This window comes from Rattus rattus, chromosome 7 (assembly GCF_011064425.1).
Source record: "Rattus rattus isolate New Zealand chromosome 7, Rrattus_CSIRO_v1, whole genome shotgun sequence".
Taxonomy (NCBI): Eukaryota; Metazoa; Chordata; class Mammalia; order Rodentia; family Muridae; genus Rattus; species Rattus rattus.
The window spans coordinates 89,790,734-89,862,822 of NC_046160.1; the positions used below are offsets into that span (position 1 = coordinate 89,790,734).

A 72,089-nucleotide genomic window follows, 5' to 3' on the forward strand; every position below is an offset into this window, starting at 1 on the left:
CATAATCCTAGCACCAGAGAGGTAGACAGAGGTACATCTTTGGAGCTTGATGGTAAAGTAGGTTCAGTGAGAGACCCACTATGTGCCTTAAGCTCCGATGCACATATACACGCACAGAAATACACATATACACATATAAAAAACCTTTTTGGGCCTAGGATATAGCTCAGTCAATTCAGTGTTTATTTAGCAAGCTTGAAGCCCTGGGTTCAATTCCCAGTAACCCTCGAAACTGGGCATAATGGTGAGTGCCTGTGATCCCAACACCGGAAGCAGAGACTGGAGGGTCAAGAGTTCAAGATCCTCCTCTGCTAAATTATTGAGCTCTGGGCTCTCAGAGCCCCTGTTCCCTAAAATAAAAGTCAATTTGACCTCTCCACTTGGCAAACAGCATGACACTTGATTGCTGGGATAACTCGGGAAGAACCTAGTAACACTGCGGGGTAGATGTTTAGAAGCCTGCAGAGTAAGGAACTTCATTCCCTAAGTTTTAGTTCAGACGAACAGAAAGTGCAACTCCTAGAAAAGCTAACAGGAGGGGCTGGAGAGATGGTTCAGCACAGACTGTTCTTCCTGAGGACCCAGGTTCAATTCCCAGCCCCCACATGGTGGCTACAGACCACCTGTGGCTCCATTTCCAGGGAATCTGACTCCCTCTTCTAGCCTAGTCCTCAGGCACAGACCATGTACATGGTACATAGGCACACATGCAGGCAAAACACCCATATATAACATTTTTCAAAAAGAAGACAGAGAATCTGAGCTAACTTTTGCTGTCCATTTGGCAAATCTACAGAATTAATTCATCATTGTCATCAATGCTGTGTCCTGTGTTTTTAGTACCCAATTACTAGTTCACTGGCAAAGCCTGCTCTCACATCCTCAGACTACACTAATTTACAGATTCAATAAACTCCACACCTCCACACAAGATAAAAGAAAGTGGGAAAGAAATAAAATCGATGTGGTTAAACACACCTATAATCACCACAGTTGGGAGGGAGAGGCAAGTTTGAGGAGCCTCATTTACATAGTGAGTTCTAAGCCATACATACTGAGACCCTGTCTCGAAAGAAAGGAAGGGAGGGAGGGAGGGAGTTGTGAGTCAGTCCAACGAGATGGCTCAGTGGGCATAGGCAATTATCACCAATGATGACCAGAATTCAACCCTGGGACCTACATGGTGGAGGGAGAAGACTGACTCTCATTGGCTGTCTTCAGACCTTCACACACACACACACACACACACACACACACACACACACACACACACACACACACACACTACGTAATGCATAAACAAATAAATGAAACGTAAAATAATATAAACGCTGAAAAGGAAACCAGACAAGATCATCAGGTGCCCTGATAATCAGTAGCCCTGGCTGCCCTGGAACTCTCTCCGCAGACCAGGCTGGCCTTGAACTGCCTATTTCTACCTCCTGTCTACCTCCTTGAACTGTCATTCTACCTGGACAGGTGTGTGCCACCACCAGCTGGCATTCTCTTTTAATTTTTTTTAAATTGGTATTTCTAAGATAGGGTTTCCCTGTGTCATGTTGGCTGTCCTGGAGCTAGCTCTTTAGACCAGGTTAGCCTGGAGGTCCACGTGCCTTTGCCTCAGAGGTGGGTTCAAGATGAATGGCACCATACCCAGCTCAGACTTGCTATGTATTTATGGTGAAAATATTAAAGAATCTCTTTTTTTTTTTTTTTTTTTTTTTTTTTTTTTGTCAAGAGACAGATCTGGACTCTGTAGACCAGGCTGCCCTCAAACTCAAGATCCGCCTATGTGCCTCCCCAGTGCTGGGACTAAAGATGTGCTTCCCCATGCCTGGCTTTCTTCGTTGTGTGTGCATACACATAAGGCGCCTGAGTGGAGATCAGAGGGCAACTTAGGGAAGTTGGTTCTTCCATCCATCACGTAGGCCCTAGGACTAGCACTCAGGTTGTCAGACTCATTGGCAAATCCCTTTACTCACTGAGCCATTGTGGCAACTCTGTTTTTTTTTATATCTATTTTATGTGTATGGGTATTTTGCCTACACGTATGTCTGTGCACCACATGTTTGCCTGGAGCTCATGGAGGCCATAAGAGGGCTTCTGATGTCCTGAAACTAGAGTTGCAAACAACTGAGCTACCATGTGGGTACAAGGAATTGAACCCCAGTCCTCTGGAAGAGCAGCCAGTGTTCTTCAGCTCCAAGTCATTTCTCCAGCCCCTCTTCAACCCTTTGAACCACTGTCATGTGTGACAGCACACCAGAACTTCTTGTTCCCGTCTATCTTGAACTCTGTACCCACCAGTCAACACTACAACTTCACAGCCTCTGGAAAGCACCAATCTTTATTAAAAATGATTATCTTGGATCCTTTTTTTTTTTTTTTTTAACATTTATTTATTATGTATACATCATACAGCTCTCTGCCTGCATGTACACCTGAAGGCCAGAAGAGGGCACCAGGTCTGATTTCAGATGGTTGTGAGCCACCATGTGGTTGCTGGGAATTGAACTCAGGACCTCTGGAAGAGCAGACAGTGCTCTTAACCTCTGAGCCATCTCTCCAGCCCGGAAAGCACCAATCTTATCTCACGCTTCAGAGACGGATGTCTTGAGGTTCACGTGAGCCCATGCGATGCATTTCTGAACCTTGCTTCACTCAGCATACTGGCCTCCGGCTCTGACCATGCTGTTGCAAAGAATGGGGGTTTTCTTTCACCACAGAAAAAACAGCATTCCATCTGATTTTGCGCCATACTCTGTACCCATTCAGTATTCTATTCCTTGAGCATTTATATTTTTATATAAATAAGTGTGAAACTGAAAAACATGTTAAGAGGCAGGAAGGTGTCTCTGCATTCATTATAAGTACTTTGATATGTTTATGTCCATCATTGCTGTTGATTTTTCTAATGTTATCTTGGCATTCTTGAGATAAATATAATTGGTCGTGTTTTTTTAATTTTTAAAATTTATTTATTACATATAAGTACACTGTAGCTGTCTTCAGACACACCAGAAGAAGGCATTGGATCCCATTACAGATGGTTGTGAGCCACCATGTGGTTGCTGGGAATTGAACTCAGGACCTCTGGAAGAGCAGTCAGTGCTCTGAACCATTGAGCCACCTCTCCAGCCCAGTCATGTTTTTAATACAAAAAAATTCATTAGGTTGGGTTACCCAGTATTTTAATTATAGATACCTACATAAACAAGAGTAGATCCCTTTCCAATGTTTACCTTGTTTTGAAATTAATAGTCTTAAATTCCATCTTACCAGTTATCAGAATTTATGCTTTAATTCTGTCTTCTCTGTTGTAGTGGTTGAATGAGAATGGCCATGTCCTTGACTCACCCTCTGAAGCTGTAAGAAAGGTCCCAATTAAATGTTTTCTTCTGGGGCTGGAGAGATAGCTCAGAGGTTAAGAGCACTGGCTGCTCTTTCAGAGGTTCTGAGTTCAATTCCCAGCAACCACAGGGTGGCTCACAACCATCTATAATGGGATCTGATGCCCTCTTCTGGCCTTCAGACATACATGCAGGCAGAATGCTGTGCATATTAAATAGATAATAGATAAATAGTCTAAAAACAAACTTTTAAAATAAAATGTTTTCTTCTATATGTAGCCCTGGTCATGATGTTTCTTGCCAGCAATGGAACACCTGGTAATTTTTCCCCAACCACTGTGAGATATAATTTACATACCATATATTCACCCACTTAAAATGGACAGGAGAGCTGGCTGTAGCTGCTGCATAGGCAGTAGGCTGTACTTAAGACAGGAGTAAAAGCTGCTGTGTGCTACCGTACAGAAAGGGGCTCTGGGCAGTGACAGGCCCTACTGTGAACTGTAACAGGTCCTACTGTGTACTGTAAGGAATGACAACTGTTTGAGGCTGTCGGACCCAGAATCAGCTGAGACAGACCTCTGTGAGGGGAAGGATTAGCTGAGGAGAGAAGACCCTCCCGACAGTGAGTGGCACCTTGGGGTGGGAGGTGGCCCCAGCACACAGAGGGCCAAGGCAAAGCAAATGCTGCCGACCTGCTGTGATTCTTGCTGGTGAGCGTGCCCATCTCAGCTACTGTCACACTCTGCTCCTCTGGCCTCTGCACACGTTCACACATATGCCATGCGCACACAAACTTTAAAAACATAATAAAATAAAATTTAAAAAAGAATTATATAAGGTTCAAAAATAAAACACCTTCCTCATGACTATTTTTCTGGTATCTATAAAAAGATATTCTTACCTTTAAGCAAAGACAAGATACCCAAACATTAAAAGTATTATCTTCTTTTATTAAGGCACTTTACAAAGATTTTTTTTTTTTAAAGAAAAATGACAAACTTAACAGTAAATGCTACCCTGCCCTATGGTAGCCAGGTAGGTAGAGGCTACTGTGAAGTCTAAGGACTATGATCCCTGGGGCCCACAGGGGAGAAAAAGGAACACACACACACACACACACACACACACACACACACACACACACACACACACACACCCCACAAGCAGTAAACAAGGCTTCAAGTTTAAAATAAGAAAAAAATTTAATTAAATAAAAAAATTTAATTATATTTTTAAAAGGCTATTTTGAAACAAAATAGCCCTGCCGTTCTGTTGTATTTTCATTTGCCTGTCTTACTTTACCTCTCCAAATGAATCTAGAAAGGTGATTTCTTTTTTTTGTCAGCAAAGCACCTGGGTGCTGGCTAAGCAAGTGTAAATATAGTATATTAAAGAACAGATGCTCCTGATTGATTAAAAAAAGTACAGATACAAGTCATTACCAAATATATTTTTCTCATTTTAGGAAAATATTAAACTTCATTCCTAAAAATATAAACGTCTGCTCAGGCTCACTAGAATGTTTCAATTTCAATGACCCAATGATGCAGTAAGTATAGGGGAGGCAAACGCTGTTGAAATGACTACACAGGCCGGTGTTGGATAGACAAGTAAGCCATTTCAAATGTAAGGAGCTGGGTTTAAAGCCCATAACTCAAACCACCTCCTTGCCTCCCCAGCTTTCTACTGAAGATTCCTCTTCAGAGCTATTTCTTCAAACCTAACATTTACTAACTCAACAGATGGGTTTCAAAATGCGGTTTGTAATTTCCCTGTCAAGTCACTGAATTTTATACTCAACTGGAGGCTTTAAAAATATTGTAGAATATGTCTCAACCTGAACTAAACCATTCTCGATATTTGTCGGGCGTGGGGTTGCTAACTGCCTGCTAACAGATAAGCTTTAAGATGTGCTATAGGTAGCAAAAAATGATTTCAAACCAGAAGAGCTTTTCAAACTCCCAGCATGACGTCACTGCTGCTTCCTTTTCTTGTAAGAATCGCTGCTGTGGACTCGAACGCGCTGCTGCACAGAGGATGCAATTTTCAAGCTGTCTTTCTTTGTGAAAGTCTTCTCCACAGCCCCAGGCTTCCAAAGCAATAGCTGTGCATCTTCTCCTCCGGTCAGCAAAGAGTCCTCAGACACGGTCCAACAGAAAGAACGGACCGTGGCTGCGTGCCCGCCCTGAAGGCTGGTCACGTGGCTCAGTCCTGTCTTGGTGCAGCTCAGCAAGTGAATCTTTCCGAGGTTGGTCCCTCCAATAACAAACAGTCTGTCCATCTTCTCATGATACAGGCCACCAATCAGATAGTCCAAATGGCCTTCTTTCACGTCGGTTACGTCTCTCACATCCTGGATGTTCAAACATGTAATCGGTTCATCTGTATCCAGATGATTAAGATCCCACCAACAAAACCCTTCGTCGTGCGTCATGCAGTAAATTTGTTTATAATCTCTTCCACACCAACCTATACAGCTCACTGATGAAACGGAGTTACAGGTGGCAACCAGCGCATCCTCTTCATTATCAACACTGAGATCAAACACATTCACCAGACCATCAGTTGAGCCCGAGACAACCATGTTGGGATTGCTGGGATGGAAACGCACCTGAGTGATATCGTCACTGTGTGTCTCTGAATAGGCTCCGAGTGGGTCTCGAGTAGACAAATCCTGAGATGTGAACCTTGCGTCCCAAAATACCAGCAACGCATCGTCCTCGACCTTTTCTGCACCAGCACAAATGATATGATCTTTGCAGTTGACATCAAAACTGATAAAAATATTGGAAGGGTAACCCTTGAACAACTGCGCGGGCTTTTCACTAGCTAACCGAGCGTCCCAACACTTTACAGTGCCATCTGTGCTTGCAGAATAGACATTGTCACAGGAATTTGCAAATCTGACTCCGTTAAGAAGCCCAGGGGAGCCGCTGAATTCTCGTAGCAGATTTAGTGTCTCTTTATCATATATTCTTATCGACCCGTTTGAACACAGAACAGCAACCAAGCCTCCTTTTTCTGCTGGTACAGTCTTTGATGTGTCTATGCCCAGCAGGTAAGTGGGCTCTTTCAGTTCCGAGGACCGTCTAAGAATATGCAGATTAGCAAACTGGTCCTCAATCTTCTCCATGTCAGTAGAAGCATCCACGGATATAAAACTCTGTAATAAAGACATGAAAACTAAAAGTTAAACTCAGAGTTTCTCTGAAAGTGTATCTGAGTCAAAACCCTTCGGGGTAGATGTGCTGACCTTCTATTCCGCAGTACCTAGGGCCTGCGCTATTCTTTTTCTTTCAGACGTTGCATAATCCCTGGCTTCGTTTTTAACTCTTTCTCCAGGGCTCTTAACACTGCAGCCTAACACTTCTGCCATTTCCCAAGCTCCACTGAAAAGCTATGACTTTCTCTTCCCCATCTCCGCCTCCTAGGAAGCTGCTGCTGACTGGTTAGTTTGCCTGTCCTTCATAGGTTGTCTCCACCACCCAAATGAGCCACGTCAAACCAAATCAGATGATATCAAAGGCAGGTTTATTGGGAAGCTGCTCTGGCCCCAAGTTCACTGGCCCCAAGGACTGAGGCCAGGGGAGTCACCATGGGGAGGGAGGGAGGGAGAAGAGAAAGAACACTTACAGGCAGTGTGAGAAGAGAAGGAGAGGAGAGAGACACCAAAATGTCTGGATTATTTACGGGGAGCCGTTGCGGGAAGGGCAGCCCAGCCCCTGGATTGGAAAGTTCAGGGTTGGGGCAGGGTATTGGCTGAGGGATACTGGGAGAACCTGGAGGCCGGGTCTGCTTTGGTATGTAAAATATGCACCTCAGATCCTTGTCCCAGGGTCTGAAACACTAATTTAACTGTCCTATAATATTTTGGAATCAAACAACTGAAATAAATCTTCTCTAATATTTTAATCAGTTCCCTTCCAGGATGTAACTAAAACTCAGTTGCCTTTCAACAAATCACTCTTCTTTAATTTTGGTTTTTCAAGACAGGGTTTCACTGTGTAGTGCAGGATGTCCTAGAACTCACACTGTAAACCAGGCTGGCCTCAAACTCAGAGATCCTCATACTCCACCCTCCTGCCTCTGGACTGCTGGGATTAAAAGTGTGTGTGTGTGTGTGTGTGTGTGTGTGTGTGTGTGTGTGTGTGTGTGTGTAATCACTCTTAATACAGAACTTACTGTATTTTATGCTGAGAGTTAGAAAGCAATGGTTCCTCTGCGTTCAAACACAATTACTGATCCCACTCATGTCAGCCACACTTGGAATCCTCGCCTGTGTTAACTGTTTCATGTACTTTAAATAGAGATGTCTAGGCAAAACATAACACACACACCCCAAAATATTCATGACTTAATCCTGGGTCGAGACCAGGTTAGGTTACATGACAAAGGGGGACCTGAGGTTGCAGATGGAATGAAGGCTGCTAATCAACCTAATTTAAAACTGACCTTAAAATAGGAAGATTATCCTAGATTATCTGAGTAGACCTAGCATAATCACGAGTGTTTTTAAAAGTAGCCGTGGGGAGGGCAGAAGAAGCACTTAGGGAGTGGGGAGATATAATGTTGCTGGCTTTTAATGAAGGGATCATACCAGGACTGGTTGCCGCTGGTTCTGGCTAGTTTGTTTTTAATTTGTTACAAGTTAGTTATCTGGGAACAAAATTTTAATTGAGAAACTGTCTCCAACCGATGGGCACTATCCCTGGGCTAATGGTCCTGTGTGCTACAATCATGACCCACAGGATCCCACACCTTCTGGCCTCTGCACACACATAAGTAACTGTGCACACACATGGAGATATATATATATATATATATATATATATATATATAAACATTTAAAGGGGCGGACACACATGCCAAGGAATGTAGGTGAGCTCAAGAAACTGAAAAGGGAAAGGAAGTATTTTGTTCCAGAGCTTTCCAGTGGGTATCCACCTCAGACTTCTGATATTTGGAATGATAAATGTTCTTTCTTGAGCTACCCAGTGTACAGTCGCTTGTTGCAGCACTGTGGGAAACTAGTGAAACATGTTTGCAGTGGAGAGCTGGAGAAGCGCTTTCAGACAGTGGTAGCTCCTAAATGATAGAACTGGGATTCGAACCTAGATGATCTGGCTTCAGAAAACATGCTCTGAAACACTGCACTGGCGTGCCTCTCTAAACGAGAACAAGTCCAAGGCCTGAAAATATGCATACTTTTTGCTTCATTTTCTTTTCTATTTTTTTTCAAGACAGAGTTCTCATGTAGCCCAAGATGACTTCAAACTCACAATATAGTAGAAGCTGGCCTCGAACTTTTGATCTTGCCTCTACCTTCCAAATGTCATAGGCGTAGTCCATCACATCTAATTCTGTCTGAATTTTTTCCATAGTACTTTTCACCAATGACTATTGTAACTTGTCTTACAAACCAACATTTTCTTTTTTGTTTTGGAGATATGATCTTACTACATAATCCTGGCTGGCCTGAAACTTTTGGTGACCCTCTTGCCCCTGAGTACCACCAAGTCCTAGAATTACAGCCAGCCAGTAGAATTCTGTCAGTGTAGCCAGTTCCCACATTTTCGTGCTTAAGATGAATTTTTTTTCTGTTACTTTAATGAATGCCACACTTGCCCCTGGTCAGAACCTTTTCAGCCTAGCTTATCTATCACATTTTCCGCATGAGTCACTCCTTCCTATTCAGGTCACAGTGTACATAAGTCATCCCCATTGACACCCTGCCCATCATCCATCTTAAAGAGGCCCCTCTGGTTCTGTAACACCTTGCCCGTACTATCCAATTTTACTTTTTATTTATTTATTTTTCTTGATATAGTCTTATTTTATAACAAATTATGTACAGACCTTGTCACTATTGCTAAAACAATTGAACAATTAGTTAAATATATTTACATCCAAAGAAAGGATGTTGGTATCTGCAGGGAATCCTCAATTGCATTGCTTTTCTACTGAGAGACAACTATACTCATTGTATCCTCAATCTTGTTTATAAGATCCATTAATTAAAGTGATAATTTTATAATTTATTAATGACACAATCTAATTGTAATAGAATAGGGAGACAGTAGACAAATGCTTTTGGGCTTGATTAATGTTAGAAGAGCATGGACATCGCTGATCATTCTTAGCTTCATGATAAAAATCTATGTTTACAGCTGCAAGTCATTGATTTTTAGCTTCTATAATATTAATCTTATCAATATTTTAACACTTGTAATTTTATTTTTGTTTATTAATACCAAATTATTTCCCCTTTATTAAAGAGATTCTTTTCTCATACAATACATCCTGCTTTCGGATTCCCCTTCCTCTGCTCCACCCAGCTCCTCCCCATTTCCTCTCCCAGTAAGATCCCTCTTTCATTCTGACTCGCATTAGAAAAGAACAGGCTTCTAAGAATAACAAAGCATAACAAAATAAAATATAATAAGATAAAACGAAAACCATCACCCTGAAGTTGGAGAAGGCAACAGAAAGAAAAGAGCTACGAGGAAAAAGTCACAAGACCCAGAGACCCTCTTGTACACATGTACACACTCAGGAGTTCCATAAAAACACAAACCGAAGGCTATGATATATACACAGGAGGACCTGGTGCAGGCCTGTGTGGGCGCTCGCTATGCTTGCCACTTCAGCCTCTGTGAGTTCAAACAAGCTTTGCTCAGTTGATTAAGAAAGACTTGTTTTGGGGCTGGAGAAATGTCTCAGTGGTTAAGAGCCCTGACCGCTCTTCCAGAGGTCCTGAGTTCAATTCCCAGCAACCACATGGTGGCTCACAACCATCTGTAAAGAGATCTGATGCCCTCTTCTGGTGTATCTGAAGACAGCTACAGTGTGCTTATATATAATAATAATAATAAAAAAGACTTGTTTTCCTGGTGTCCTCATGCCCCTCGAGCTCCCACGCTCCTTCCTCCTCCACTTCCAGGGGACTCAGATTCAATTCCCAGCACCCATGTGTCTCACAGATATTTGTAACCTGTTCCAGAGGATACAGCATTCTCTGTCTAGACTCCACAAGTCTCATGATCCCCAAGGTAAAATGAAACTCCATACCATCAGGAACTTCGTCAAAACTTCCAGAGTCTGACCTCAGGGTTTACTCTTCTTACACATAAGTACAGGAAACTTTGGGGAAAGGTTGCCCTGTGGCAGTTATCGCAAAGCTTCCGGCCCAGCTGTAGAGAGCACCTGTGAGCTGTAAAATAATAACGAGTTCTGCTGACAGATTAACAGTGCTCAGGGCAAGAACGCAGAGGTTTGTAACAAGCGGAAGGAAGATTCTATTGGTGGAGGATGCTAAGTACTAGGGACTCTTTCGTAAGAATGGGTGCCAGTCACTGAGGGACAAAGCTTTAGGATCTAAACAATGCTCAGGGTGTTGGGGGAATTCAGGTGTAGGCGGGCGCCTAATAGGATAACAAACGATGACCAGGCTGTTTGACACTTTCACTGTGGCATTCCAGGTGACTAGACCTTCATTTTCTTCCTGTGAAGAAAAGGGGATCCTTGATTGACAATCTTGACAATCCTGGTTTCTCCAATGCTTACTCTAAGCTCGGCAACCTACAATTCTCTACAAAACCAAGATATAAATATGCATATATATGAGAAGTAGATAAGACAAGTGTTAGTGGTAAACTAAGTATATCCCATGATATTTCCAAGCTATAGAACTTACTTTCACACACAGATACAAACAATATGACAGTTTAAGCTATTATAGGAAAACACATACAAAAAAACCCTTAAGCCTTAACACATAAATATGCAAGTAAGACATATGTGAAATATAGCCTCTTATGGCTATATAGTTAATTCTCAATCATACATACTAAGGAATATTCCAGAATAAATATATTTACTTCAATTTATAGGTCCCACGGGTTCTTCCCCTATAATCCGTTTCCAAGTCCCCAAGAGATCTCTTCACTTCGCGCTCTTCCAAGGTGAGCTGAACTCACTTTTTTCGAGTGCTCCCTTTGGCAGAGCGCATCTCTATGTACACATCTACATTTCCACATGTCTGCGGAAATTCCTGCAGAAATGTATGCCCTGCTATGCCTCTAGGTTAAAGAGATCATTTGCTGTCCTAGCAACCCTCTCTCTTTTTTTCTTTTTATTGCGATGGGATCTCATGCATGCCATGATGGTGTTGAGTAAACTCAATATGTAGCCAAGGCTAGCCCTGAACAGCTGAAGCTCCTGTCCGCACCTCCCCAAGTCCTTAGATTACAATTATGGGCCACTATGCCTAGCTTCCAAACACAATTTTTTGAAAGTTCTATTCTCTCCATTTTGGTCAGTGATATGTAGTTTAATTAAAGTAGTAGCCACTGTAAGGGTTACCACTCATTCAAAACCCAAACTAGACCACAGGCTCTTTAAAGTAAGAGATTAAGTCAACACATTACACATATTTTAAATATGTTTTTATTATTATTCTGAAGTGTGTGTGTGTGTGTGTGTGTGTGTGTGTGTATGAACATGTGCACAAGAGTGCAAGTGGCCACAGAGGCCAGAGGGAGCACTGCATCTCCTGGAGCTAGAGTTACAGGAAAGTTGGGAGCTGGCAATCAACTTGCATCTTCTGTACTAGCAGGCAGGTATGTGTTCTTTAACTACTGAGCTATCTCTCCAGCCCCAGATTCCATCTACTTTAAAATGATCAAAATGGTCCTGAAATTTCTACACTGTCCTGCCGACCCCTTTCTACCCAGCTCTTGGTTGTCAGTTCTTTATTAGATCAATCGGCGAGTGAGGAAGGTGGATCTTTATAAAATACTGAGGCAGGTAATGAGCCACAAGAATAACAGTATCAAAATCCAGCCAGTGCTCACCTCTGCTGACACAGATTAACAATCGAGTAACACAGACAACCTTCATACAGTGCACCCCAACTGCTCAGCTTGACAAAAACATAACAGCTTAAATATGGGCTGGTGAGACAGCTCAGCTAGGAAAGTGCTGGGTATGGAACTCAAGGCTTCGAGCAACCAGGCAAACACTTTCCTTCCAAATAAGTAATACTGAGTTCCAGGCCAACCAGAGCTCATAATGAAACTCAGAACAATGAACCCTAGCAACTACAAACACCTCTGTAAGAAATGATTTAGCAGCACCTCCAGAACATGGGGGCACGAACCTGTGACCCTGACACTGGGAGATGGATCAGGAAGAAGAGGAGACCGAGGACATCCTTGGATACAGCAAATGTGAAGTCCATGAGACCCCATCCTGATGAAACTCACTGCGTGTGAAATTCCTGTCTGCCATCGGCTAAAACAGATGGCAATTCACGTTAGGCTTTGAGTCTTTTAAGACTTTTACTTTTTAAAAATATGTCTAAGTGTTTTGCCTGCATGTATAGAAGCACACCACACGTGTGCAGTAACCTCAGAGGCCAGAAGGGAGCACTGGATTCCTTCGAATTGGAGTCATATACAGATATTAGCCACCATGTGGGTGCTGGAAACCGAATCCAGGTCCTCTGGAAAAACAGCGAGTATATTAACAGTTGAGTCATTTTTCCAGCCTCACATCAGACTTTTTAAAGAAACCCTGAGTTAATTCTACACTCTGACAGAGGAGAAAAGAAGTGTTACAGAAAACCTATGTTTAAAGGCAAAAATGGTCACTAAAGTATCTTCCCTTTAATTATTTTTCTTGTGTTCTACTTTTTATTATTATTATTATTATTATTATTATTATTATTATTTTGAGACATTGTCTTGGGTATCTCAGGCTGGTCACAGACTCCATATGAACAACTTACGTTTCTGATCCTCCTGCCTCTATGGCCCCAGAGCTGAGATCATGGGCATGCACCACCACGCTGGATCAAAGCCAGGCAAGCACTCTACCAACTGAGCTGCACTCCCTGTCTCATTTTTTCTCTTTCAAAAAATTTTTGAAAAGTAAACTAGGTATGGTCACGCCTGCAGCTCCGTGCTTAGGAGGGAGAGACAGGAGAATCAGAAAGGAGTGCTAAGTAACCCATAGCTGCCTAGAAAGCTTGAGGGCAGCCTGGTCTACATAGGATGCAGCCCCCACGTCCCTCCGCACCTTTCATCCAGCACCATCGTCAGTTGCACATATTTTACTGAGGATGGACAGAATGATGGAAGTCCTCAGATCCCCCCCCGCCCCCATGCAGCATAAGGTTCTGGACTTGCCGCCAGCTCCAGGTTCAAACCCTGACTACCCAAATCCAATATGGGCAATCCCCCTCCTCCCAGCAGTAACTGGCTCAGAGGTTTAGCCTGTGCGAGCATCCTTGCCTGACAACAAGCGGTCATCTACAGAGTGCCACCTCCCGCATGAAGCAAAGCCAGGTGATGAAGGCAAATTTATAAAAATAAATAAATAAATAAATAAATAAGGATGTGTTTATTTAGAGGCAACATGGTAATCGACTTTAAAATGCTAACAGCAACAGAGTTGTATGGAGTTTAAAGGCATGAGCTCAGGCTGGAGAGATGGCTCAGCGGTTAAGAGCACTGACTGCTCTTCCAGAGGTCATGAGTTCAAATCCCAGCAACCACATGGTGGCTCACAACCATCTGTAATGAGATCCGATGCCCTCTTCTGGTGTGTCTGAAGACAGCGACAGTGTACTCGTCATATATAAAATGAATAAATAAAATCTTTAAAAAAAAAAAAAAAAGCATGAGCTCAGCAACACAAAGGTTCGAACTGGAAAAACAGCTCTGCCATATACTGGCTTTGCGTTTCTCTTGGGTAGAAGAGACCTAATCCTACTTGGGGTTGTTATATTTAAGCCAGACATGGTAGTGTACCCCTGAAGCTCTTTAATTCAGTGGTAACAGGAGGATCAAAAAAAAATTTTTTAAGTTTTATTTGTTTATTTTATGTATGTGAGTGCACTGCTGCTGTCTTCAGTCACACCAGAAGAGGGCATCGGATCCCATGACAGGAGGTTGTGAGCCACCATGTGGTTACTGGGAACTGACCTAGGTCCTCTGGAAGAGCAGTCAGTGCTCTTAACTGCTGAGCCATCTCTCCAGCCAAGGAGGATGAAAATGTAACATTATTCTTGACCACATAGTGAGCTTGAGGCAAACCTGGGTTACGTGAGACCTGGTCTCAAAAAATAACCAAACAAAAAGAATTCAGGGATGGCCTGATGACTCAGTGAATAGAGCACTTTTAACACAAATGTAAGGCTCATTAAGAGTTCAGATCTCGGGGTTGGGGATTTAGCTCAGTGGTAGAGCGCTTGCCTAGCAAACACAAGGCCCTGGGTTCGGTCCCCAGCTCCGAAAAAAAGAAAAAGAAAAAAAAAGAAAGAGTTCAGATCTCCAGACCTCACGTAAAAGCCAGCTGGGCATGGCATGGTTCCTGTGATTCTCCTTCTCATAAGGTAGCTTCTTAGACTAGCTGTAACGGTAACACACACACACACACACACACACACACACACACACACACACACACACACAGGCTGAATGAGTAGGACTAGAAATAACCTCACTGTGGGGCTGCTGATGTAATTCTGCTGGTAGCGGCACATGATCGGCTTGTAGCAGCCCACACCTGTATTTCTCAGCTGCTAGAGACATCCCAGGAGGATCAGAAGTTCAAGGCCATCCTTGCTACTTTGCAAGTTTGAGATCAGCCTAAAATAAACACTTTTTCCCCTAAAGGTGGGGATAGTATGTTATACACTTTTGCTAAGAAATACTATATTTAAAAAGAAATGTATTTAGTTCAAATTGGATTCAGGGAATTAGAAGGAGGGAGGGAGGGAAAGAGGGAGGGAGGGAAGGAAGGAGGGAGGGAAGGAAGGAGGGAAGGAGGGAGGGAGGAAGGGAGGGTGAGAGAATGAGAACAGGAATGGACTTTACTTAGGCGTTTAGGCTTTGCCTCCACTTGTTTTTTAAGGCAGGGTCTCACTGTGTAACCGGAGCTGTGCCTTCACCACCAGCAGTTCAGCTATTTAGTACAATAGGTTTTACATTTTGTTTTCGTTTGTTTTGAGACAGGCTTTCTTGTTGCCTAGGCTGGCCTAGAACTCAATATATATCTAAGGATCACCTTAAGTTCCGGATCCTCCAACCTTTGGCTCCTGAGTGCTGGGGAATCACTGCCTGTGAGCCAGACCATCGAGTATACATGGCGCTAGGATTTGTATATGGGTGTGCGGGTATGTTTATGAGGGTGTGTGTGTGTGTGTGTGTGTGTGTGTGTGTGTGTGTGTGTGAGTGTGAGTGTGAGTGTTTGCACACCTGGAGGCTAGAGAAGATAGCCCCGGGTGTCATCATGAGAAACACCAACCACCTGCATTGAGACAGCTCCCTCACTGGCCCAGAGCCCGCCAGTTGGGTTGTACTGGCTGGCCCTTGAGGCCCGGGGATCTTCCTATTTTGCTTCCCCAACATGGAGATGACACGCCTGTCATCCTCTGCCCAGCATTTCTTCAGCCCTGGGTCCGAACTGTTTTAAATGATGGGCACTATTAAAAGTTAGATAGATCATAGCTTGGGGTGGGCTTTTGTCGGTTGTCTTTACCACACCGGACATAATATATGTGCAAAGTTGATGGACTAACAACAGTTCAGTTAGCTTCGTGCTTTCTGTGGGCTCTGCCATTCATCTTTAAGTCCTCTTGACCAACCAGCAGGTAGGCACAGAGAAGGTGGAGAAGTCTTACCCCATAATCATCTGACACAGATGTGGCAAGTCTCAGTGGGGTCTAAGAACAATTGGGACCCAGTGTCTCTGCTGAGATCCTAGTGAATGTCCCTGTACCGTGTCCCACTCTGCTAAGTCCCAAGTCACTGCTTTCTGTGGGCTGCTCCTTTGTAGACTGCACAGTTTGCCATGAGGAAACAGTAGTAGCCTTTTGCAGTGCCTCCCTTTGCTCTGCCCTGGGAGGGGATGTGAATGTTTATGCCTGAGTTTTCTGGGGCTCCCTTCCTACCTCTCAGCTGACATCTTCAAGGAGAATTCTTGAGATTTTATTTTGGCTTTGCCTCACTAATGCTTGCAAGTGTTTAGGGAAAGGAGATTCTTCTGTGCTGTTTGCTTCTTGTACCCGAGCAGAGCTGGAAATGGAAAGGGTTGCTTTGTTGTTTTTTATTGTGACACTGGCAGGTTGTTATTGAGCTAAAAATATTTCCCTGTAATATTTACATTAAATTCCAAGTTGACAGCTTATGAAAATACTCATAAGAAACTAGTGATATTCACTGTTTCCTGGGGAAAGGAAAGAGGCTTGAAGATATAAATATTCCAAAACAATGGATTTGGAGTCTTGAATTTTGAACCATGTTGATTGTATCATATATTTAAAATTACATATATACTGTTGGAATATTCAGAAGCTTATCAGATGGAATTCTATGTAAAGTTTTAAAAATATATCATTTTAGTGGCTTGTTTTGTTTTTCTCTTTAGCACCAGGGGGCCATTATTATAAAGAGTCTTCTAAGATTCTTCCTTCTCTCCCTCTCCCCCCACCCTTTATTTTAGACAGTTAAGGAGGAGTAGGAATTGGGTAAATAAAAGGTCAGAGTTCCTCCATCCAATAGTGATTAAGTTTGACTTCTAAAAATTCTGCCCCTGATTCTCTCTTTCAAGAAAGCTGTTTTACATCAGCAACATACCTAAGATTTGGATTATCTGTAAACATTATTAATACTAGGGCAGCTGTGGGAGCAGAAGTGGAGAGTGGGGCCAGCCTGGGCTATATCACAAGTTCTAGCCAATCTAGGCTATGAAATCAGAATCTCTCTCTGCGCCCCTGAATCATCATCAACATCATAAGAAATGTTAAAGTTGCTTCTTTCTGTGCTGAAAATTCTGAAGCAGCTGGACTAATCAGTCAGAAAAGGTTGAATGTTTATAAAGCAATTGGAGACAGCAGCTTCTAGTGCCTAATGTCACCTGCTTGCACCAAGGTCAGTGGAATCTCATTAAAAAAAAAAAATCAGTGGAAAAAAAAAATCACATGGTAGCCCTATAGCAGATATCAAAGAAATTTAATAACCAGTACACAGACCCCTTGGCAACTTATCTGAAAACACAGGTACAGCTTAGAAACCTGGGTAAGGGCATTTTAGAATTACTAGGAAGGCTGAATGGAACTACAACTCACACACATTAACAGTGTGTCTTAAAGAATACCTCAGTATAATAAACATACATTAGCTTAACTTTAGAACACTTCCCAGAAAATAGGCCAACAATGTAGAGAAATCTATATGTATGCTTTAAATGAACAAAGAACTGGCTTTAAACAATTACCAAGAAACCGTTTGGTTTAAACTGTGAAGAACTACTGAATATTTAGTGGAAAGTATGCTAAATTGACATCTGCTACAATTCCGATACAGTTTTAAATTTCACATCCATTAATGACTGAGACTTAATTATTTTGTAAACTAATCTAGCTTAGTAAAACCGAATATGCTATACTTATTCACATAAATGTTCAAGATACTAAGGGCGGAGAAATGGCTCAGAGCTTGAACTCTCAGTTCCCAGCACCCACGCTGAGTGGCTCCCAACTGACTGTAACTCCAGGGGATAGATGTCTCTGGGGTCCATGAGCAATAGTATTTGAGAGTGTTCTCTCTCTCTCTCTCTCTCTCTCTCTCTCACACACACACACACACACACACACACACACACACACACACCTTTGGCACACATTTAAAAAATAGAAATAAAATATTATTTTATTGTTAAAAAGAAAGGAAAAGGGCTGGAGAGATGGCTCAGTGGTTAAGAGCACTGACTACTCTTCCAGAGGTCCTGAGTTCAATTCCCAGCAACCACATGGTGGCTCACAACCACCTGTAAAGAGATCCGATGCCCTCTTCTGGTGTGTCTGAAGACAGCTACAGTGTACTTATATAATAAATGAATAAATCTTAAAAAAAAAGAAAAAGAAAGGAAAAATGTTCAAAAATACTGGTTACAACATATCTGTGTATTAAATATGCTATAGGAAAAACACATTTTTCTTCTAGAGGAAGACAGGGTCTTTTTATGTAGCTGTGCTTGTCCTGGAACTCTCTATGTAGACCACCTCAAACTCAGAAGTCAGCCTCCCTCTGAGTCCCCAGTGCTGGGACTTAAGTGTATGTTACCACGCCCTGAAGAAGCACAGTTTTTAAGGTGCAGAGATTTGAGGTATAAAGGAGAAGGAACTCAGACAAGGACACTTTCTCATGTTATTTGGAATCGTCTGTTGAGGGACAGATGCAACATTTAAAACAACTCTAAAAGAAGCACGAGCAGACATGGTGGCACCCACCTTTAACCCCAGTACTTTAGAGGCAGAGACAGGCAGATCCCTGAGCTCCAGGTCAGCGTGATCTACACAGTGAGCTCCAGGACAGCCAGGGTTACCCAAGAGACACCCTGCTTCAAAAAAACAAAAAGAAAAAAGAAACAGACCCTTTGGGGCAGAAGAGATGGCTCAGAGGTTAAGACCACTTGTTGTTCTTGAAGAGGACCTAAGTTTGGTTCCCCAGAACCACAGCCCAATCCTTTCTCACCTCTAAACTCCAAGCATTCATGTGATATATATAACTGCAAGCAGGCCAAACACTCATAACTAAAGTACAATCCATTTTTTTACATTTCCCAATAATATTTTCCAAGGTGCCCAGGTTCTCAAGAAATTCTTCCATACAAGTCACCCTTTAAACTAAGTCTACAAATGCCAGCTTCCTTAGTGAATACAATTAACTGCCTTTCCTTTCCAGAACAACCAGCTGCCTTATTTTGGAAGTTAGTTAGAAGTACTACGCATTTACTATTTCCTCTAAGTCTAAAAAGATGCTTTTAAAAATTAGGCAAATGCTACCTTTAATAACTGCAAAGGACTGGAGGGTAGGAATGAGGGAAAAACAAAACAAAACAGAGAAAACTAAGAACTATTCCCTCTCACAAAGTCTGGATACACAAATTTTGTGGCCAGTCTCACTGTATGTTAATGTTTTAAAAGCCAGCTACACAATACATGTTAACAAATGACATGTTATAGTTAGCAACTGAGAAGCTCCAATAACACCTTATCTAATCAACATCTAAAGAATTAACTCTATTGGGCTGGAGAGATGGCTTAGGGGTTAAAAGCACTGACTACTCTCCCAGATGTCTTGAGTTCAATTCCCAGCAACCACATGGTATGGTGTACTCATATACATAAAATAAATAATTAAAAAAATTAGAAGCAGGAAATCAATCTAGATTAACTCGTGAGTTGGAAGTCTTTCCTTTGAGGAGGAGGGCACTACGTGCAGCAAGGGTGTCCTGAGCAAGCTGGGTCTGGAGGCACGGACCTGGGACTTCAGGCTCTGCTGCTTGCCTGGTCTACTGAGTGTGTTCAAGGCCATCTTGGACCTGGTTAAACATAAAAAAGCCAAGCAGAGCTAGGGACGAACTTCAGTGCTACAGCACTTTCTGGACGCCAGATTCAATCAGCAGTGGGGAGGTACAGGGGTAAGGGAACTGAGTCTTAGGCAGAGATGGGGGGGAGGGGGGGACTGTACAGGGGAACTGGGACAGAGCTGGGTATGCTGCTCTACACTGTAACCCAGCACCTCGAGCTGGAGTCCAGTCTGCATACACAAGTTTGTGGCCAGTCTCAGCTACATGCATAATAAGATCTAGTCTTCATAAAAAATTAAAAACAATGTGGGGAAGGAAGGTGAGGCAGATTAAAATATAAAAAAGCACAGTGTAAGGAGAGGTTCTGGGTGAGAACTTTGTAGGCCAGAGCAGGAGCTTCACAACCAGACAGAGTACCAACGAGGATGGCAGAGATACAAAGGCACACACATTTTAAGACTAAATCTCAAGAAGGTGAGGATGAAGGGAAGGTGCTAGGGGTCCACTCAGGCTCGTCGTGCATCAGGTTTCCCCATAGCAACCCAAGCATTCAAATGGTGCATTCAAAATTCTGAATCAAGATGATTTCTAACCTAGACATTTTTTTAAAAGTTTACAAAAATCCAAGATTTTTAAAAAAAATGTGTTATATGTAAGATGGGTGTGGTGGCACCTTTAATCCTAGCACTGGAGTCACAGGCAGGCAAATCTCTGTAAGTTCAAGGCCACCCTGGACTACATAGAGTTCCAGGACTGCCAGGGCTACATAGTGAGACCCTGTGTTAAAAAAAAAAAAGTTTTACGTATGTGTCCATGTGTGGGTCTATGCCCTTGAGTGCATATGACCAAGTAGGACCCCTGAAATTAGAGTTACAGGCAGTTGTGATCCACCTGATGCGGGTGCTAGGAAATGGAGTCCCAGGAAGAACAGCATAACTCTAAACTACTGAGCCATCTCTGTGTGTGTGTGTGTGTGTGTGTGTGTATGTATGTATGTATGTATAAAATCATACGCCCTCTCCCCCCCAAAAAAAGAAATCATGGAGAACGGTTCCCTGCTCCATGAGTAAAGAGAAGGTCTGTAGTATCACAGGAGGGAGAGAGAGCACACAGAGAATCCTGCTTGCCTCAGGCCTGATGGAACTCAGAGTGGCACATGCCCAATGAGAAAACTCTCCACCATCTCAGGCCTGACATTATGTGCAAGACAGAAATAGCCTACGGCTCAAAGAATCTGGTCTATAGTAGACTAAGGTAACTATAGCAACAGCAAAGCCCAAACCTGATTAGACTTCACAGTCTGACAGAGTACTTAAGAGTGTTCATTCCCTGGGGTAAATACTCTCTTATTTTACACAGTGACCAGCATTCACTTTTAAAGAGAAACTGAGTCTTATGGGACGGCTCAGGCCTTCATCCTAGAACTTCGGAGCAGAAGCAGGAGGATCAGGAGTTCAAGGCCAGATGTCTTAGTTGCTTTTTTATTACTGTACTAAGACACCATGACGAGCATGACTCAAAGAAGGAGTTTATTATGGGGCTTGGAGGTGGAGTGTGAGCCCACTATCATGTTAGGAGCAGGAAGGAATGCATAGCACGAGGGCAGAGCTAACTGGCAATGGCATGGACTTTTGAAACCTTCTGAAGTTCCACTAGTGGCACACCTATACCAACAAGGCCACACCCCTGATACTCCCAAAACAGTTCCACCAACTGTGGACCAAGCATCAAAATATCTGAGCCAATGGGGGCCGTTCTCATTTAAACCACAACTGAGCAGGCTTGGTTATATATTAAGTCAGAGGCCAGCCAGAGTTATATGAGATCCTGTATTTAAAAAAAAAAAAAATAAAGACAAAGAAAGGAAGAGAGTTGGAGACGTGGTTCCAGGGGTGGAGCACATACCCTGGTTTTGATCCACACTATAGCACAAAGCAGAGCTCTGTGAAGGATGCCTGCTGTACCCAGGACATGAAGGCAGGTAGGTGGGTCAGAAATTCAATCCAGCCAGCTAAGCAGACAGAATGTGGTGCTTTGAATACGCGTGGTCCAGGGAGTGGCACTATTAGGAAGTGTGTCCTTGTTGCAATTGGTGTGGCCTTGTTGGAGGAGGTGTGTGACTGTGGGGGTGGGCTTTGAGACCCTCCTCCTGGCTGCCTGGAAGCCAGTCTTTTCCTGTATGCCTCTGGATCAAGATATAGAACTTTTGGCTCCTCCATCCCCATGTCTGCCTGCACACTGCCACGCTCCCACCTTGGTGATAATGGACTGAACCTCTGAACTTGTAAGCCAACCCCAAATAAATGTCGGCCTTTATAAGAGTTGCCTTGGTCATGGTGTCTGTTCACAGCAATGGAAACCCTAAGACACAGGCTAACAGCAGATCTTCACCTCTCCATTCTCATCGCCCGCCCCCAACTTGTGTAGGGCCCACCTGCTGAGGACTTTCCTTACTGCCCCCATTCCAGGGGACTAGGTAGAACCCAGGGGAACACTCTGCTCTCCTCCCTCAATACTCCCTCCTAGCCCATCTACATCCCCAAGTGTAAGCTGCCAATACCTAGGGGTTTGAACAGACAATATAGTCACACCAACTCTTATAATCATTGGGGCTGCCTTACAGGTTGAGGTTCAGTCCATTCTTGTCATGGTGGGAAACATGGCAGCATGCAAGCAGACAGTGTTGGAGAAGTAGCTGAGAGCTCTACATCTAGATCAGTAGGCAGCAGGAAAAGAAAGTGACACTGTGGGGTTGGGGATTTAGCTCAGTGGTAGAGCGCTTGCCTAGCAAGCGCAAGGCCCTAGGTTCGGTTCCCAGCTCAAAAAAAAAAAAAAAAAAAAAAAAAAAAAAAAAAAGAAAGAAAGTGACACTGTGCCTGGCTTGAGCTTCTGGAACCTCAAAGCCCAGTCCCTGTGACATGCTTCCTCCAACAAGGACACACCACCAATAATGCACTCCCTGTGAGTCTAGAGGGGGCATTTTAATTCAAACCACCACACTCAGAAACACATTTTCCCTGGAACCTCCAGAGGCCACACATCAGGCAGTATCTCAGAAGAATTCCCTACCAGGCAACACACAGCCAACACACTCTCCTAAGATCAAGAGAAGGCAATTGAAACCAAGGAACAAAACACCCAACAAAGACAAGACCAGGTATCAGCACCTAGAATTACAATCTTCCTAAACCCAGATATCTAGATCCCAGTATGAAAAAACAATCAAAAACAGACAGGACAATATGCCTCCACTAGAGTCCAGCAACCATACAACCCTTTTCTTTTTTTTTTTTTCTTTTTTTTTTAAAGATTTATTTATTCTATATAAGTACACTGTGGCTGTCTTCAGACACACCAGAAGAGGGCATCAGATCTCATTACAGATGGTTGTGAGCCACCATGTAGTTGCTGGGAATTGAACTCAGGACCTCTGGAAGAGCAAGCAGTCAGTGCTCTTTAACCGCTGAGCCATCTCTCCAGCCCAATCCTTTTCTTTCTTCCACCCTCTCCACTCCTTTTCTTCTACCCCTTCAACCCCCCTAACACCAGATGAGAGAGAGAGAGAAAAAAAAAAAGATAGAGAGGAAAGGAAAGAGCTTCCAGAATAAAGCCAGGTTGGAAAGAGGGTGACATTATTGTTAGACTAAGTCCTCAACACACAGTAATCAAAGCACTAAATGTATACAGAACACCACCAACAAAAAGAATATTAAAAGCTACAAGGGGAAAAGACCCAGTATCATATAAAGGCAGACCTATTAGAATAATATTTGATTTCTCAAAAAAAAAAAGAAGAAGAAGAAGAATATCTGACTTTTCAATGGAGACTTTGAAAATCAGAAGGGACTGGAAAGATGTTCTACAAACTCTAAGGGACCACAGGTGCCAGCCCAGACTACTATACTCAACAAAATGTCCATCACAATAGACAGAGCAAATAAGACTCATCCACTGCTGGTAGGAGTGAAAACCTGTAGAGCCACCATAAAAATAGGTATAGCAACTCCCCAGGAAGACGAAAACTGGTCTACCTCAAGATCCAGCTGCATGGCTCTTGAGCATACATCCAAAGCATGCTTCGTCCTAGCAGGCACTTGCTCAACCATGTTCACTGGTGCTCTACACATAATGGCTAGAAACTGGAACCTAGATGTCCCTCAACAGAAGAACAAATAAAGAAATTGTTGCACATTTACACATCAGAGTATCACTCGGTCTTTAAAAAGGCTTCATAGTCATGAAACCCAATGGACAGAACTAGAGAAATCATCCTGAGTGAGGTATTCCAGACCCAGAGAGACAAATAGGCTGTGTATCTTCTTATATGTGAATATAAGCTGTCAAATCAATGATAACCAAGTTACAATCCAGAGAACCACAGAAGTTAGGTATAAAGTAAGGGACTGGGGGCTGGGGGGAGACACACCAATATATCCAATTAGGAAAGGTAAATAGAATGGTTAGTTGTGGGTGAATGGGAGGCTGGAAAAAGAGGATCAAGTTGCAGGGGGAAGGGAATACAAGAAGAGACAGCTAAAATTACAGGCCATTTGAAGGGTATTATGGAACTCTCTCAGTCAGAAACTTCCTAAAATCTATACATATATGACTGTGATTTAAATGAAATCATGGGGGAGACAGATCCCCAAATGGATATCTTTTATCATCAAATAAAACTTCTAGTCCTGGGATTGGATTACATCTAATTGACTTGTTGGCCAAAACAGTCCCATAGGAATTCCCAAAAAGCCCTGGCCGTGGCCAAGACTGTAGACTGTTCTGCACAAACTGTCTGCAAGGATCCACTGTTTAAGACAACACCTACACAACTTACTGAACATGGAGAAGTCGAGCTGATGCCTACATAGTGAACACTCTTATGTTCTAGCATCTGTGGTACAGAAAGGTACTCTGCATGCTACTCAAAGAGAAATGAGTAACAAGCCAGCCACAAAACCATGGATTGACAATGATGTCCTGCCTGCAGGATGTGCTAGTAGTGTTATGGTAGCACACAGCTTTTGGGAATAACCACCCAATACCTGGGGTATTAGTCAGGGCTCTCTAGAGTCACAGAACTTATGAAATATACAAATATATTCCATTTAACTTACAGGCAGCTGTCCAGCTAATCCAACACTGGTCAGCTGTGAATGGAAAGCCCATGAATCTAGTCGTTGCTCAATCCCATCGGCAAGAGTGTCATAGCTGGCCTTCTGTATATGCTAGAATCCTCAATAAGCAGGCTCCACTGCCAGTGAAGGAAGGGATGTGCTAGCAAGGCCAGGGAAGCAGGCAAAGAGCAAGAGCTTCCCTCTTTCTTGCCCTTATATAGGCTTACAGCAGAAGGTGTGGCCCAGATTAAAGGTGCATCTTCCCATCGTGAGATCAGGGTCAAAGATGTGAGTCTTCCTATCTGAGAGGTCTGAACTGGAAGTAGACTTGTCCACTTTAAACCAAGCATAAAATCTCTCACAGGTGTGCCCTCCACTTCTGGATTATAGTTCATTCCAGATATAACAGATATGTTAACAATTGAGAGTAGCCATCACACTTGATTTGACTTAAGGTCCACTCCACAAGATGGAACTCATCTTGGATGATCAAAAACCAGAGATTAGACAGTCTAGAGACCTAAGCCAAATACTACTGGTCTAAAAAATGTGGCGGGGGAGGGGATAGCAATAAAATTATTCCTAATACATTTTGCTACACTCATAGATCAGTGCCTTGCTCGGCCATCATCAGAGGCTTCCTCCTGCAGCAGATGGGAACAAGCACAGAGACCCACGGCCAGACACTATGCAGAGAGTCAAAGACCTAAAAGGGATATCTCCGTCAAAACCCTCTCCACAGGGCTCAGAGAAACCCACAGAAGAGTGTAAACCAGAAGGAATAGATGACACCAAGAAAACAAGACCTTCTAAGTCAACCTGAGCAATGCGCCTAGGGACCCAGAGACTGAGGCAGCGCGCACGGAGCCTCTACCAGTCTGTAGTAGATCCTCTGCACACATAGTACAGATTCCAGTTTAGTGTTCTTACGGGATCCCCGAGGGTATGAATGAGTGAGTCTCTGTTTCTTGTGCCCTCTCTTATTTCCTTCTGTTTTGTCCAATTCCAATGTATTGGTTTTGTTTTATCTTATCGTATTTTATTGTCATCATCCCTTAGAAGCCTGTTTGTTTTCTAATGAGAGACAGGAAGGGAGTAGACCTGGATAAGAGAATCAGGACATATTGTGTGAGAAAAACAAAATCTATTTTCAATGAGAGGAAGAAAACAAGTTTAAGGTCGTTGTCAGCTACATAGTAAGTTCAAGGGCTGCCCAGGCTAGCTGAGATCGGGTAGGGGACGAGGGCAGTAAGACAGCTCAGGGGAGAAACGCTGGAGTCACATTAACTTAGCAACCTAAGTTGCACTGCAGGAACCCACACAAATTTTAAATTCCTACATTTATATACTGGAAAATGTATTTAAGAAAAGGGATTCAGGCTAAAGGTTGGGAAACACAATACCAAGATAAAGTTTAGGAGCTGGAGAAAGATGGTTTCTTCTTCTTTTTTTTTTTTTAAAGATTTATTCATTCATTATATAAGTACAGTGTAGCTGTCCTCAGACACACCAGAACAGGGCATCGGATCTCTTTACAGATGGTTGTGAGCCACCATGTGGTTGCTAGGATTTGAACTCAGGACCTCTGGAAGAGCAGTCAGTGCTCTTAACCACTGAGCCAGAAAGATGGCTTCTTACAGAAGACCTCGGTTCATTTCCCAGCACCTACATAGTGGCTCCTAACTGTCAGTAATTTCAGTGCCAGGGAGTCCAAGACCCTCTCTGGCTTCTGCAGTCACTATATACAAATAACACACTTTAATATGTGTAAGTATACATGCATACACATGAAATAATAAGATATTATTATTAGATATTAGAACATATTATATTAGAGAGATGGCCCAGCAGTTAAAAGCACTGGCTACTCTTCCAGAGAACCCAGGAAGGGTATTCCCCATACCCACATGGCAGCTCAAAAATCAGTTATAACCCTAGTTCCAGGGGATTCAATGCCCTCTGACCCAGTGATCTGGGCCTTTCAGCAGCAATCATCAATAAACAAAATACACCACAGGCTCGCCACTGGCCAATCTGACGGAAGCATTGTCTCAATAGAGGTTCCCACTTCCTAGATGACTCCATTTTGTGTCAAGTTGACATAAAACTAGCCACCATAACATGTACACATAATTAGATACTCGCAAGATGAATTCACGGTCAAAGTTACTCTAAAATGTTACCCTAGGTAACCAAGTAGGTAGATGCTGCAATGCATTCATGTTGATGACTGCTTAAATGCCCACTGCTGACCAGTGACGAGGCTTCTGGAAACTAAGGAGATTATCTATATTCATGTGACCACCTCTCATGCGACGCAACAGACTGTTTGGGAACAGTAGTAGTAACCTTTAACAGTAACCTTTAAAAATAAATATTTAGTCTCTTCTGATATTTGTGCAATAAAGTATTAAGCATTTGTACTATATCATCAGATCAGAATCTCGTAAGTTCCAAACTCCTTCCATTCTCTTCTGAACATGGTAAAAAGATCTTAACAGAGAAACAAGAGGTGTAATTCTTGAACCATCCTGTAACCTCCAGGTATTTTAAGAAAAAAAATTTTACTTTATAGATTCGATGCGAGGGATAAAAATGACAGAAAACAACGCCTGCTAACTGCTCCTTCACTGACAGGAGCACAGGCCTCTCACTACTTCACACATGCCTGCCCTGCCTGTGCTGCTGGTCACTACTGCCACCTAGCAGCAGACCCAACAATAAGAGAATGTAGGGCTTACTCAGGATCTGTTCTGTTCTCCAGACAACAGATTCAGACTAAGGTGTCTGATGCGGCCTTTGACAACCAAACTTGAACTGAATTTTTCTCAGGAGTTTCTCTCTCCATGGTCAATATAAATTATGTCCACGTGAGCCTCTAGACCTTTTGCTTTACTTCGATTCTAATCTCTCTTTAAAATCCCAACCCCATTACCCTAGAGCAGTGGTTCTCAACCTGTGGGCTGTGACCCTTTTGCGGTCATATATAAGATATTCTGCATATCATACACTTAGATTACAGTAGCAAAATTACAGTTATGGGGTAACAATGAAAACAGTTTTATGGTCGGGGTCACTACGACCTGAGGAACTGTACTGAAGAGCTGTGGCTTTGGGACGGTTGGGAGCCACTGCATCAGTCTGCTTAAATCCCTACACACACTTGTATGTGCCACCAAACTTTCAAATATATCCAAATCGGGCTTTCCTATGTTTTCTATTAACTTCGAGTCCTACACAACGAGGCTCAAAAATCAGATCGCCTTTGATAAAGAAGACAAGTCCATGTCAATACTTACCCATTACCATCCAAGTTCCCTGCCGCTCCCATCTGCAGCAACCTTGTCCTAACACACAGAAAGGAAGAAAGGAAATACTTAGGGGCTCTCAACCCAGCTAACTAACGCTGCTGCGAGCCTCTGAGCTGGAGCGCACTCTGCAGACCAGGCCTGCCTCCTGGTGTTAAGATAAAAGGCATGTGTCATCACATCTGGTTAACAAAATTTTTAATGATAAATACCATGATACATTCTTTTGTTGTTTCTGTATGAACTACAGGCATTTAATACAAGTTTAAACTTACAAATGACTGTACTTAATACCCATCGACATTCTAGTAGGTAAAATGTGTTACTAAATAAAATATTTTTCCAGGAGGAATTACAAAAGAGGTCGCTACTCTTCCCCAAGAATCCCACCTCCTTTTAAGTCACCTGTCTCTTACCCATGCTTCAAGGTTCACTTCAAAATCTACTGGTTACAAAAAATTCCTATTAATCCAGCACAAAATGAATTTTAACTTTCTCTAACTACCAATATATTTTGTGATATTCATGAAGTAATAATTGTATGCCAAGTAAACCGAAGTGATAATTATCTGTATTTTACACATTTTAAATAGCTTCTGCCTACTAAAGAGCATAAAAATAAGAAGCATATTTCTCGGCCCTTTTTTTTGTTTGTTTACAAGAAAGGGTTTCACTATGCGCCCTGGCTGGTCTGCTGCTCGCTATGTGTCCCTTGGCAAATCCTGAACTCACAGCAATCCTCCTGTCTCTGCGTCCTAAGCACAGGGATTACAGGTGTGTGCCACCACATCTGGCTTCCAATCTTTTCATATCAATCACTCTGCCCATCTGCAGCTAAGCAACACTGCTTTCTCAGTAGAGGAAAACAAGAATTACTCACATATATGTAAAACAAAGGCAGACTTAACAGGAAGGCCATTATGTAAACAAACCACCCTAAAGCCATGATCATTACCCAGAAAGCAATCTAACTCCCCCCATGATAAAAGTCCTTTTTTTTTTTTTTAAGCAAAAGTAGGTTTCTGCAAAGGAATAAGTATAAAGTAACAATATTTATAAACCATCCATAATCACAGCTTTGAGGATGTAAGTGTTCCCAAAAATTCCACCAGAGCCTCCTTCTTCCAAATGCCTTAGTTAGGGTTACTACAAAAAAGAGAAACAGACCAAAGCAATTAGGGACACAGTTTATTTGGCTATCCAAATAATATTTCCTATCACTGCTCATCAGCAAAGGAAGTCAGGCAGGAACTCAAAAGGGCAAGAACCTGAGGCAGGAGCTTGCAGAGATCCAGAAGATGGTGCTCATGGATTGGCAGGATTAATATAGTAAAAAGCCATTCTACCAAAAAGCTTATCTACAGATTCAATGCAATCCCATCAAAATACCAATCAATTCTTCAAAGAGTTAGACAGAACAATTTGCAAATTCATCTGGAATAACAAAAACCCAGGATAGCTAAACTATCCTCAACAATAAAAGGACTTCAGGGGAATCACTATCCCAGATCTCAAGCAGTATTACAGAGCAATAGTGATAAAAACTGCATGGTATTGTTACAGAGACAGACAGATAGACCAATGGAACAGAATTGAAGACCCAGAAATGAACCCACACACCTAGCACAAAGGACCATTTTCCTCCCAGATCGATCCATGGGTAGCCCTAATAGAAGAAAACTAGGGAAGCATTTGCAATGGACTGGAAAAAACTGACACATCAATCATTAATCGACAAATGGGAAAAAATGCCCTGTAAACAAAGGACACTTGCCTACAGCCTACTTTCAATCCTACAACAGATGGAGACTTATATTTACAAAGAACTGAAGAAGTTGAGTTTAACCCTATTAAAAAATGGGGTTCCAGAGAATTCTCCCTGACTGGCTGAGAAACACCTTTTCAACAGGTCATGAAATGCAACCTGAGAAACCAGTGAGAATGGCTGAAGCACACTCCAGGAAGGCAGGATTGAGGAATCCCAAGGATTCTGGAAAATCAGTCTGGAGGTTTCAGAAAATTGGACATTGAACTGCCTGAGGATCCACACATTTCCTCTTCAAAAGCCCCAAACATATAAAAAGAGCATTTACTATGAAGCCAATAATGTGGAAAGAACCCAGATTCTCAACAGAGGAAGCTACATCTCAAGAAACTCAAGTATTCATCAGATGCATGGTATGTACTTGGCTATTAGCCCAAACCTTTATTTTACAAAAAGTATAGGTTAATCTTAAATTTCAAGAATGCAGTAATTACTTTCTGACATTATATTTTTATGTAAAAACACAAACCTACACATTAATCACTTAAGATAAAAATAGCCCAATGATTCATACATTGCATGACTTGAGAATGGCTGGGAGAACTATGCCAGTCTCAGATTCCTTTCTTAGTTCTCAATTAGGAATCAGAAATACTTTGTAATCTTAAAGAGAAAGTTTAGAGTAACTTCAAATAATAATTCAGTGCTACAGTAAGGCTAGAAGCATCACAGGTGGTAAAAAAAAAAAAAAAAAAGTGTAAAAAATAGTTTCAACCTTTATTTTCTTTCTTCCTTACTGGAAAACAGAGTCCTGTAATGCATGCTGACAACTTTAGGTCTGAAAAACACAGGACTAAGGTTCCAAGGAGAAAGAGGAGGACTCTAGAGAAACCATAGCCAACAAAGACCGACAGCAACCAGGAAGTATAAACATGGGCAAGGCAGAGTTTACTTCAGTGATGTAGTGGACATAACAGGTCCTCATGCTCCTGGAATAGACCTCATTAAAGTCTCAGACTTGAAACCAGACGTGGGTCTAGTTGTAAGGAGGAAGGAAGTCATCAGGAGTGGGACAAAAGGGGACAATGGGGAGGAAGTTAAATATGGCTCAGCTATGAATATAAAAATGTCATAATAAATCCATCAACTATACTTAATATATGCTCACAAAAATATATTAACACAGAAGGAAATGAAGACACTTACATCCAAGAACTTACATCCATGAGCTGAATCAGCAGTAACAAGATAACAGGAGCTGGTTTTAGGGAAAACGGCTGTACAGGACTTACTCTTGCTTTTGCTGGGGGTGGGATGGGCGGGGAGGATGGGACACCACCATGATGACAACAGGACAACTAACAGTAATCCCTGGACCCTGTTGTTGTTTTTTTTTAATTCCCACACACGGCTATTTATTGGTTCTTGTGTACACATGGGTGATGTAACAGGCACTGAGTTCTTGCCATATACCATGTGCTGTTCTAAATGTCTTTTATACATGGTACCTTGTTCATCCTTCTGTGAAGTCCTATAAAGTAAGTACATTTACAGTATGAGTTTTTATTTGTCTTTGATCATTTTTTTTTTTTTTTGTCTTCTGAGACAGGATCACCGCAGGCTGCCTCAAACTTGCAGTGATCCTCTTGCCGCAGCCACTCAAGTTCTTGGATGACAGGTATGCACTACCACATCTGGGCGTTACATATGCTGCTCCTGGTTTATAATTAAGTGAAGGTTGAAGAGTAAATGAGGCGGAGCACAATCACATACTTTATGGCATCACAGGTACTCAGGTCTAGGAGGATCGCCACAGTTAAAGGCCTGCCTAAGAGTGTTCAGTACCAACCTGGGCAACTTTGTGATACCCTATTTCATACTCTGTATGAAAAATTGAAAGGGGCTGAGAATATAGCTCAATAACAGAATACCAAAAATCACACACACACACACACACACACACACACAGTCCTTGTTCTAGTCCACAGTGGGTTGGGGTAGGGGCACTCAATCACAAACACAAAGATTAGAACAGAAATGTGATTCTAAGGACTAACCACCCCTTTGTTTCTCCCCTGCCCTCCCCTAATAGCTATTGGAGTCTGAGCTTAAAGCCTATACAACAGTCTCTCTACAGTCCTGGCTGTCCCGAAACTCACTGTATACACCAGGATGGCCTCAAACGCACAGACATCCACTGCTTCTGACTCTAGAGTACTGGGATTAAGGATGTGTACCACCATGCCCCACAATGCCTAAACTCTTAAAACACTTCCAAACAGTATCTTTCAAATAGCAAATTTTACTTTATTTTTATATGTCTCAGAAAAATTTAATATATGCATGAGAATTTTTATCAAATAGCAAAACTATACATAACACAAACATCAGGAAAACATATAAAGTAAAAGAAAGGAAATCATACATATGGTAAAAAAGTCATTTTTAAAATGGTAGCTAAACAGCTATGAAATACTATTTTATGACTGCCTAATCCAAACTAGCAGCTGGCACTGATAGGCTTGTGATCAAATTAGAATACCAGACCAGTGGCAGTGTGACTGGATACAACTGCCTTCATCAACAGTTTGCAACACTTCGGAAACAAAACACTTCACAGGTCTGCTCTCTGTCAACTATACTATCTGTAACTCAGCACTTACCACTTGGTGAAGACATGTACTTTACAAAGCATTTGAAAAGTCCATTCAAAAGCCAGATGTAGTGGTACACATTTTTAATCCCAGGACATGGGAGGCAGAAGCAGGCAGAGCTCTGAGTTCAAGGCTAACATGGTCTACATAGAGAGTTCCAGGACAGCCAGGGCTAGAGAGTGACAGTGTCTCAAAACACAAACAAACAAACAAAAAAGAAAAACAAATAAAGATATCAATTTTGAAATGTAGTTAAAATTAGAAGGACAGAGAAACAGCTCAGTGAGTAAAAGTGCTTGCCAACAACCTTTGTTCCATCCCTAGAACGCATTTGGTAGAAGGAGAAACAACTCCTTCAAGTTGTCCCCCAATATACAAAGTAAAATGTAAAAGAAAGAAAATTAAAAACCAGCCACCACGTGAAGTATTCTCTTCTAGCCACTTATGTCACATTAATAATTAATAATATCAAGTAAGTCAAGGGGGAGGAATTTTATTCAATTAACAGTGTTTGTCAAGTACAGGTTTAAGCCCTTCAAATATTCACCACAAATAAGAGGTGCTTACTGCTATTCAATTTCACAGCTGGGGAACTGAAGCACAAACAGAGCAGTTAAAAATAAACGGAAGACACAGTAATGGCTGGGAGTAACCCAAGCAGTTTCACGAAAACCCTGTGTTCTTAACCGATACTTCTGCTGCCATTCAGAAAATGGTAAGTTCTTTTTTTATTTTGTTTGAATTTTTGTTTATATTGAAACAGGGTCTCACTATGCAGCCCTGACTGGCCTGGATTCACTATGTACACCAGGCTAGCCCTGCACTCCGGAGGTTATCTCACCTCTGCCTCTGGAGTCCTAAGAGGAAAGATGCATGAGTACACCCAGCCATAAACGGGTTGGAGATGTAGCTCAGTGCAAAATCCCTTATACAAGCATGTGTGGGTAGGGCCTAGTATTCCATCATCGGCACATCTAAAAAGACAGTGAACAGCAGGACTGCGGATCCACTGCAGAGGTAGTGGGCTGATCTAGCACGCAGAAGATCTTGGGTACAATCTTGAGCAACAAGAGAGTAAGCAAGAGAGAGTGAGAGAATGCATGTGTGTGTGTGTGTGTGTGTGTGTGTGTGAGAGAGAGAGAGAGAGAGAGAGAGAGAGAGAGAGAGAGAAGAAAAAGGAGGAGGAGGAAGAGGAGGAAGAGGAGGAGCAGGAAGAGGGAGAGGGAGAGGAGGAAGAGGAGAGAAAAAGACAGACAGACAAAAGGTAGACAGGGATACACAATCCAACCAGCCTTGATGACACAGGCCTGCATGAGACACTATGTCAAAAATAAATAGTTTAATATCAACATTTTCTTCTGTTTATTATGTCATATTAACAATTAATAACATTGAATAAAGTTAATGAGAAGAACTGAAGAGACTGAACAAACCACTGCCTTGTCAGAACTAAAAGAAAACTGGGACAAATGGCTAACTGTGGTGCCTATTAACATACCAAAGGTCATGCTGGCCTCCAGGTTCCCTCAACAAGGCTGGCACAATGCTGCCTGTTCTGCTGGGATTAAAGGTAAAAGACTGTGCCCAGCACAATGGAGAATTTAGAGGATTAACAAGCTAAGGACTCTGAGGGCAAGTTATAAATAGCTGGCTAGAAGGGGCACATAGTAGCAGACCTCCAGCACAACAGATCAATAGCTAGGCACACAACCAGGTTATGCCGTAGACTTCTACCCAATAGAATGTGAAAGAAATAATGTAGGCTACTTCCAGGTCTGACCCACAGAAACACACACGCACACCACACATACACACAATAAATGTAATAAAATGCTTAAAGACAGGAAGCTTGGCAATGATTTGTATATATTCCAACTATACATTTGAGCTCTAGGACAGACTGGAGTACAATGAGTCTGTGGGGTTCTCTTTTTTTCTCCACTTGATTGGTTTTGGGTTTAGAGAGACCACTGAAAGTGTAGAAATGTAGGGTTTCTGTTTTGTTTTTCTTTCTTTTAGTATACGAGTGGGAAAGCAGAAAAAACAACAGCAAAAAAGCAGTCTTAAGGTAGATGTAGGACACTGGCCTTTATCCCCAGTATGCAGGAGGCAGAGGCAGGTAGACCTCTGAGTTCAAGGCTAGCCTGGTCAACAAAGTTCCAGGCTAGCCAAAGCTACGTAGGTTGAAGCCCTGTCTCAAAACAAAACAAAACAAAACAAAACCAAAAAACAAAACAACAATGACGACAAAAAAAAAAAGCAATGTCTTCAGTTCTCTTTATATTCAATATAGAAGGTACTGATTTGATTGATGTGAAAGCCTATATTTCCAGCACTTGAGAAACACCAAGTTCTCTAAGTTCAAGGCCAGCCCGTTTACAAAGAGTTCCAGAACTACCAGAGCTATAGAAACCCTGACTCCAAAACCCAAAAACAAACAAACCAAACCTGAATGTTGCAGAAAACATAGCCATGATTTTAAACAAAAGTGTAACTCCCAAACTACATTGATGGGAAGTGAAAGAAACCCCAACAGTCACGTAGGCTGACTTACTTTTGCTTTCTATTCTACAAAATCTAAGGTAAAAATACAAACCAGACACTTCTTGCTTCTATTCTCTAGATAATACTGTCCTGACCCGAGGATAGGCCCAGTAAGTGGTCCACACAGAAGTATCTCACACTTAACTGTTGTTAACTAGGCTGCATGTTTTTTGCAGTTCTTAGACAAGAAGCAGAAACAGGTATAGTTGATACCAATAACAAAGACTTCAAGTCCACATTTTCACTGAATTATCACAACACTAAGAAGCAATTTGGTCTTAATCGTGCAATTAAACAACCTGAGGTCCACACAGGCAAAGTTAGGAACCAGGCCTTTAGACTGATGCCTTCCTACCAATTCACCTTCCCTGGATAACAATAATCGATTAACTGGTTTCCAGGTATACTGTTAAGGATTTTAAAATAATTTCAAGTTATTGAAAAAAACATAGGAGAGCTTTACTAGTTAATGGAAGCTGAATTCCCTCAATTAAAGTTGTCAGAGTTAGCCTAGGCATTTCAAAAAATGAGATGCCGACAGCACTGCCTCTTGGGTAGTGTTTTGTTGTGGATTAGGTTTTTTGTTTGTTTTGTTTTGGGGTTTGTTTTGATTTGTTTTGTTTTTCTTAGGAAGCACTGGCTAGCCTGTGGGATCCCAGGTGTGCATCACCACACGGGGCCAGCACCTAGCTCTGTGGATAGCTGTGTGGACTAGATGACAGGACACACGTAAGTCACTTAGCATAGTAGCCTGCATCGCAGCACATACTGTACAACTTGTCCGCGTCCCAAGTGAAAAGTCTGCTTTGACTTGGAAAAAGGCCGGAGCCAGGAGGTGGGTGTGGACTGAGTGAGAGCGAACAGGGCCTACCTACCCTTCCTCAAAACTGAAGCAGAGGCATTCAGATGGCATGGACCACATATCCTGACATATCCTGACACTGGGTCCCTGTGCATGCACGTGCTCCCTCTCACATACCCCACTCCCCTCCGCGCTCCCCGCCCAGGGCTCTCCGCGCGCATGCCACCCAGTGGCCGCCAGTCAGAGAGCTACCCGCCCTGGATAATCGCCCAGCCCAGTACAGCCCAGGAGAAAGTACCTCAGCAGCAAACCCCACACTGGAGATGAAGAAAAAGCACGCTCTGCCCACGGCCGGCTGGAACTCCGCCCTCCGGCTCTGATTGGGTAAAATTATAGAGGAAGCTAGAGAGAATTGGTCCATAGTACAGAGGCGGGAGCTGCACGCCTCCGCTTGTTCCCTTCCGATTGGACAAGGGCAGAAGATCTACGCATGCGTGACTGGGCCTACGGAACACGCCATACATCACCGCCCTCTAGATCAGGTTAACGGAAGTCCCTGAGCCCCACCTTCCTGGATGTGTGGCCAGTAAAAAGCAAGAACATCGAAGGTTCCGCCTTTTCATGCGGATGTGGCTTTGCGGCGACTCCCAGCTCTTCTTTCGCTTCCTCATACTGGGGTGGAAAATTGTTACGCGGACTAGGGGAGTTGGGGTGAGGCAGGATTTCGTGGATCTGAAATAACCACACATGATCACAAAGCCTAGCGATACAGGCCGGTTTGAATGAGCAGTACCGGGCCCAGCATGGGTATGACTCAAGGTTGACTGGAGCTCAGAAAATCTGGAGGTAGTGTTGCCTTGGCCCTAGGGAACTCTGGGATTTGTAGTCCATAATAGTCGGGTTCCGTTTCACCTGTCCTGTTTTGTTTTACATTTTAGTTTGATACAGGGCTGATGTTCCAACTGCAGTGGAGTCGTGACCTCTGTCCCTACCAATAGGGGTATGAGCTCTGTCCTTGGGCGTGTGGAGGGCCAGTATCTAGTTTAGGTGGACTCTACTCTCTTTCATTATAGACGAACACCTGCGGTGTTCATTCATGAGACCGCAAAGACATGGGTTCTCCTCCAGTGTAAACAATTCAGAAAATATGTACTTGGTTAAGCGATAGTGCGAGCAACCCAGATAGTCTCTGGGGCCTGGAAATACATTCGGCTGGGGTTCCTGGAATTAAATTGCTGTGTATGACCACAGGAATCTGAATAAGGGGAACTAACTAGGGGATATCTTGATAAGGTTAAATAGGAATCCTTCCCCTGGAAGTCCCCCAGGGTAAGTTTAGATTGGTCCCATTTACAGCTATTGGAGTTGAAAGTTGAAACTATTGTTTGATTAGTTGCACCGGGCAGAGCCAGGAGTTCTGACCTACGGTGGTTGAGAATGGTTAAGGAACTGATAGAATCTTCTCACATCCTGAACACTCAGGAGCTGGGTTTCACTGCCTTCTGGACCTTTATCTTTGAAGTTACTAAAGGGAATTCCTGGGAAAATTGGAGTTTGGAGACTTGCCATCCTAGGGGGCTTGTAACCTGACTCCCCAGGTTTTAAGGGTTTTCCAATAATGATTTTTGCCATGCCCTAACCTTTATATCACAGGCAGGTAGTGATGGTTCTTTTTTATAAAACTATGAAGGGATCATTGTAACCCCAGGAAGACTGAGTTATGCTATCCAACCAAGAACGATGGCTTGGGGGAAAGGGACATCAACTGTGCAGCCTCACTGCTGGATAGATTGGAGCCCCTTCTCTTTACTGGTGGACCCATAGACCCAGGGAGGTGCTCCTCCCCTCCCAGGAGCAAGTGAACCACGCCCCAGTAGCCTCTGGTTGTAACAGTTTACAGAAATCTACCTGGAAGGTAGTTTGAGTCTCAGTGGACAGATTGGCTGAGAGCTCCCGAATTCTGGTCTTTTTACATTTTTTTTTTTTTTTTGGGTTCTTTTTTTCGGAGCTGGGGACCGAACCCAGGGCCTTGCGCTTCCTAGGCAAGCGCTCTACCACTGAGCTAAGTCCCCAACCCCTCTTTTTACATTTTTATACCCAGTGCCCTGGCTTATGTGGATGTTGGCCTTCCCAAAGGAAGAGAAAAAGACAGACTAGGACAACCATAAGTATAAGGCCCTTGTCAGTCTTTAGGGGTTCGGAGGACCTGGTGACAACCCATTAGTTAGTCATTATTTTCTGTAGCCTCCTTCAGCTGGATTTGGTGGATTCCTGGGGTGACCTTCATTGCTGTTCCTCTTTACCCATATAAGGTCACCAGGCTGAAACTTGTGGGCAGGCTCAGACAGGGCAAAGATGCAGCCTCTCCAACAATCTGACAAGTCTTGCAAGGCCTGTAAGGACTTGAGGAGGCAATGGTTAGTCATTTCTCAGTTATGAACTTCTTGATATGGGTGCATCTGGTCCTTAGGAGAGCAAAAGGTAGAAAGCTGGCCCAATTTGTGCCATATTTTAAAAGTTTGTTTTTATCCTTTTTACCTGTCCTGTGTAATTAATATATAAGGCTTTTCCCAGATTTGGGGATATTACAGCTATGAAGGCCAGACCTTGTCAGATCCCAGAATATGGGCAATCCAAACCTAGGGACCAACTCCTGGAGAAGCTTCTTGGTAATTGATGCAGTCTCTGTGCTGGTTGGGATAGGACTCAACCCAACTCCAAGAAGCTAGGATGTTCTTTTTCTTTCTTTTTTTCTTTTTTTTTTTGCCCCAGAGCTGGGGACCGAACCCAGGGCCTTGCACTTGCTAGGCAAGCGCTCTACCACTGAGCTAAATCCCCAACCCCCAGGATGTTCTTGTATACACAAAAGCAATAGATTGGATTCCAGTAAAGTCTCGTTCCCAGTCCTCTCTGAGGGTGTTCCTGGGCCTGGACCCAACCCAGGGCTTTTTTTCCTCTTTTGGGGTTTGGCTGTGCACATACGACACACCTGGAAGTAATGTCTTTGACATGACTCCAGGGTGGAGCATGTGGTATACAGGCCTGAGGAGCTTGTCAGTTTTTATGACCCTAAGATTCATAGCTTGGTAAAAGCTGTTGGAAGTACAGGCCTTTTTTTCCACCAAAGCTTAGTAAGCATATGATTTTGTTTGGCACTCTCTCAGTTGGCCCAGTCAGTCTCCTCTGATGTATAGTCAGAGCATTGAAGCAGATTCAGTCCACATCACCAAAATCTCTAGGTATTCTAGGCCTGCCTCCTGGGTGGCCAAGTCTACTACCCTGTGTTTTGGGAGGGACTTCCCCCTTGGTGACCATTGGCCACTGTCTTGGGTAGCCTGAGGGCTTCCAAACAATGTCAGGATCTGAATTTTTGATTCTCCCTTTATTTTTGATTCTCTTTTGGAGGTGGGGAGCCCTCTTTCTTAGTACAAGGCCTATATATGTTGGCTGTGGAAAAGCTTTACCAGGTACCTCAGTGTATATAGTGATGACCTTGTTTTCCCCCAATGAAGCACCTGAGTTAGTGCTAGGAACTTGGTTTGTTGAGCTGGAGTCCCTTGGTTAAGAGATTGCACCAGATAGTCTTATCCTGCAGCCCCAGCATACCTAATTTCACTCTGGGTAAATCGAGCTGGGGCAGTGGTGCACACCTTTAATCCCAGCACTCAGGAGGCAGAGGCAAAAAGATCTCTGAGTTCGAGGCCAGTTTGACCTATAGAGTGAGTTCCAGGACAGCCAGGCCTCACAGAAAAATCCTGTCTCAAAACAAACAAAACTGTTCCCATCGGTTTACCTTACCTCCTCTGCCTCCTGCAGTGGAACATTGGTCAGGTCAGGCCCATTCTGCAGGGTCATCATCTGGTAACAGGCCAGCCGAGTTGACAGCTGATGTTATGTAGAACCAGATATGGGGGCTGGTCTAGGAGCAGTGTTGGGTAATGGTTACTTGGGTGTCTGACATCCATCTTTCTGGAGTGCTTCATAGGAGGCCCTCAACTGAACATGGGGCAGTCAGGAACAGTTCCTCCCCCAGAGTCAGCTTATCAGCCTCCCTCACTAGAAGAGCAGTGTCAGCAGTGACTACGTGGATACAAGTGGCCAGTGGCTGCTTCCAAGGCCCTTTTCAATTCCCTGGGCCTCATCCACAGATAGGCCATTGATCAAAGGGAGTCCTGGGGCCCTAAAACATATCAGGTCAAGTCCTCTTAGGAATCGCTTGAACATTGCCTTCTTAAGATTCCCAGCCCCGGGCTGGAGAAATGGATCAGTGGTTAAGAGAACTGGCTGTTCTTCCAGAGGTCCTGAGTTCAACTCCCAGCAACCACATGGTGGCTCACAACCATCTGTAATGAGATCCGATGCTCTCTTCTGATGTGTCTAAAGACAGCTACAGTGTACTCACATACTTAAAATAAATAAATAAATTTAAAAAAAGATTCCCAACCCCAGGGGTTGGGGATTTAGCTCAGTGGTAGAGCGCTTACCTAGCAAGCACAAGGCCCTGGGTTCGGTCCTCAGCTCCGGAAATAAAAGAAAAGAAAAAAAAAAGATTCCCACCCCTAGTCCCAGGGGTCTGGCCTTTGAGGATCATTGTGGAACCTCCAAAAATGGTGGAGGGTATCCAACAGAGAAGACTACTTGGACATGGGTTTGAGCCAGTAGAAAGTTTTTATTACTTCCAGGGACTAAGCCCCTACCCAGAGACTATACATGGACTGACCCTGGGCTCCAACCTCATAGGTAGCAATGAATAGCCTAGTAAGAGCACCAGTGGAAGGGGAAGCCCTTGGTCCTGCCAAGACTGAGCCCCAGTGAACGTGATTGTTGGGGGAGGGTGGGAATAATGGGGGGAAGATGGGGGGAGGATGGGGAGGGGAACACCCATATAGAAGGGGAGGGGGAGAGGGAGGGGTTAGGGGGATATTGGCCCGGAAACCAGGAAAGGGAATAACAATCGAAATGTAAATAAGAAATACCCAAGTTAATAAAGATGGAGAAAAAGAAAAAAAAGAAAGTCTTTATTAGCTGGCTTGTGACTACACTGGGCGTTCTGAATCCTGAGCCTTTTTCAGGGTGAGCTTTTAAGCACAAAACTATATCTTAGGTTGTCACACCTCAGTAAGAACAGCCAGCAGCTTAACTATACAAGCCAAAAAGCAAGGTCAGTACATTTAAAGACGTTCCCAGAACTGTAAGCTTTGATGGATTAGGTCTGTGTTTTCCTTTTGGCAGGCAGTGCTGTCTACACACTGAGTTTTATGATCTGAATGGTTCTCCCATGGTGGTTATCAGCCTGGGGGCCTGTTACATGGCCATCTGCATCTGGAGGATTGTGGTATCACCATCCTACCTCCTACATCTGTAGACGTGACTGTTGCCACTTCCCTTAACCCCACTGGGGCTTATTTTGATTTTAAGGGTGTCTTCTTGTCCCATTCATTTATCATATCCAAAGATCCTTAAAATGGAAAGCGAGAGAGAGGAAGAGGGAGAGAGAATGCGTGTGTGTGTGTGTGTGTGTGTTCATAAAAGGTGTGTGGTGAGCCAGCCTGTACTATAGTCCCAGCCATTACTGGGAAGGTTGATTTGGCAGGATGGAAAGTTCAGGGTTGCTACAGAGCTCAGTCCCACATGTGAGGGTAACTTAGTGACTGACCCTGCCTCACTGTAAAACAGACAGAGGGAAGAGACTGTAGGTGAGTAATCATGTGATGTCACACATTGACTGCCATGCATGGGGCTTTGCTAGATAATTAGTAATAGTTCATAATTAATTACTATGCTAAAATTATAAATATTTTTCCTTTACAACAAAACTTTGGTTTTCATTTTGATTCTCATTTGAGAGCATTTGAACAATGCCCTGAATTAGCAATTATGTATGGTATGGTGGTGAATTGCCGCTTAAGTCAAATGTGGATAGAAACTGAAGCAGAATTGGTTGCTGTGTTGATAGAAAGAGTGCTGTAGTTAAAATGTCAGGTTTACACATGTGATCCTGGCACATGGAAGGGTAGCAAAGGAAAATTGTCAGTATTTCCTTGAGATCAATATTGGTTACCTAGTGAGTTTTAGGCTATTTGAGGCCACAGAGTAAGACCATGTCTCACAATAACAACAAAAGTAAAACTCCAAATAAAGCCAGAGAATTGACATAGAGTGTCAAGCTTTATCAGTGTCAGGAGGAGCACACGTACATAATTAATGATGGTATCATGCATACCACTGTTAACCTTTTAAAGACAGGAAGACAGTTTAGAGCATATTCCCTGCCTTTAAGGAACTATGGACATCTTCTGTTAACTCTTTTAGGAATGGTTTTGTGTCTGGTAGTTATAAAGACCAATTTATGAATACTAAAAACTCCTTCTGTAGGATTTTTCCCATTTATATTTTTTAATTTAATATGTGCCTTAGTTGGGTTTCTCCTGCTGTGATAATGACTGTGACCAGAAGAATGGAGAGGGAAGGGTTTATTTCATCGTACAATTTCAGGTAACAGTCAATGTGGGAACATGGAGTTCGGAACTGAAGCAGAAGTCATAGACGAATGCAGCTTACTGATTACTCCCCATGGCTTGCTCAGCCCACTTTCTTACCTCACCCAGGAGCACCTGCCCAGAGTGGCACTGCCAAGAATGGGCTTGGTCCTTTCTATCAATTAGCAATCAAGAAAGTTGATGAGGGGGGTTGGGGATTTAGCTCAGTGGTAGAGCACTTGCCTAGGAAGCGCAAGGCCCTGGGTTCGGTCCCCAGCTCCAAAAAAAAAGAACCAAAAAAAAAAAAAAAAAGAAAGTTGATGAGGGGTTGGGGATTTAGCTCAGTGGTAGAGCTCTTGCCTAGCAGGCGCAAGGCCCTGGGTTCGGTCCCCAGCTCCGAAAAAAAGAAAAAAAAGAAAGAAAGAAAGTGCCTATGGACTTGCCTACAGGCAATCTGATGAAGGCATTTTCTCCAGAGGTTTCTCTTACCATTTGACTCTAGCTTGTGTCAAGTTGACAAACAAAAGGAAAGCAACAGATCAACATGTAAGATTTCATTATAAAAGAAAAATGTAATTTGAGATCTATGATATCCCTGTGTTTCTAGATTTTAAGTATTTATAAGATTAAAGCTATTTTTGAGGGAGAAGAGAATTCAACAGAGGTGTCAAATACTAAACATTGGTGTGCAGTCTAGTGTATGTCAACTTGACATAGGGTAGGGTCATTGAAGAGGGGAGCCTTAGTTGGGAAAATGCCTCCATAAGATGGGCTGTAGGCAAGCCTGTAGGGCATTTCCTCTTCGTGATTGATCTGAGAGGGTCCAGCCCACTGTGGGCTACCCCCAGGAAAATGGTCCTAGGCTGTTTAACACTGAGCAAACCATGGGGAGCATGTCAGTGCACAGCATTCCTCCACAGCCTCTATCAGTTCCTGCCTCTAGGTTCCTGCCCTGCTTGAGTTCCCATCCTGAGATTTAACTGAATTTAAGAGAGTTTGTGGTGGTGGTGGAGACACTCGACCTCCACGGAATTGAGATGTGTGTGTTTGGCATGGTGGCAGCCTGCCTTGGGAACTAGATGGGTAGAGAGATTGTTGCCAGGCTCAGAGAGAAGCCATCGGCAGTGTGATATGGGATGGAGCAAAGTGACTGAGAGGCTGTGCTGACTGAGATGAAGACATCTACCAGAGATCTTGGGGCACTGCGGTGCCGGACCTAGTGTGGGGTAAGAGACAGCATTTATTTTTTTATAATTTTACAGCAACAACTTAGCTGATGAAAAATGATATGGAAGTGTAAGCCAAATAACCCTTCCTCCCTAAGTTTCTTGGGCCGTGGTTTTTCATCACAGGAATAGTGACCACGACTAAGACAGTTGGATCAATCTCTGTATCTCTGTGCAGAGAGAGGGGGGGAGGGGGGAGAGAGAGAGGGGGGGAGGAGGAGGAGAGAGAGAGAGAGAGAGAGAGAGAGAGAGAGAGAGAGAGAGAGAGAGAGAGAGAGAGAGATCCAGAAATCAATCTCAGGCATTCTTAGGTACCAACCACGTATTTTGTGTCTTGTTTGTGGCATGGTCTCAATAACTTAAACTTGTCGCATGGGCTAGATTGGCAGGCCAGGGAGCCTCCTGCCTCTACATCCCCAGTGCTAGGATTAAAATTGCATTCCATCATGCCAGCTTTTTTGTGTGGGTTCTGGGGATCAAACCCAGGTCCTGTTGCAGGTGGATCACATCACCAATAGCTATCCCCCCAGCCCCATTCTTCTTTTGGTTTGCAATCTTTCTGTCTTGGTGTCTTAAATTCTGGAATTAAAAGTATGTGCTATCACACCCCACTCAAGATGACTCCTGAGATGCATGAAAACATTTAAATCCATAGACTGAGCCTGGTGGGCAGGCCTTTAACCCAGCACCCAGACTGAGCCAGGCATGGTGGCATGTGCCTTTAAACCTAGCATTTGGGAGGCAGAGGAGGAGGATCTCTGAGTCCATGGCTAGCCTGGTCTCCAGAGTGAGTTCCAGGATAGTCAGGGCTACACAAAGAAACTTTCTGTTTCAAAAACAAGCAAACAGGGGTTGGGGATTTAGCTCAGTGGTAGAGCGCTTGCCTAGGTAAGCGCAAGGCCCTGGGTTCGGTCCCCAGCTCCGAAAAAAAAAAAAACAAAAAAAAAACAAGCAAACAAACAACAATAATAACAAAAGAGGTGGGGGATCTCTGAGTTCCAGGGTATCCAGAAGTACACATCAAGATACTGTCTCAAAAGTAAAAATAAATAGTGTAAAGTATATTAAAATCATATTTGTACTTATATACTTATTGTTGGCATCTTAACATTTTGTTTTTATTCCGTGTGTTAAATTTAAGCCTACAAGATGGCTTAGCAAGTAAAAGCACTTGCTACTGAAACTGAGGACTTGAATTCTGTCCCCAGGCCTCATGTGGTGGAAGGAGAGAGCAGATTCCCCTCCGATCCACACGTGTGCTGTGGCACATAAATGAATGGTTTTGATTTTGGTTTTTCATAAGCTTTCTTTTTTATTATTTGTATTTTCGTATGTATTATTTGTATTTTTGTAGGCCACAAGTGCAGATGTGTGTGGGCTCACAGAAGCCGGCAGAGGGAGTCAGGGCTCCAGAAGCTGAAGTTCTAAGTGGTTCTGAGCCACTCAGTGCGGGTGCCAAGAACCAAACTGGTTTTCTGGGAGAGCAGCAAAGGCATCCACTAAGCCATCCCTCCAGCCCCAAATAAATGTAATTCTGCTATCGATGGCATGATAGCAGAAACTTTTAATATGTATGCAATATAAGGTGCCTGTTCCAGAGGAAATGATAACATGTCCATTTGTTTGTTTTGAGACATGGCTGTTTTGGGACTCACTACATAGACCAGGATAGCCTGGAACTTGTAGTACTAATCCTCGCTTTGCTCCCCAAGTGCTGCAAGAAACACACCATTTAAACCTCCAAGCCTGGCTAATGTTAACTGTGAAGTACGTGATTTGAAAAAAAGCACTAGAGGGGGCTGGAGAGATGGTGAAGCGGTTAGGAGCACTTGTTCCTCCTGCAGAGGAAGGACAGGGTTGAATTCTCAGTCCTACATGGCAGCTTACAACCATCTATAACTACAGGTCCAGAGGCCCAACCAACATTCTCTCCTGACCTCAGAAAGTAACAGTCATGCATGCTATGCACAGACATGCAGCAGTGCAGGGAAAACACTCATATACATAAATTTTCAAAATAAAACAAAATACACTGGCAGTCAGTAGTTTGGGTCATGACAACGGCAGTTTAAAATAAAAATATCAGGTGGGTGTGTTGGTACCTATAATTTAAACTCTCTGGAGGGAGAGCCGAGAGGATCTTGAGTTTAAGGTCATCCTTGTCAACACAGTGATTGTGAGGCCAGCCTGGGCTACATGAGCACTTACAAAAAACAAACAAACTTGGGGTTGGGAAAAGTGGCCCTGCCTAGGAAGCGCAAGGCCCTGGGTTTCCCCAGCTCCGGAAAAAAAAAAAAAAAAAAAAAAAAAACCAAGAAACAAAACAAAAACCCTCTTTACCATAAAAGAAAAACCTTCCTATATAAGCATAAAATATTTGTATCTGGTGTTACTAAAATAACTATATGAAAACAAAAAAGAAATATATGAACATATCCTAAATTGATACTTCCAAGTTTTCATGATTAACCAGTGTCAGGACAAAACCAAAGAAATACATCAGGGCTGGAGAGATGACTCAGTGGTTAAGAGCACCGACTGCTCTTCCAGAGGTCCTGAGTTCAAATCTCAGCAACCACATGGTGGCTCACAACCATCTGTAATGGGAACTGATGCCCTCTTCTGGTGTGTCTGAAGACAGCTACAGTGTACTTACATATAATAAATAAATCTTTAAAAAAATAAAAAGAAATACATCAGTAGGAGACACACAATATTTTTAAAGGAATTTGCAATTTGTTGGAATCTGGCTAGGCTCATCTCAAACCAACAGAGCAACCATTAGGGACTGCCTGTGGGATTCTCGTGGGTACGGCTACACTGTACTGGTTAATTCTTGTCAGCTTGATACAAACTATAGTCACCGGAGAAGAGGGACTGTCACCTGAGACAGTGCCTCCATCAGACTGCCCTGTAGAGCATTTTCTTGATTACCGATTGATGATTGATGAGGGAGGGCACAGCTCACTGTTGGCAGTGCCCGGGGCAGGTGGTCCTAGGAAGAATAAAAAACTGAAGGTGAGCTTGAGGAGTAAATCAGTAAACAACAGCATTCTGCATAGCCTCTGCTTCGGGTCCTGCCTCCTGGTCCCTGTCTTAGCTTCTCTCAATGATGCTCTCCGATCCAAACCTGTAGGCCAAATAAACCCTTTCATCTCATGTTGCTGTTGGTCATGGTCTTTCTCACAGCAACAGGAAGCAAACTAGGATAATCTAAAAAGAAATTTCTTTAACCCTTAAAGTTTCTCAGCTGGCTGCTACAGGCTTACTCTGATACGTAAGATAATCTGCTCTGCTTTAAATTACGAATGATGGAGAGATGGCTTCTTCAGAGCACATACTGCTCACCCACACAAGCAGTTCTTAGTACCTAAGTCATGCTGCTCACATATAGCCCCAGCATGGGGATGTTGTGGTGCTTTTGAGGACCACTCATGGTTTAAATAAGGAACAAGACTTCTATATAGTTTAAAGCTATTGACCTTTTGCTTGGGAAGTCTAGGGAAGTCTGGGGGAACTCTCTTAGCCAGCTCATCTAAACTTATCCTACCTTTTCCACCATCCTGTCTTCCTACGTGGGTCTGCTTTCTCTGGCATCTGCTTCTGTCCAGTCTCTGCCGGGCCAGAAGTTCCGCCCATGTACTTTCTGCTCCAGCTATTGGCTGTAAGCTTTTTATTATAACCAATCTGCAGTAAGACAAAGCCTGGTCTTTTTAGTTGCCTAAGGCATGGAAGGCTGCCTGGCCTTCATCTTTTGGGCAGGTGTGGAAGGACAAGCATTTACAAATAGAAAACCCAGTGTTGGGCCTTAGAAATGAGAAACCAAAATCCTGCCAGCATTTAGCTCTCTGCTAGGTTCAGAATTAAAAATTGAAAATACAGAAATACCTTCATATAATGTGAAGAAAGATCACCCCAACACCAGGGGTTTGATGACCCCTTCAGGCCTCCATGAGTACCCAAATGTGTAAGTAAGATTTTCCTAAATCACAATTGTTTGAGATCTTATCACATTACAGCCATCTGGCCATGGACATGTGGATTCATGTCTAGTGACTGAGGATTGTGGGCAGACTGACGCTAGTTACCATAAGGAACAGCTAGTCTGGAACTGATTGCAGAGAACCATGTTTCACAACTGTCTTATGGTTGTCGGGTGGAGCTTCTGGGAATGTCAACAGGATTGGCCCTGAAGCCAGAGATTAGGTGGCGGGAACGTCTGTGACAGGTGCCTGCTTGCTTTGTGCTGGTTAGATTAGTCACTGTAACACAGTTCTTTTCAAGGTAAGAATCCAGGAGTTCACAGTTCCTGAGGGACCTTCAGGGGGAAGGGGTGGGTGCAGGCATATGATCAAGATACAAGTTTACCATGCATGAAATTTTTAAACAAGTAATAAGTTATATTAAGGTTGGGTGTTTTGTTTTTTTAAATAAGAGATAGTATCAACCCCTTCAATTGTAAGGCAAACTTTACCTCATCAGTTTGCACAGTTAGGAGAGAGGTAAGGCTAACGCTGCAAGGGACAACTGTGCCTATCAAAACTACCTCTCCCGGGCAAACCTCATACGGCTGTTCAAAAGGCTGAGAACTACTGTGTGGGAGGCAGAGGCCTGCCAGGGCGTCATAGTGAGACTCTGTCTTAAAAATGGAAAACTTAACAAATGAGCTGGATAATGTTTCACTTTCTTTTCCTTTACTGGAGAGTTGAAGAATGAACAAACAGCAAAACATATAATAGAGGAAAAGAGGAAGGGAGAGGAAGGAGGGAGGGAGGAAGGAAGGAAAAGACTTGGTATACTAGTGTTTGGTCTGCCCAGAATCAGGGATGGAAAGGTGGCTCAGTGGTTAAGATTGCTTCCTGCTCTTGCAGAAGATGGGACTCCCAGCACCCCATGGCAGGCGCCTCACAGCTGCCTCCAGTTACTGAGCCAGAGCCATGCAAACCTGAGGAGTAGAGTTCAACCTCCAGAATGACCATGGAAGGAGAGACATTACTGCCGAGGTTGTACACTGACCTCCACATGCATGCTGTGGTGCATGCATACCCCACTTCAATATAATAAGTTTTAAAAAATGAATCAGGGGGCTGGAGAGATGTCTCAGTGGTTAAGAGCACCCGACTGCTCTTCCAGAGGTCCTGAGTTCAATTCCCAGCAACCACATGGTGGCTCACAACCATCTGTAAAGAGATCTGATGCCCTCGTCTGGTGTATCTGAAGACAGTTACAGTGTACTTATATATAATAAATGAATAATTCTTTAAAAAAAAAAATGAATCAGAGCTCGGCATGACTGCAGCATTTGCGACGGAAAGGACCAGGAATTCAGCATCATCTTCCTTGCCCAGTGTAGCATTGCAGACCTCTAATGCCAGCACTGGGAAACCAGAGGTGTTCAAAGACAGTTCCAGGACAGAGATACATAGTGAGACCCTGTCTGAAAATAAGGTGGAGGGAGAGGTCATCTTGTACTACATAGGGAACTTGAAGCTTGCATGGGCTACCTGAGACCCTGTCTGAACAAAAAGGGATTAAAGCCAAATGTGATGGCTAACTCTTGTAAATCCAGCACCCAAGAGACAAAAGGATCACTGAGATAGTTCAGTGCCAGCCTGGGCTACATTAGTGACTTCCAAACTAGCCTGGGATACACAGTTTTTGACCAGTCAGAGATATATAATCTCAAAACATGTCCCAAAACTAAATTTTAAAAACCCATGAAGTTTTATTTTAAATCCTAACACAACTTTAACTCACAGCCTATCTTCTGTATTTATATCTCAACCTACAACCTCCCATTTCCTATTATTTATTCAAAAAAAACAAAAAACAAAAAACCTCAAATGTTTATCTCCCGAGAAAGGATCTTGCTTTGTAGCCCAGGCTGGCCTCACGCTCACGGCAGTCTTTCAGTCTTTGCCTCCTAAGTGCTGGGATTACAAGGTGTGAGTCACCATGTATGTCTTGCCGTACAGACCCTATATCTCTTAAATGGTAAGTGATGTGTTTGTAAAAAGATAAAGAGATGGGGAATATGTTTTGTGGGTGTGTGGTGAGGTATGGGGGAAGGGGCTGCCTCTGCAGGCCCATGTTGAGGCATCCCTTCGCCCTGAGGGACGGGCCACAGGAGGGGAGGAGAGAGAGGGGAGGAGAGAGAGAGAGAGAGAGAGAGAGAGAGAGAGAGAGAGAGAGAGAGAGAGAGAGAGAGAGAGCAAGAGGCAAGAGAGGGAGGAGGAAGAGGCAAGCAGACCCCTTTTATAGTGTCAGGCATACCTGGCTTTTGCCAGGTAACTGTGGGGTAGAGCTTAGACAAGATGCTAACAGTAGGGGTTGGGGATTTAGCTCAGCGGTAGAGCGCTTGCCTAGCAAGCGCAAGGCCTTGGGTTCGGTCCCCAGCTCCGGAAAAAAAAAAGATGCTAACAGTACGGATGTAACATAATAAGCACAAAGAGTTGAGTTTGTGGCTTGGCGGTAGAGCGCTTCTTAACTAATACACAAGGATTCAGTTTCTAATACTGGACAAAAAAGGAAACAAGCAAAACAGGGCCAGGGAGATGGCTCAGTGGGTGTCTTAGGACTTCCATTGCTGTGAAGAGACACCAAGGCAACTCTTATAAAGTACATTTATTTTATTTTTTTTTAAAGATTTATTTATTTATTTTATATTAAGTACACTGTTCCTGTCTTCAGACACACCAGAGAGGGCATCAGATCCCATTAGATGGTTGTGAGCCACCATGTGGTTGCTGGGAATTGAACTCAGGACCTCTGGAAGAGCAGTCAGTGCTCTTAACCACTGAGCCATTTCTCCAGCCCATAAAGTACATTTAATAAGGGCTGGCTATACTCTCAGTGGTTCAATCCGATATCCTCATGGCAGGAAGGAAGCACAGCAGCGTGCAGACAGACCTGGTGCTGGAGGAGCTGAGATTTCTACATCGTGATCCAGTTCCAGCCAGAGGAGTCTCTTCTGCAGGCAGCCACGAGGAGGGTCCGTTCCACACTGGGCAGAGCCTGAGCATAGGAGGAGACCTCCAAGTCCACCCCTACAGTGACCACTTCCTCCAACAAGGCCACACCCCCAAACAGTGCCACCCCTGTGGGCCAAGCTTATTCAAACCACCACACTGGGTAAAGGATACTGCTGCCAGATCTAATAGTGCCAGGCTCAGTGCCTGAAACTCCCATGGTGGAAGAAGGAGGCAAACTCCTGCAAGTTGTCCTCCGATATCTACATGGGTGCCATAGCATGTGTGCATACCACACTCACACGCTAACGAAATACATGCCATGTTTAAAGGAACTGTAAAAACTTACAATAGTCAGAGTTTAACAATAAACACTATTATTTAAAACATCATTATGTATGTTATTCTCTCTAAATCTCAGGTTAATAGTCCGGTAATGGTATCTCCTTCATGAATTTTATGAAGATTAAGTAGCAGCTACCTAGTACAGAGGAGGCCTTCACCATGAAGATTAATTAACAGTGTAACTAAGTTGCCTGGTACAGAGGAGGCCTTCAGGATTATGAGTGCACATTCCAACCTTTGCTCCTACCGTAAGGCTGACTCAGACTGCACCCAGGGTGTCAAAAACAAGCTCATGCTTTGTTTGCATATCTTGACCTCTGCAGTTATTCTCGAAGAACGCAAACCTGCCTTGGACACAAGGAAAGGAGTGGAGGAAGGGTGAGTGTGCTAGGCGTGGTGGTGCAGCTGTATTATTATATTATTATTATTATTATTATTATTATTACTATTACTATTACTATTACTATTAAAGATGGGGGTCTCTGTATATAACCCTGATGGATATGCCTGGTTCTTCCTCTTGAGTGCTGATTAAAGGTATATATCACAATTGACACAAAAAAAATTTTTTTATATTGTTTTTCAAGACAGGGTTCCTCTGTGTAACAGTTCTGGTTGTCCTGGAACTCATTTTGTAGACCAGGCTGGCCTTGAACTAACGGAGATCTGCCTGCCTCTGCTGGGATTAAAGGCGTGCATTACAATGCCTGGCTTTTTAATAGGATTTATTTTATATGTGTGTGTAAGTGCCTGCATATATGCATGTGCATCCCATGAGACCCGAAGACCAGAAACTATACATGGTTGTGAGCTGTCCTGTGGGTACTAAGAAACCGAACTGAGTCCTCTAGAAGAATAGCAAGTTCTCTCAACCTCTGTTCTCTCCCCAGCCATATATTTTCAGGACTTCTGATACTTTTGCCCACAGTGTCAAATACCAATAATCTGTCCCCTCTCTTCTCTCTTCTCCTCATAGTTTTTTTTTTTTTTTTTGGTTCTTTTTTTTTCGAGCTGGGGACCGAACCTCATCTTCTCTCTCTCTAGGCAAGCGCTCTTGAGCTAAATCACCAACCCCTTTTTTTTTTCAAGACAGGGTGTTTGTCTGTGTAGCCCTGGCTGTGTCACTTGCTCTGTAGAACCAGCTGGCCTTGTACTCAGAGATCCACCTGTGTCTGCCTCCTAGCGCTGGGACTGACGTCATAGGCTAGCACACCTGGCTTAAAGATTTGTTTATTTATGCATTTTATGTATATGGATGCTTTCGCTGCTTGTAGGACTGCATACCACAAGAAGGTATCAGACCCCATCATAGACAGTTGTGATCCACTATGGGAGTTCTGGGGATTGAACTCCAGACCTCTGGAAGTCCAGATAGTGCCCTTAAACTGCCATCTCTCCAGCTGTTTAGTTAGGGTTTTACTGCTGTGAACAGACACCATGACCAAGGTAACTCTTAAAAGGACAACATTTAATTGGGGCTGGCTTACAGGTTCAGAGGGTCAGTCCATTATCATGAAGGCAGGAGCATGGCAGAGTCCAGGCAGGCATAGTGCAGGCTGAGCCCTGAGAGTTCTGTATCTTCATCTGAAGGCTGCTAGTGGAAGACTGACTTCCAGGCAGCTAGGATGAGGGTCTTATAGCCCACACCCACAGTGACACACCTACTCCAACAGAGCCACACCTTCTAACAGTGCCACTCCCTGAGCCAAGCATAGACAAACGTTTCATCACACCAACCTCTCTTTATTTTTTTATCTTGTTATTTTAAATGATTTTGTTTGTTTGTTTATTTCTTTAACAGGGATGGGGGGTTAGGTTTGTTTGTTTTATTTGAGAAAGGATCCTGAGGTAGCCGAGGCTGCCCTCCAGTTTCTGACTCACGGACCTCTATTCCTAAATTCTAGGACTCTAGGTTGAGACTCCCAGGACTGCTGGCTGCTCCTTGCTTTCCTTCCTCACTCTTACTCCATGTTCTGGAGAAGTACTTAAAGTGATTATTGGTTGCAATTTTCTAAGCATTAGAGTAAATGGATTTGTTTGCCAGATAACAGAGCATCGTTAAGATGTGCCAGGCTCCCTAAACCTGGACCTCATCCTGATTACCAAGACCTTAATATAGAAACAACAATAATAATATCAACATTGCAGCCAAGCTGTGTTTGCTTTCGTTCTAAAAAGCAGACTGAAAAGTGTGTCTTCTGATGAGGGAGGAGATAGATGCAGTCACTGTGAGAGCCGACAACTTGAATAAATTTGTAATCAGAGGATCACAGTTGATTACAGGTGATTGCTGTCAGGCTCCTGAAGTGAAAGCTTCTCCTCGGTGTGAAAGCTGATAAAGGGACCACTGAATAGATGCCTGCCTCAGTCCTGAACGTTTATCTAATGAACGATCATTTTCAACCCTTACATTTAAGTATTAAAAATTAATAAATGCTAATTACTGATTTGTGCTACAAAACTTATTACCTTTGATAATCATCTCTCGTGTAAACTCACAGCACGTAATGATTTCCTTTCAAGAAATAATCTCCCATGCTCGAAAACTTACTTGACTTGTTCAGAACAAAAGCTGCAGAGAAAAGAGAACTGCTCCTTTCAAAAAGCAAATCGAGATGCTGGGTGTAGCTCAGTGGCATAGCAAGTGGCCGTGTGTCTTGTGTGCCCCGCATGCCGAGACCCCGGGTTCAACCCCAACTCCAGTAGGAAAAGAAAGCAAAATATAAGCACACAGCTGGTGTACATGGGCTACGTGAAACTCTTTGTTCCCATCCCATGGGAAAATGCCCTGAACAGAGATAAGCAAATCCGAGTTCTCATACTTGACAGTTGAGATAAGGAATGGGAAGGGTTTCAAAGCTTTGCTGAGTCTTGCATTTGCTGAAGATGGTCTTGGAGATAATCCTGGTTAGGAAGGGTTTTTTTCTTCGTCTTGTAGTCCCTCCCTAGATAGCCCTGTCTGGCATTGAACTCAAAATCATGCTTTTGCCTCCTGACTGCAGGGATTCTGAGCTTGTGCCACAATGGCTGGCCTTCACCTTTTGTTTGTTGTGTGCTGCTAGGAGTAGAACCCATTGCCTACGGCATTCTAGGAGCTATCCATGCATTCACATCCAGCTTCTGATCTTCATTTCTTACGTACAAGAAGTCCTCTGCTCAGAATTAGGAAACTGGAGGTTAAAAAAAAATCAGGAATAGAAACCAATCTGTAAAAAGAATGTAAACTGCTACTTCTTTTTAGAGAGGCCACAGGTTGGTCTTAAACTCACTGTGTAGCCCAGGCTGGCATGAAACCACAATCTTGGTTTTAAAGTACTACATCTTTTGTGTCCAGGAATTTGCTGAAAATGTTGTCTTAGTTGGGGTTTCCATTGCTGTCAAGAGACACCATGACCAAGGCAACTCTAATGAAGGAAAACATTTAATTGGGGTTGGCTTACAGTTCAGAGGTGTAGTCTATTATCATCATGATGGGATGCTCCAATCCAGGCAGACATGGGATTGGAGAAGGAGCTGAGAGCTCTAAATGTTGATCCCAAGGCAGCAGAAGGCAACTGTCTGCTACATTCGGGGTAGCTGGAGCATAGGAGACCTCAAAGCCTTCCCACCAGCAAAGCCACACCTACTCCAGCAAAGCCACACCTACTCCAGCAAAGCCACACCTACTCCAACAAAGCCACACCTACTCCAACAAAGCCACACCCCTATGACTGCCACTCCCTATAGGCCAAGCATCCAAACACATGAGTGTATGGCCATAACTATTTAAACCACCACAAATGTGTTCCATTTGAAATATGTATCAGGCAGGGCATAGGGACACATACCTTTAATCCCAGTACCCAGGAAGCAGAGAGAGAGGGATCTCTGTGACTTGAAAGCCAGCCTGGTTTACAGAGTGAGTTTCAGGACAGTCAGGACTATGTAGGGAGACCCTGTCTCACCAAAACAAAACAAAATGAAACAAAAGTCTCAATATGTAGAGTTGGCTCATCAGTTATGACCCAGGTTATATTCCCAGCATCCACATGGAAGCTCACTACTGTTTGTAATTCCAAGTCAAGGGAATCAGAGGCCCTCACGAAGTGCACATTACATATATGTGGTGGTTTGTGTATGCTTGGCCCAGGGAGTGGCACTACTCCTCCTTGGAGTAGGTGTGTCATGGGCATGGGCTCTAATACCCTCAACCTAGTTGCCTGGAAACTAGTGAAGATGTAGAACTCTCAGCTCCTCCTGCCTGGATGCTGCCATGCTCCCACCTTGATGATAATGAACTGAGGCTCTGAACCTGCAAGCCAGTCCCAATTAAATGTTGTCCTCATAAGAGTTGCCTTGGTCATGGTGTCTGTTCACAGCAGTAAAACCCTAAGACAATACATGTAGGCAAAACACTCATTCACATAAGACAATAAAATCTAAACATTTTTAATGCACATGTGTGTGTGTGTGTACATGTACATGCATGTAGCAGCCAGAGGACATGTTCAGATGTTCTCAGAAAAACTATTGCCTTTAAGACAGGATGTCTCACTGGCTCACCACGTAGGCATCAGCAAGCCACAGGGGTCCTCCGGCCTCCGAGGGCTTGGATCACAAATACCAGCACTGTGCCAACTTTTTAGGTGGGTTCCAAAGATCAAACTCGGGTTCTTATGCTTGCATAGCAAGTGCTTTACTGGCCGAGCTCTCCTTCCCAGCCCTCTTTCTCCTTAAATAGAATCAACTCAAATAGTGTTTGCCAGCCATTCCATGCTACATGTATTCTAGGTCCCCAAGAGACAGTGTTAAAGTCCCGTTCCCATCCGAGAATCATGCTACGTTCAAAGGGGTTTTCTGAATAACTTTGTAATCTTCACTTGAGTCCAGGAAATATCTGAGGGACCCTGTAACTAGCAGAGAGTATCAAAAGCTTGCATACATGGACTTCCTGTTTCCTGTGAGCTCTTGGGTTGGGTTTGCCCCTGTGGTGGAAACCTCGGGCATGTTAAGGCTCCTTAGTTTTTTGTAATAATTCAGTCTTACTGATGTGACCAAAACCTGTATTGCTCCCTGGCTTCAGAGAAATTGGAGAGAAATCTGCCACTTCAGCACACTTAACTCTTCCTCGGAGACAACTGCCATTGTTCCTTCATTGAGCAGGGCCTTCTTTACATTTCTTTACATTCTGACGGTGCCATCAGGGTTTGTGTACACCCACTAGTTACTGAAAGTTCAATCACATATGACCCGGAACACTCAGGCTGCCTTTGCCTCATCCAAGAATCATGTTACATTCAAAGAGGTTTTCTGATAACTTTGTGATAGCGTTCACTGTTGTCTACATTTGAATCCAGGAAATCTCTGAGGGATCCTGCGATTTGAGATCAGAGACCGACCTCAGAATCCAAAGAAGTTTTCCATTTAATGGCTGCAACCTGAGACTTAGAATCACTGAGAAAACTCATCTCGGGAGTTGTCTGTGAAGACTTGTCTGAATTAGGTTAACTGAAGCGGGAAAATACACCCGGTGGGTTGGGGTCTGAGCCTGAATAAAAGGAGGAGGGAGGCAGACACAGAGCTGATCTCTGGGAGTTCCAGGCCAGCCAGGGCCGCATAGTGATATCCGGTACAAACAAAATCAAACAAACAAACAAAGAGCTGAGCAGGAGCAGTCCCCAGTCTCTCATTCCTAACCGGATGCAATGTGACAGGCTGCTTCCTCCTTCGCCGGTCACCAACACCCACCCCTTATGAAACCTAGGCTACCAAGACAAAACAAACCCATGAATTGCTTTTGTCAGGTATTTTGCACAGCTAGGACAAGTAGTGAATGCACTTACAGAGCACTGAAGTACAGCGTTAATACAGCACTGTAGACACGCTAAAACACACTGGCTGGAAATGAACTGTGAGGTAATGCTGGGTGTGTGGTAGGGCACGCCTGTAATTCCAGGAAGTAAAGACAACAGGGTGAAGAGTTCAAGTTCAGCCTTAGCTTTATATTGGAGACCAGGCTGACATACATAAGACCTTTTGTCAAAAATAAAGTAACACAGAAAGGGAGGGCTCTGGAGAGTGATAGAGTAACAGGTTTGTTTGTTTGTTTTGTGAGAAGTCTTAGGAGATTGTATGTTTGCCTGTGGGGTGTGTGTGTGTGTAGTGTGTGTGTGTGTGTGTGTGTGTGTGTGTGTGTGTATTTTATATGTGTATATATGACCTTTTATATGTTATATATAAGATATATGGAATATATATTGGGGAATATACATATGTATATATATATAATTATTGTGTGCTATATCTGTATGTATGCATAGTATGTATATTCAGTGCCCAAGGAGGCATGGAATCCCCTGGAACTTGAGTTAAAGATGGTTATATGTCATGGAGCGCTGTGAATCAAACCTAGACCCTCTGGGAGAACAGCCAGCAGCCAGTACTTTTACTGGCTGTGTCGCCTTCCCAGTTCCAACCTCTTCAAGTTGTTTTCATCTATCTATCTATCTATCTATCTATCTATCTATCTATCTATCTATCTATCATCTATCTATCATCTCTCTCTCTCTCTCTCTCTCTCACCTCTCTATTATTTTAGATAGGATGTGTGTTACTGATTTCAGCCATCATCTCTATATGACTGTGTAAAAGCTGAATGCTCATTGGTTTGGCCCCATTCTCAGGAAGCACAGATCACAATGGGGGTTCTTATGCCATCATTCTCAATCGAAACATTTAAGAGAGAGGAAATAATAATAGGATGGGAAAGAGATTCAGCAAAAAGTGCAAGGTCAGTCAGGTTGTCTTAATCAAAGTCCTGGTGCTATGAAGAGACACCATGACCATGGGAATTCTTTTTTTTTTTTTTTTTAAAGATTTATTCATTTATTATATATAAGTACACTGTGGCTGTCTTCAGACACACCAGAAGAGGGCATCGGATCCCCATTACAGATGGTTGTGAGCCACCATGTGGTTGCTGAGAATTGAACTCAGGACCTCTGGAAGAGCAGTCGGTGCTCTTAACCGCTGAGCCATCTCTCCAGCCCGACCATGGGAATTCTTATGAAGGACACCGTTTAATTGGGGGCTGATTTACAGTTTCAGAGGTTTAGCTCATTATCCCCATGGTGGGAAACATAGCGGCAGGCAGACATGGTAGCTAACAGTTCTACATCCAGATCTCTAGACAGCAGGAAGAGAGAAACAGAGAACAACTAACTGGTCCTGGCTTGAGCTTCTGTAAGCCCGAAGCCCACCCCCAGTGATACACTTTCTCTGACATGGTTACACCCACTCCAACAAGGCCACACCTCCTTATCCTTCTCAAGTAGAGTCACTCCTTAATTACCGTACATGTAAATATATGAGCCTATGGGGAGCGGAGGGGCATTCCTATTCAAACCACCACACAGGTCTTTGCTAAGTTTGTCCCCAGAAGGTTGGGACTGGGAAATTTATCCTGCCTTGAGGCAAGCCTTCTGCAGTCTATAATCATTCAGTTATCAACCTATAAGCTGCCAAGGAGGTAGAAAGGTCGGGGAGATACAACCTTCCAAGTGAGTGGCTCCCAACATTCAAGGTCAGTTCACCCAAGTGGAGGGAGATAAGCACACACTGATGCTTATCCAAGGTCACGGTCTGTGGGGAGTGGGGTAATGGCCATGAAGTGAGGTCTAGGCAGGGCACTGACATTGGTTTTGAGAGGTTAGGTTAGTTAAAGCTAGACAGTTTAATTAGTAAATCTTTTACTTAACCATCGTGCAGTGTGTCCATAACCTGACGGCAAGAAACAACCACAAAAGCCTCACACTTGGATAACCCTCACTTGCATAACCATCTGCATCTAGTGAAGATGTGGGCCTCAATCTGAACTCTGAATATTAATGAGCATTAGCTTTCTCTTTTGACATTTAAAAGGGAACACAAATGGAAGCTCTAATATTGTCTCAATGAATCTCAACAAGTCATTTTTGTGAACCCCACTTGAGGGTCACTACCCCACTCTTTAGTACTCTGGGAATACAACCTAAGACAGTTTGTGAGACTGAAAACACTGATCTCCATCTCTCCACTCCCCCTTCTATAGCTGCTCCTTGCTTCCATATTTTCCCAGTGTCTTCACACGATGCATAGGCACCTCCACACATACCAGAGTCCCCCGTTCCTGCATATAACACACCCACATATAACATATAACCCATATAACAGCACTAGGGAGGTGGAGGTGGGAGGTTCAGGACTTAAAGGTCATTCTGAAATTGTACAAGTTCAAGGCCAGTCTAGGCTACCTAAGATCCTGTCTCCAAGAAACAAACAAGGGCCAGAGAGATGGCTCAGTGTACAGAGGCACTTGTACCAAGCCTGACAGCCCAAGCTTGATCCCTGGGTTCCACACGATGAAAGCAGAGAACTAGCTCATAAATGTTGTTCTCTGACGTTCATGAGTAGCACATGTCAGACGCTCCAAACGGGTAAATAAATATAATAAATATATAGACAAAAACAATTTTAAAAGAAGCCAAACGAAAATGTTTTCCAAAATCAGTAAAAAACAAACCAAACAAAAACAAAAGAGAAATGCGCAAGTAGTTCATTGAAATGTAAAAACACTCATAACATAAACATAAACTAAAATGATGATGTAATTCCATGTTTTCATTTGTCAGATGACAAGGAAAATATTTTCATAATACATTGTGCTGAATGATTTACAGAGGTCAATCTCAGCAGTAACTATTAAAACACAAAATGCATGTCTGCTTATTTCTTTAAAGATTTTATAAAACATGTTTTTTATTTTATCTACACTGTAGCTGTCTTCAGACACCAGAGGAGAACATCAGATCCCATCTCAGATGGATGTGAGCCACCATGTGGTTGCTGGGATTTGAACTCAGGACCTCTGGAAGAGCAGTCTTATTCTCTGAGTCATCTCTCCAGCCCATCTTTAAAGAGTTTTAGATTTTTTTATTTCTAATTGTGTGTGTGTGTGTGTGTGTGTGTGTGTCTGTGTGTGTGTGTGTGTGTGTGTGTGTGTGTGTGTGTGTGTGTGTGTGTGTCTGTCTGTGTGTCTGTCTGTGTGTGTGTGTGTGTCTGTCTGTCTGTGTGTCGGTATGTCTCTCTGTGTGGGTTTGTCTGTCTGTGTGTCGGTCTGTGTGTGTCTGTCGGTGTGTGTGTGTCTGTGTGTCGCTGTGTGTGTGTGTGTGTGTGTGTGTGTGTGTCTGTGTGTGTGTGTCTGTGTGTGTGTGTCTGTGTGTGTGTGTGTCTGTGTGTGTGTGTGTCTGTGTGTGTGTGTGTGTGTGTGTGTGTGTGTGTGTGTGTGTGTGTGTGTGTGTGTGTGTGTGGTACATGCATGTGTGGTGTCCTTGGAGACCAGGAGACTCAGGTCCCTTGGAGTGTGCTGGAGTTACAGGGACTGTGTGTTGAGCCCTCTGGTGTGACGTGTCTGTGTGTCTGTGATGAAACCCAGATCCTCCGGAAGAGCAGCGCCTGCCATTATTGCTGAGCCATCTGTCCAGCCCCACACGCACAGCCTTTGACTCAATAACTGTTTCAAACAACTTAAAAGGCCATCTGATTGTGGCCTACGAAATGAGCATGTGGCATTATCTGCCATGATAAAAACTACATAAACAGTTATGCTTTACTCACAGTGACCGGCACTATAGGAACGTGTGCTTTGTATGTGTGCCAAATGTTTAGCATCAATTGAGGAAAAGCAAATGTTGTAAAAAATGTTGAAAAGCATTGGTTGTATGTCACATGCTCGTCAGTATACTAGGATCCTTCTGGAAGGCATGATAAGTAAAACCCTGGTAATGCGGTTACCTGTTTCCTCCAAGAATCTGGTTGACTGACAATTGGGCTTAGAAGGGAGATTTTGCTTTTTTAACCTATGCCTTCTGACTCATGGGCTTGAATCTGCCCTGATACATTTTTTTTTTTTTTTTTTTTTTTCGGAGCTGGGGACCGAAAACCCAGGGCCTTGCTCGTCAGATATACTAGGATTTCTTAAAAGGCAAGTTACCTGTTTCTACCACTGAGCTAAATGCCCCAACCCCGTGAAGTACATTTTTTAAAGAAAGAAAAGAGGGATGGTGCAGGGGAGGGGGAATGTATAGCTCAGTGATAGACTCCTACTGAGAATGTGTCAGGCCCTTGGTCTGATTCCCAGCCTTTCAAAATAAAAGAATAGAGAATCTGACTGCTGCTGAGTGGATCTGCATCCTTCCAGGTTACTCACCCAGAATTCTAGTCTTTAAGATCTAGGAACTGGATGGCTTACTCCTCTTCCACATCTTTCCCATTTTCCTCTTCCTCTTCTTTCTTTTCTACATCTTCCTCTTCCTCCTCTTTACCTCCTCTTCCTCCTCTTTAGATTTTATTTCCAAAGCTGGAAAGATGGCTCATGAGTTAAGAGCAAGGCTGGAGGGATGGCTCAGTGGTTAAGAGCACCAACTGCTCTTCCAGAGGTCCTGAGTTCAAATCCCAGCAACCACATGGTGGCTCACAACTATCTGTAATGGGATCCGATGCCCTCTTCTGGTGTGTCTGACAGTTACAGTGTACTTACATATAAATAAATAAATCTTAAAAAAAAAAAAAAAAAAAGAGTTAAGAGCACTGGCTGCTCTGTCAGAGCTTTGATTCCTAGCACCCACATGGAGGCTCGCAACCTTCTGTAACTCCAGCTCCAAGGCATTTGAAGCCCTCTCTTGCCTGTGTGGGCACCACACACATAATGGTGCACAGATACGCATGCAGGCAAAGCGCCCATGCACATTGAAAAAAAATGATTTGTAAAAATTTAAAAGGGATTTCATTTTTGTTTTCATGTGTGTTCACAAAGGACAAGAAGAGGGCTCAGATCCCCTCAAACTGGAATTTCAGGTGTCTCTTGCAGGGCTGGGGATTGAACCCTGGGCTTCCAATTGAGCTACATCTGTAGTCTCTGCTTCATTTTATCAATAACCAAGAGTTTGCTGACCGTTTAGTTCAGGAGTGCAGTGGAGTGAGGAGCTGGACTTCCGCTGCTGTTGTCGTTGTTTGGTCGGTCGGTTTTTGCCTTTGTAAAACCCTGGCTACTGGTAAGCTAATGTTGGCGCCCGGAAGACGACTGTGAAGCACTGATGCGTGGGGGCTGGGCATACGAGTCAAGAAAGCACAAATAATGAAAATGCCCTCCGTCCCTCTGCACAGTCTTCTGGGACTGAATGCAGGGAGCTAGAGTCAGTGGGGAGACTAAGGCAATGCCATCTTGTCCTGATTCCAATGTCGTGTCTGCTTAGAAACGTCTCAGCCTGTAACACCAGCCAACCATCGCAAAGCCTTCACACCCCACCAAGGCCACACTTCTGGGCTATCCATGAACCCTGACTGTGGTCTAGATGGATTAATCAAAAATATTTAATGTTTATACAAACTAAACATAAACTGGAATAGCCGAAAGGAGTACAAATGGAAATTGTCATATTGTGCCTGAATAATCACTGTGTTCTGTCTAAACAAATGTTGTAAGCTTACTCTGACCCTCCTCTAACCTTGATGCAATCACGATTTTTGTGGGTTTTGCCTTTGAGACTGAGGTATTACCTTAATCTTGGTTGCCAGTCAAAATTAAAGGACTGTTATACTTTTTAAAACAGATTTATTTATTTATTATATATAAGTACAGTTTAGCTGCCTTCAGACACCAGAAGAGGGCATTAGATCCCATTACAGATGGCTGTGAACCACCATGTGGTGGCTGGGATTTGAACTCAGGGCCTGTGGAAGAGCAGTCAGTGCTCTTAACCAGTGAGCCATCTCTCCAGCCCTATTATACTTTTAAAACAAGTTTATGTGTATTAGTGTTTTACCTGCATGTATACATATGTACCACATGCATGCCTGATGAATGCAGAGGTCACAAAGGGGTGTTTGACCCCCTAGACCTGGAATTACAGAAGGTTGTGAGCCACCCTATTGGTGCTAGGAATTGCACCCAGGTCCTCAACAAAAGCAACAAATGTTTGAAATCACTGATTAATCTCCCTAGATACTTAGGGCTCATTTTGAAAGAATTATTTATCTATATTTTATGTGCATTGGTGTATTGGTGCTTTGCTCTCTCTCTCTCTCTCTCTCTCTCTATATATATATATATATATATATATATATATATATATATATATATATATAATTTGTGCAAAGGCATCAGATCCCCAGGAGCTGGAACTGCCATGTGGTTGCTGGGGATTGAACCCTGGACCTTTGGGAGAGCAGCCAGTACTCTTAACTGCCAAGCCATCTCTCCAGCCCCAGGGCTCAGGGCTCTTATGCTCCTAATGGGCTTCATCAGCGTGATTGTATATTTCTCAAACGGATTGTTTCACTAGGTTGAGGGTGAAATACGATAAGGTTTTGATGTGGTTCAATGTGATGGTGGGGCCATGAAAGAAGGGACACAGAAAGAAGAAAAAGATTGTAGCATGTGAAATCTAGCCACAATACTCTCGTTTAATACAACTGTGTTCATACTAATGTATCCACATTTTTCTTTATTGACAGGTTATAACATTTTTCTTTATTGACAGGTTATAACATGAAGGTTGAGGCCAGACTACAGGATGTTTCCCCATAACAGCACTGAGCTAGTTTTTAATTTTTTAAAGTTTACTTTATTTTATGTGCATGGGCATTTTGCCTGCAAGTACATTGGTACACTGCCTGCATGCAGTACCTGTGGAGGCCTACAGAGGGCAGCAGACTTCCAGAAGTCGATTTACAGACTGTAAAGCTGCTCTGTGGGTGCTGGGAATCAAACCTGGGTCCTTTGAAAAACCAGCTAGAGCTCTAAGTATCTGGGCCATCTCTCCAGCCTATGGGTTATTTGTTTTAATAAAAACAATACCTTAAAATTTTGTGAGTCATTTTGTAGTATTCACCATGAAGGGTTATAAACAGATAGCCTGGAATGGCTTATAATTCACTATGTAGACCTGGCTGGCCTCATAGAGACTTGCCTGCCTCTGCTTCCTGAGTGCTGGGATTAAAAGCTTGAACCACTCCACAACTGGTTATTTTGGAGTATTTTTAAAAATGTGATTAAAGTCAGACTAAATTGTTTGGGTAAAACAGAGAGGTCACTGGCATGTAGTACACTTAAATTCTGCCAGTGTGGATACGTTATGCAATTTCCTTTTATTAAAAATGCTTCACACCTCAGTTGGCACTGGCTGTTCCAGGCCTGGCAAGTGGCTCTCGGCTGTATGCAGTATTACAGATAGTATTTGGGGAACAGAAACAAAACAATAGGAATGGTTCCTTCGAGGTAATGGTAGTCTTTAGCAATGAAGAGATGATGCTTATCAAAGCTAAGTACAATTGAAATCTTCCCATGGCTCTCTGGTCTTATTATTGAAAGCGATATGTCCCCATTAAACAATTCAAGCATACTGACATTTAGAACCCAAATTGTTGAACCTCCAGGAAATTTTTCCAAATGAATACTTACATTGAATTTTTTTATTATTAGATTAATTCATTTTATGTGTGAGTTTTTTGCCTTCAGGTACAGCTGTGCGTCACATTCATACCCGGTGGTTTCAGAGGTCAGACAAAGGCATTGGGTCCCTTGGAAATGGAGCTACAGATGTTGTAAGCTTCCATGTGAGTACTGGGAATCAATCCTGAATCCTCTGAAAGAGCAGCCAGTGCTCTAAACCACTGAGCAGTCCTACGAATAAATAAATAAACAAACAAATATTTTAAAAAATTATTATTATGAGATAGGGTCTCAACGCATAGCACAATGTCGATTCAGACTTGTGACCCTTCTGCCTTTGCCTCCCAAGTTCTCAGATTACCACTACGCCTAACTCTATACCATTTTGAGACAGTTTTTCATCTGAGGTAGACATGGACATCAAGAATTAAACTGAATACAAAGCCAGACCGTCAGGGCCAATGAGGGCCAGTGAGATGGCTCATCAGGTAAAGATGTTTGCTGCCAAGCTTGTTGACTCGAGCTCAATCCCTGGTACTCAGAAGGTAGAAAGAAAGAATTGAGTCCTGCTAGTTGACCTCCGATCTACACACATATAAAATTACAGAATAAATTAATTAAAATAAAACCGGACCTTCGAATAGCATTATATAGGAGATGTTAAACCAAGAAGTTAAATGAAATAGTAAATTATTAATAGGTTTTAGTGAGAGAAAAATATTTGAAAATCACAAATAGGGGGTTGGAGAGATGGCTCAGTGGTTAAGAGCACTGTCTGCTTGTCTTCCAGGGGTCCTGAGTTCAATTTCCAGCAACCACATGGTGGCTCACAACCATCTGTAATGGGATCCAATGCCCTCTTCTGGTCTGTCTGGAGACAGCTACAGTGTACTCATATACATAAAGTAAATTTTAAAAACATCACAAATAAAGTAATTAGAAGCCATCTTCCCTGCTAGCTATAGGGATGGGCCACATAGGAGCCATAGCCCTTCACAGGTCAAGCCTCCCCAACAAAGATACTAGTCAGGCATGGCAGCTTATGCGTCTTATCCCAGCATCTGAAAGGCAGAGGCAGGAGGATGACAAGATCAAGGGTAGCCCTGCTATAAGGAAGAAAAAAGATAATTCCAGAAAGATGAACGTTTTGATAGACATGACTATTTTGTTGTGTTGTGAAGGTTTTGCTTGTTGAAACAGGGTTTCATTATGTAGCCCTGGCTTAAAACCTTACTTTGAAGGGCTAAAGGGATGGCTCAATGATTGAGAGTACTGACTGCTCTTCCAAAGGTCCTGAGTTCAAATCCTAGCAACCACATGGAGGTTCACAACCATCTGTAATGGGATCTGATGCCCTCTTCTGGTGTGTCTGAAGACAACTATAATGTGCTCATATAAATAGAATAAATCTTTAAGAAAGAAAGGCAAGAAGGAAGGATGAAACAAAGACAGAAGGAAGAAAAAGAAAAAGAAAAGGAAAAGAGAAAAGGAAGAAAAGAAAACAAAAGAAGCCAATAGTTACAAAAAGAGGCAGGGCCAACTCTTAGAAGTGATCAGGGTCACCCTGAAAAGGACTGGAGAACACCGAAGAGGACTTTTTGTGTTCTTTGAAGTCTGCCCAGTTGTAATTTTTGTCTTAAGAAAGAAAAAGATTTTTTTGTCTTGTTTTTTAATATACTGCAGGCATGGTAGGGGACAAAAGAACCACTCACATGTGGTGGCGGGTCTCAGGGTGGGGCTAGCTTGTCTGTCAGGGCGAGCCACTTTACATGCAGGTTGCATCTCTGCGAGTGTAATTCTTGCGGTGTGAATGAGGCAATCCTGGTCGCTTGCTGCTTGCTTCTGGGCAGATGAGCCACTGTGCTTGCGATGTCACACCACGCAATTCCCACCGTGTAACTGAAGACAACTCTGTGGACTTGGGCTGAGGCTGATTTGGTAGCTCTTTCTGCCCCAAGACCTGAATGAAACGTCATGCTTACACCGGAACTCCTTCCGGTCTGTTCTCCATCCTGGCCCTCCCACGCCCTTCCCTGCTAATGGAGCCACAAGCCCAACCTTGGGAAGTTGTCCGCAGCCTCTTTGGTTAACTTCTTCAAGCTGAGTAGGGGCGCGCTCCCAATATCTATCTTTTATTACTCTGGCAGGGGTTCTGGTAGGAGGGGGGGTTCCCTGAAAAGAGAGCCAGACTTAGGATTTAGTAGCGGATCTATGTCTTCTGGTGCGGTGATCTTAAGGGAAGTGGAACGTCTGGTGGAAGGGACTAAAAGCTTTGTCAAACATGATCTAGAAAATGGAACTCTTGGACGCAATCTGATGTCCCAGAGAAAGCCTCAGATGAACAAGATGAACCCAGTCAGCCTCGGGCAAGCCAACCAGACCAGAAGGGAAGAAAACAGAATGCATTTTCCACCTGGAAGCTCGGTGCGTGCTGGGGAAAGAACTCGCAGAAGGAAAAGTCTTCTCTCTTCCAGGCTGAGCGACAGAGCCAGCTTGTCCCAGGTCTTCAGGTTATACCAAAGCGGTGCCTCAGACAGAGACCCTCCCTGCAAGGAAAGGCTCTTTCCCCTGACATGTCTGTTAATGAGGCAGAGTCCCTCTCGGCTCAGGAATATAAGAGTTGTCTGGGAAACCAGGAAGGTCTTTGGATTTCACAGAGGAATTGTTCCAGCCAGAAATGGAGTCCCCAGAGATTCGATGCAGTTCTCCAAGGTCCTGGATATAGAGAGAATATTCCTAGAGAAGGCAGCTCGAGCGGGAACAGAGAGCCCTCTGGCAACCCCACGGAGTGGCCCTGGCTAGAATCCCTCAGACATGCCCTTGCCTGTGCAGTAAACCTGCAAGGATCCTGGGGAGTGAGGAAGAGGAGGGTAGAAATTGCCTCTTCCCATGCAGGCTAGTGTGGGAGGAGGTAGTCAGGTGGGTGGAAGGAGTCAACTTCTAGAACAGAGTAGGAAGAGCCTAAGTTTGTTAAGAGAGTGCTGGGTGTGGAAGTGGCAGCCTGCCCTGGGCCATTTCTTCAGGATACACTGTCTGGCCCTCACCTCAGCAAGTGCTAAGCCCAACACAACCCCTACAACCTCACAATTCTCTATTTGTACGGTCATGCTCAAATGTAACTCCTAGATTTCCTAACATGCATGATGACAGACACATGAGTCACGGTGAGCTCTAGCAGAATTCCTGGTGCAGTAGGTAACAAATATATAAATATCTATTAAGTGAACAAAGGTTGGATGGATGAAGTAGAGAGATACATATTGTACTGGGATAGAAAGGTTTCATATCGGACATATGTTATGACTGTGTGTACATTCAGCTATGTATAGGAAACCAACTTTTTTTTTAATTTGACAAAATGTGGTTTGGAATTATCTAGATTGTAGAATTAGATGCTGGCGATGATTACACAATAATGTGAACGCCACAAACTGAAATGGATGAATCCAAAAGCTGACTAATGAGTCAGGCATGAGAACCCACACTTGTAATCTCATATCCTCAGAAGGCTAAGGATCAGGAGGATCACAATCTGAAGCCAGATTGTTTATAAAGTGGGTTTTAGGCCAACCTGAGCTACGTAGCAAGAACTCGCCTCTAGTCCTAACCCCACCCGACTCAGACAAATCTGAGTAAAAGTCATCTTGAAATCTAAGAATACCCATAGTACAGTTTGCAAATAGGTACTAGGTGTATTAACACTCTTTACAAAGCCAGAGTGCCTGAAGCTTTTGCAATCAGACAAATCAATTAGGCCAGATTAAAAAAGTCTGGAAAGCCAGGCAGGTGGTGGTGCACGCCTTTAATCCCAGCACTTGCGAGGCAAAGGCAGGTGGCTCTCTGTGAGTTTGGAGCCGGCCTGGTGAACATAGTGAGTTCAGGACAGCCAGGGCTGGGCAGATAAACCCTGTCTTGAAAAAGCAAAATAAAACTGCAAGCCTGGGAATGTGAGTCCATGATAGAGGTGACGTTTCACATCAGAGAGAAAGCGGAGTGTACATAGGCAGTTTTGGGTGAAATGGGATAGTCAGAAAAGGCTGAGGGGCTGGGAGAGGGATGGACGGATGGGCAGGTCTTCCAGAGGACCCAGCTTCTATTCCTAGCACCCACATAGCAGCTCACAGTGGTCAGTAACTCTAGTCCTGGGGACTAGTCAGGTCCACTTCTGACTTCCTCAGACATCAGTGGTCTACACATGTACGTGCAGGCAAAACACACACGAAAAATAAATAGTTCTAAAAAGATTATTTTTAGAAGATCATTGTTTGAAGAAAAGCTGAATTTGAATTGTCTGCTTCTTTCAAAAAGTGTGTGTGTGTGTGTGTGTGCGCGCGCGCAAACTGCTTGCCTAACATACTCAAAACCCTGGATAAGTCTCCACTGACACATATACCAGGCATGGAGGTGAATGTCTATGACCCCAGCACTTGAGGTGTGGAGGCACGAGGAGGCAAAATTCAAGGTCATTCTCCAGGACTCGGTGTGTTTGAGGCCACCCTGGGCTGTAAGAGACCTTATCTCAAAAGAGGGTGGGAAACCAGTGAGTTCCCTCCCGGCAACCCTCAATTCCTCTTCACAGACGCCTCCCATGGGCCAGTCTTTCAGATAGCTGTCCAGAAATGCTCTATGGTATTTCTATGCACACACATACAAATTATAGAATGAACAACGAATACTTACAGAGATGTGGAGATACACAGCAGGTTGGAGAACAAAGTGGGGTGGTTTTCCCCTTTGGTTTTTCTTAGAAATACGTTTGGAACTAATTTCATGGAGGTTTATATGTATCTGTTTTCCTGTTTGTTGCTATTGACTGTATATAAGAGTCCTTTAGCCTGTTGTGGTAACACATACCTATAATCCCAGCAATTGGGAGGGGTCGAGACCAACCTTGGTTACATACAAAGTTCAAAAATAGGCTGGACTACGTCAGACTTTAAAAAAAAAAAACAAAAAAAAAAAAAAAAAAAAAAAAAGGAAAGGGGAACACAGGGCGCGGGAACAAAAATGGAAAAAAAAAATAGCTCTGGCTACATAGTGAGATTTGGTTTAAAAAAAAAAAAAAAAAGACTGGAGATGTAGCTCAGTAGGTAGAGCCTTAACATGCCCAAGGCCCTGGGTTTACTTCCTAATACTCCGCAAACTGGTCACGAAGGCACACAGCTGTAACCCCAGCACAAGGCCATCCCCCAGTGACTGTTAGCTAATCGGAGATACATAAAACACTGTCTTAACACCAGAACAAGGAAAATAGTCCTTTAGAATAATATCATATAATATATGTCATATAGAAAGGGACAGTAAAATGAAGAAGCTAGACAAAGTAATCGTAAGAAAGAAATGAATGGGGCAGGCAGCTAGGTCAGGCAGCGAAGGGCCTGCCACGCAGGTCTGAGGGTCTGAGTTTGAATCCAGCACTCACGTAAAACTGGGCATGGCAGCACCCCCGTAACCCTGGCACACGCAGACGGAAACAGTGACTACCTGAAGTTCAGCAGCCAGCCAGCCTCGCCAAGCAGTGAGTGCCTGGTTCAGAGAGAGACCCCACCCCCCCCCCCACCCCCACCCCCACCCCGGCTCAAAAACTGAGGTAGAAAAGTGGCAAGACAGACCTAAGGTCGACCTCTGGTCTCCATGTGCACTCGTGTGCATGTACATAATCATAGAATTTCTGAAGTAAATTTTTAAAAAATTAATATAAACATAGACATGCAGAGCAAATCAAAGGTTAACGTTTTGGCGATAAAGTAGTTTTTAGCCTGAGGCATTTTTATTTAAAGTTAAAAGAAATGAGAGAGTTTTTAATTCTTTAATACAACCAGTGTTGGTGGTGGGTAAGGAAAGCAGGTTTGTCTCCATGCCATCGTCGCTGTTTTCTGAAACAGGGTCTTACTCTACCTCAGGGTGGCCTGGAAGCCACGCTATAGCCCAAACAGCCTCAGACTTATAGGCCTCTTGCCTCAGGCATCTCGAGTGCTGGGCTTGCAAGGATGCCATGATACTTGGCTTTCAGAAGTTTGTTCTTTGAGAAAAGTAACCACGGCTCTCCTCCACTTGCACGCACTGCTGACATTTCAAAGTGAAAATGTTCTTTTTGTTCTGTCAAGGACACCGAGGCTGAGAGTTTTAGTCTAGAAATACCATCTATAGAAAAGAATGGAATCTTTTTTAAGGCTTGCCAGCATCTCTCGAAAGAGTTTCTATTAAGTTTCTCTTATTGGAGAAATACTTATTTGTTGAGACCTTGGAGCTGGTAGTAATGTCGCATGTCTTCAGTCCCAGAGCTCAATAGCAGATGCAGGTGGATCTCTGAGTGCAAGGCTAGCCTTGTCTACAGACCAAATTCCAAGACAGCCAGGGCTACAGAGAGAAACTCTGTCTCAAAAAACCAAAATGTTGATGATGATGATGATGAGGATGAGGATGATGATGATGATGATGATGATGATGATGATGACGATATCTTGGTGTGGTGGTGGTTTGAATATGCTTGGCCCGTGGAAAGTGCTACTATTAGGAGGTGTGGTCATTGTGCAGGCTTTGAGGACTCCTAGTGCTCAAGCTCCCCCCAGTATGGAGACAGTCTTCTCCAGGCTGCCCTCAGATCAAGATGTAGATCTCTCAGCTCCTTCTCCAGCACTGTGTCTGCCTGGATGCTGCCATGCTTCCTGCTATGACAATAATGGACTAAATAACTGAACTATGAGCCCAGCCCCAATTAAATATTATCCTTTATAAAAGTTGCCTTGGTCATGATGTCTCCTCACAGCAATAAAAGCCTAACTAAGACACTTCTGGTTAATGTGCCAACCACACGCCGGACAGTCCTTGCAACGGGAAGGTGCCATCACAGCATGGCCCACGCTTTCTGAGCAGGAAGAACTGGATGCCCGGCAGCAAAGATTAATTCCCAAGCTTGAAAGAATACTTTGGGCTGTTAGCACTTGACCTCGGAGTTAATAATTAACAAGTCATCCTCCTGTTATTAACTTATTTCAAACCTGGATGAACGGCCCTCACCTCTGCTCAGCCCTTGAGCCTGTGAGATTTGGTTGGCGTCTTCAACTCAGCAGCAGACAGAAGTCTGATTTTACACTGTTAGTTTACTAATTAGTGTGCCTTCATTCTGTAACAGAAATAAATATCCTGACTTAGGCCCCAAAACTTTCCCAAAGTCAAATATTTCAAGTCCAATAATTAAAATAAACTTGATTGTACATTTTTTTGAGAGGGCTCTCAGAAGGTAGGGGACAGTACATAGGCCTCACACATGGAAGTCAAAGGACAACTTTAGAGCCAGCTCTCTCCTTCCACCAGTATGTGAGTTCCACAAGCAACACTCAGGCCGCTGCCCTTGCACCTATACCACAATGGGTCATCTCGACAGCCCCAGGTTCACGTTTTTTTCATTAAAAAATTTAAAAGAGGGACTGGAGAGATGGCTCAGTGGTTAAGAGACTGCTCTTTCTGAGGTCCTGAGTTCAAATCCCAGCACCCACATGGTGGCTCACAACCATCTATAATGAGATTCGATGCTCTCTTCTGGTGTGTCTGAAGACAGCTACAGTGTATTCATATATAATAAATAAATCTTTAAAGTCACATACTGATTAAAAAAATAAAAAAAATTTTTCTTTTTTTTTTTTTTCGGAGCTGGGGACCGAACTCAGGGCCTTGACCATGCTA

General features: G+C 43.4%; 1 protein-coding gene across 3 annotated transcripts; it reads right to left on the bottom strand.

Moving 5' to 3' along the window:
• Positions 1-4,536: 4,536 nt before the first annotated feature.
• On the bottom strand, positions 4,537-36,278 carry Wdr89 (WD repeat domain 89). 3 transcript variants are annotated; one of them, XM_032907949.1, is made up of 2 exons: positions 36,216-36,278; positions 4,537-6,516 (listed from the first exon to the last, which is right to left on the bottom strand). In XM_032907949.1, the coding sequence occupies exon 2, from the start codon at positions 6,484-6,486 to the stop codon at positions 5,326-5,328; it is 1,161 nt and encodes a 386-aa protein (XP_032763840.1). In that variant the 5' UTR covers positions 6,487-6,516; positions 36,216-36,278; the 3' UTR covers positions 4,537-5,325. The 3 variants fall into 3 exon arrangements, with proteins under 3 accessions (XP_032763840.1, XP_032763842.1, XP_032763839.1); XM_032907951.1 differs by lacking the exon at positions 36,216-36,278 and adding an exon at positions 24,845-24,851; XM_032907948.1 differs by lacking the exon at positions 36,216-36,278 and adding an exon at positions 10,422-10,583.
• Positions 36,279-72,089: the final 35,811 nt, after the last annotated feature.